The sequence below is a fragment of the Vidua macroura genome, chromosome Z (assembly GCF_024509145.1).
Source record: "Vidua macroura isolate BioBank_ID:100142 chromosome Z, ASM2450914v1, whole genome shotgun sequence".
Lineage (NCBI taxonomy): Eukaryota > Metazoa > Chordata > Aves > Passeriformes > Viduidae > Vidua > Vidua macroura.
The window spans coordinates 10712074-10784162 of NC_071611.1; the positions used below are offsets into that span (position 1 = coordinate 10712074).

Here is a 72089-nt window from a genome sequence, read left to right on the forward strand (position 1 = left end):
CACCTGTTCTGTCATCATCCCTATTTACTTATTTATTTGCAAAGTTTTCCTTCTGCTGCTCACCTCCCTTGGTCTCTCTCTTCCTTTCTGTGGTCCAGAAAAAGACATCACTATCACCTCTGCTAGAGGATAGCCAGAGTGAGTTAGAATGTTTTCCACTGATGGTTGCGCTGATGCACTGATGTATCAAAATGCATGGCAACATGCTGTTGAATGTTGAAATCCAACTTTCACTGATTTCTAAGAAACTTTGGCATCATGCACTTTGATGCATGGTTTTAGCTGCTCTCAGCATATTCAGTGTATCTTCCAAGAGAGAATATTTTCCCCAAAGGAGTAAAGCATTTAGTGTTTGCTAACAAGTACAGTGAAACTCCAAAGATTTTTCTGTGGAAACGACCTCACAAGCTTCCCCTTATTCTCTCGTATCACCCTTTCTAAATATAGATTCCAATTATAGTCAGAGACACTATACATCATACAAGGTAGAAAACCCACTGTAAATACTTTACTAATCATGTAGAGAGCCAGTAATACACAGGAATATTATTGTAGAATGTGTGATTTCCTCATTATCCTGTGAGAATTCCATAAAACAGGTAAAATTGTTAAAGTTCAAAATATCAAAATAAGGATTAAGCTTAAGGTAGTGTTAAATTTGCAATACTGTCTTTCTTCTGTATAACTTCTCTAAGAAACATAGAATTATTTTCTGGATCATGCTGTGTTAACATTTCTGTGTACACAGGGTTTTTGATAGGATTAGCTGTGCTCAGCCAAAATTGCCAATGCAACAACAGATCAAGTAGCACTCCTGCGTTTCAAATAGCTCAGTCAAGAAGTCAGTTGTACTGGTGGTTGTCTTTCAGCACCAAAGATGTTCACTAAACAGTACTTCAGAAACACTGAGAAAATATGTACTTCACATGCAAATTTTCTTCTCTGTACAGCCCTCTTTTTTTGCTGATTGAGGCTTGCTCATACTTTGACAACTATGCTTTTATACTTCAGTTCACCGTTCCTTCCCATTCCTCAGATATTGTGAAGGAATTTAACACTCTAGCCCAAGGAAAATGTTTTCCTATCACTTCCCACATTTCAAGCCCAAAATAAATTCTTATGCTCTCAAAAATTTAGAAGAAATTATCTAGAGAATTAGCACAGAGAGATGCTGAAATTTATAGTTAATAAAGGTTAAGATGAAGAGTTCATTTTCCCATTTGCTCTGTTTCTTTGCACCCAGTGAACCCTGAATTTGATTTAACAGGAATGGGCAAATTGCAAACGATAGCACAACTCTTCATAACATGAAATAATCTGATTTTGCACAAATTTCTAACAACAGTGCTGAGTTTGACAGCATAAACCATCAAAACCAAAATGAAGAAAACGTAGATTTGACATGCATAACCCTGTTAAGGAGTGCATAGCTTATTTTTAATGTACACTACTGGAAGCTAATCATAGATCACAGAATATTCTGAGCTGAAAGGGATGCACAAGGAACAGCAAGTTCAGCCCTTAAGTGAATGGCCCATACAGGGATCAAACCCACAACTGTGGCATTATTAGCAGCATGCTCTAACCTACTGGGTTATATAGAAAGTATCCAAAATTCATAAACTAGACAAAGAATATTGAGTGCTGTCACAGGAAAGCCATCAGAAATAAATCAAAACTGGATTTTATGTTGCAGAAACTTTACTCTTAACATTTTTGATAAACAATTTTTGTTTTGTTTTACACATACCTACAGTGAGACGTGCAGAAAACCAGATCAGAATATATGCAGATTTGGGTTTTATGCCAATAAAGTAGTATAGCATTTATTATCTGTCTTAGAAGAAGTGGTATGAAAGAATCTCAGCAGAAAATGTTTTGAACATGCAAGCATTTCTACTACATGCAGGGTAAACACAAAATAAAAGAGCAAGAGAGCAAGTAGAAAAGCAATATGGATTATGCTGCAACTGTAAATTGCAATTGATAAAAATTGGCACTTGCTGATCTTCAATCCACAGCAATCCTACATTGGTGGAATCTTCCAAGTTTCTGGAAAGGTAGACAGCTGTTCAATTTTCTCTGTGCTCATGGTGGATACACCAAAAAGCCATCAATGCCTTTCTTGGTCATTGAGTACTTTCTGCTGCCCTAATCTATGCCAAAAGAACATTGGGTCTCTGGGCTGGTCACAACAGGATACTCTTGCCACTGGTCCCCTTTTAGACTTACCTCAGCCTCCAAAACAGATAACTGTTGATATCACACTGTCATTCCAGAAATATGGCTAGCTTCCTCCTTGCTGTATCCTGATCGTGGCTTTGTGTTGTTTTCCCTGGTCCGGGGCAGCTCTGGAGAGCCTGGCTAAAGGTGCTGTTTCTCAGCCAGACCAGGGTGCCGTGTGGCCTGGGTGCTGTGGTGTTCAGTGCACCAGCGGTGGCTGGCCACGTTCTGCAACTGGCGCTGGGACGAGGCAAAGAGGCAAAGGAATGTCCACACTGTCCTGTGTGGCTGGAGAGCTTTTATTGTCTGCCCCCAGCACCCACATGGACAGAAATGGCGACAGGACCGAGGGTGTGTGGGGTTTTATAGGGGGCGGGCAGACCCGGGCGGAAGCCCTCCCACCCAATGGGGACAGGCAACACGGCGGTGACGTGGGCCACGGTAACCAACGGGAACGCGACAGGGGCGGATACAGGGTTCCAGGACGAAAAGGGATGTGGGGATGGGGTAACTGACATGGAAGTTTCAGGAATGAACAGGGGGTGGTTACTGGAGTGACGTGGGGAATCTCCAGTGGCAGGCAGCCTGGAGTGAACCATCGCAGGGGGAACAAGGGTGTACACAGAACTGGCTAACTAACATTATAAAGCCCCTAATCTGAACACAACCCAGAATGTAACACCTGATGACATTAGGGTGGATACATTGTGCACTGATGTCCACCCAAGCCTTATACTTCTGTGGGCCTGGTGTGCCAGGCAGTCAGATCCACACAGTCCTTCAAATGCAATTGTCCATTTCCTTCTTTTGGCGTAAGTCAGAGAGATTGTGTTTCTGGTCAGAGTATTCACTGCTTGACCATAGCAGTGCCGAAAGTCCTTCCACCACAATCATGGCACTCTCAGTCCTTCTTCTGTGTGTAGAGAATCACTGTTTGCCTTCTATTGTCTCAGCAGCAGCTAGAGTGACAGTCTTCTTGAATAACCCCTTTCTTCACAGCTGTCTTCCTCCCCAGTTTGCAGATGTGGGCTTGTAGCTTCAAGGTAGGTTAACCACTCCAGTTCCTTGTATCCTCTCACTGGTCACACAAGAAAAAACAGAATGCATGTGGCACAATTGGGATAGAGCTATCTTTCCTCATAGCAGCCAGAATCAGTACAATTCCATGTTTGGGGTTTTCTTGTTTCAACCATCTTGGCTGCAAGGTCACATTAATAAATTTATTACAGGTGCAATTTAAAAAAAACTACTTTACTCATAAAGCTTGAAAAGAAATATATCCAGACAATTTCCTTGCAAGAAGGTAAATCAATATCTTTAAATATATGGTCGTGTAATAAATAGAAAAGTAAATAGAATGGCTGTCATTTCATATCCAACTTGATGAACTAAAAGATAGTTTAAGAATATTTTGTATTCTAAGAAAATAAATGTACCTAGGTTAATTTATATATCTGATTGGGAAAAGAGTAAAAAATATAAACTACTTTGATTAGCCCATGAGAAAATACAGTAGCAGTTGATGGTGTCCAAAATCCATACTGTATTACCATATTGTCTAAAAATAACTTTCTCTATAGACAAAACTATTTGTCCCTACTTAAAGACAAAATGAAAAAAATGTTCAAGAATGCTAAGTAATGCAATTTACTGTTTAAGTTTAAAGGCTGTAGCAGTCATGACAGAGGTCTGAGGTGCTAGTGAATCCTGTAGACACATCTAAAATGAGGATCTTGAGCTGGCCTATAAAGAAGGTAAAGAATCTACGTGATGGATCTGTCCCATGCAGATATTCAGTATATAACATCTACTTAACATTTTCATAATTGATCTATTTCATTTGCTTCACCTGAAAGGGAGAGTTTGTTGATGAAATACGCATCAAAGTACAGTTTTCCTTAGTCAGTGTTTTGCCATTAGGATAGAATAGCTTGGACTCCGTAAATACCTCATTGAATCTCACTAATTACATTAATTGGCCCCCTTCGCAGGAGTAAGTATATGTATAGATACATATTTGTGGTGCCAGCGAGTTCAGCAAATTTCAGATGGAAAAAGAGTGCATAGTTTCAAATTTCTGTTACACTTATTCACTGATAAATGAAATGGAATCCAGGTTTTTCTTTGTCACAAAGAAAGGTCACAGACATGAAACAAAATACCAATAGCCGCTAGTACGTGATTGTGTCCTGGTAAATCCATGATTGTATTGGGTAAATTAAGAGGAAGTTTATCAAACAAAGCAATTGCTGGAAATACTGCAACTTTATAAATGAAATTTATAAGCCACATAATTTCTTTTTTAAAATCTTATTACTTATATGGTACATATACATTTGCTTGTTAGTTGGCTTTAAAATAAGTATTCATATGTTGTGTCTGAGAAAATCCCTAAAAACTGATCACACTTACATTCATACCAAAGTATAGCAATGAGTAAAAGCGAAAAAAAAATTCACAAAGCATACATTTTGAAAAATTCATGTATGGGGACAATACATGTAATTATTCTGCCAGCAGGAATGCATAGTAAAGGAAATCACAATATCACCTATCAGAGGCTAGAAAGCAGGAGCAAGCTCGGAACATTCAGAACAGATTGAAATCAAGTCAAATGTGACACTCCACAGGACAGAGGATGGCACAGATGAACTTTTAAGAGTGTCTAAAGAAGAGTTCACAGCAAGTGCAAAAGATATCTAGGTTTCATATATATATGGTGTATATATTTACAAGTAAACAGGGCAAGCAGAAACCAAGCCTCCTTAGCTATAGCCAAAAAAATTACTAGCAAAGTAAAAAAAAAAAAAAAAAAAAAAAAAAAATCCTGTCTTGCCATAAAGGATTCATTAAACATTTTCAGAAAATTTTATTTTGATTTTGGTGACAGCTGTTTGTCATAGTTGAAAAATGGCTTTGGTTGTGAATGATATTAGGGTGTATGTAATAACTGAGTGCATGTATGAGACACTGTCAAATACTGAGCTTTTGAACCCTTATGCATAAACCTTCCACTTGCTAGCTGCCAATGATACAATTCCATTGTAAATTTTGACAACATCCTAGCTAAACAAAAATGACATGTCCAGAATTGTCCAAATAATAAAGACACATGAGAGAGAACCATCAATTAGTAAGCTGATCACATGCTGTGCTTCTGTATATACACATGGGAAAATTGAGAATTTGGAATCTTCCTAAAAGATGAGACAGTGCCAAAACTAGGAGCTCCCAAAAGGAAGACGGGGGTTTTGAAAGAAGAAGGTGAAGACCTTTTCTGCAGCAAAAACCCTGTTGTGAGAAAAGTTGCTAAACGTCGCAAACCTCTGTGGAGAAGGGATGCTCTGTGACCTTGGTTGGGTTTGGGTTTCAGATTAGGGGTTCTGATATATGTTAGTTAGCCGGTTCTGTGTACCCCTTTGTTCCCCCATGTTCCCCCTGCGGTGGTCCTCTCCAGGTCACTTACCATTGGAGCTTCTCCATGCCAGTCCTGTAACCACCCCCCATCCACTCCTGAGAGTTCTGTGTCTGTTACCCCATCCCTGCATTTCCATTCGTCCCGGAACCCTGTAGACACCCCTGTCGCGTTCCCATTGGTTGCCGTGGTCCACATCACTGCCACATCACCTGTCCCCATTGGGCGGGGGGGCTTCCGCCCCCATCGGCCCACCCCCTATAAAATCCCATGTGCCCCTGGTCCCATCGCCATTTTGTCCATGCGGCGCTAGGGAGTGGCCATGGTTCCCATCACAGCTCCCTGCACCAATAAAAGCTCTCCAGCCGACCGCAAGGACAGGGTGTGCCTCCTTCATCTCTTCATCTTGTCCCAGCGCCGGCCACAGAGCGCAGCCAGCCCCATCCCGGTGTGCGGAATGCAACAGCGCCCGGGCCGCGCAGCAGCCCTGGTCCCGCCGAGAAACAGCGCCTTAGCTGGGCTCTCCAGAGCTGCCCAGGACCGGGGAAAACAACGCAAAGCCTCACTTGGTACCAAGTGCCTGAGACTGGGAGCAAACATCAGGAACTAACACAGCTTTCTGCCCAATGTCTCATGCCATCTTCCTGCTGGGAGGGGATGTCTTGGACATAGAAGTGGCTAGGCATGAGCAAAGAAAAAAAGCAAAGTAAAAGCTCTGATCTTGTAACTTAAATCCAATATACAGATTCCCTACAGGATGTTCATTCTGTCCCACCCTTAGCACTGCTCAATGTATATGATTCTATGTTCAATACTGAAAGACCTTGAAGAAAAGGTCCTGAAAATATGTAAAAATGAGGAAGTTATATATAAAAGTTGCTTTTATCTGCTGAATATGAAATAAACTACTGGATAAATAGCCTTTGCTTGCTTTCCTTGAGTTTTGCAGTTGGATTCTTTCATGGCATATTTAGCCCTTTATTTAACAAACTTTTAAAGGTAATTAATAAATCAAGAGCAGCTAGCTAGCAATACAAGTTTTCCCTACATTTTTTAAAAATGCACAGATGTTGTGAATTTAATTGAACTGCAGAAATAAAAAACAAATTAACAAAAACAAAAACCCAAACAAACAACAAAAAACCAAAACAAACAAACAAAACAAAACCCAAAACAACCAAACAAAAAAAAAAAACCCTCAGCTTTCTAAGACAGATAGTTGGGCATTGATCTAAATTTGAGTCATCATTTGAGTACTCATAGCTCAATCTCTGCGCAGTCTGCATTACCTTAGTTGGCTTGGGACATAATCTGGTGTCTCTTGAAACTGAAAGAGTGGAACCTGAGCTGAAAGGAATTGTAAATCCTGCTTGGGAATAATGTAATCTTATTAAAATATATAGTTATTTATTGTATCTTTTCAGTGACCCATCAGTTCTGTGCAGAATAATCAGGCCCTCCATACTTCCCTAGGCTTTTCATTTTAAGAAACTCATATTTGTATAAACAGCAATAACTCCCATTCAGAATCCCGTGAATTATTTTTAACACTCTGTTTACTATCAGTGCACCATTCAAGCTGGAGGAAATACAAGAAAATGTACTGATCATTTATTTGTGATTAGAGTTCCAAAGACATTTTTTTGCTCTATCTTCTGTTTTTTTCATTTATTTCAGTTTTGCTTCTGATTCCAGAAGTACTGCAGGTTCCACATCTGTAGATGCACTCTTTTAAAATGACATTCAGAGATATAGACAGAGATGAAAGTATCATTTGGCTTCAAGGGATACCAGTCAAAGTCGAAAGAAGAAATAAAAGCAGATATATGGTTTTTTAGAATACCTCAGTAAACTGTTCTAAAAATACCTTTTCAGATTTCACATCTTGTTTGCAGCAAACAGAAGAGCAGTCTCTAAATTTAATTTTGTTTGTACATATTGCAATGAATAAAACAGCAAAGGGACTGTTTGATAGCTGAAAACAATATCCACTGAGTAAACTGGTGTGTACAAACCAGATGACTTTTAGGACGGTAAATTTATAAAATAGATACTCTTCTTGATTAATGTAGTAGTGGTTTGACAGACTCGGAGACAAGGCTCATCCCTCAATACAGCAAGTCACTTTTCTTGGGGAAAAGGTGTACAAGTTTCTACATGATGATGCACCTTCATCAGGTGCTGAGGTCAGTACTGAAGTCTACATTTTTCACTTGTGGTTTAACCATGTTACTATCCAGTGATATTCTAGACACTATAATGCCATACTCACTCTGAAACTTGTCAGTAAGTGCCAAGTTTACAGTTACAATCTGTGGGTTACTGCTGTGGTAAAGGAGTATAGCTTGGTCTTCATTTAGATGCTCAGATATTATTTTCTCTGCTATTTCTTCCATTCAGTAATTCTACCATTAAAAGTCTGTACAAATGACATAAATGTCTTAGAAGGTTTTTTTCTGGTAATATTTTGGTGAATATTTATCAATTTTTTTTTTTTTTTAGGAGTTAAAGATACTAAAAATCAGTGGTGTATTTGAATACAGCACACAAGCTGTGACAACAAATCGTGTTGCAATTCTCACAAAAAAACCTAAAAAACCCATACCTTATGGTAAGTAAGTTCAAATCATTTCTTGGCAGGGTTTATTGTTCACCTGTTTTACAGCTCTAAGTATGCTTTTTTATTTTGTATCTTCAATATCTCTGTCAGTTTATGCAAAAGGAAAACTTTTAATTTAGACAAGAAGAATAAAAATATTTCTACCATGTTACAAACAGAATGATGCTATAACATATACTCACTTGGATACTATCCTTTTCTTGAGACTTGCATACCACCTGAAGGACTTGTCTCATGAGCACCACTCACTGGTACATCAAGATATTTACAAAATTTAAGTTGCTTGTAATTAATTTTATGCTATCTTTCTGTACACTTCACAGTCAAAACACCAGTAATCGCTCCCCAAGAATAACTCCTTAGATGCTAGTTTTAGACAGGTGAAAGACAAACTGAATAATGTTTAACCATGTAGGCCTATTTTTAAAAGATAGTTTCACTAACTCTCTTATTGGGAAGTTATGACGAACTCATCAATAATGAAAACCAACAGTGGTAATGTAATTACACATCACTTCGGGTAACTAATTCCTTTTTCTTTCTTTGGTTGATGAAGACAGCCTATAATTTACATTTCAACACCTTGGTCTATGTTGCACACAGGAAATGTCTAAACGGCATGTATCTATGTATGTGTGTATCTATGTATGTATGTTTGTATTTCCAGAGACCAAGGATGAAACTTGAGGTCCATGCACCTTCTGGGGACCAGCCAGGCCAATTCTTTATCAAACCGTTAAGACTTAACACTCTACACTGAGTTTGGCTGAAGTAGACCTAATTCTTTTAAGGAGCTTTATGGGGTTGTGTTTTGTGTTTGTGACAAAGATTTTCTCTTACTACTTAACGGTGCTTACACAGCATCAATTCCTCTTCTGTTGCTCACACTGGCACTCCAGGGAGTAGCTGAGAGTTGTGCAAGAAGTTTGAAGGGGACAAATCTGGGACAGTTGAATCCAACTGACCAAAGGGATATCCTATATGGTATGATCTCTGTAAAACACTCCAGTCTTCTTTGGGTTCTCTGGAATTATGCACATCCTTAGTGCCCCACTTTTTGTAGAGATAAAGCTTTGTAGAGGTAGCAACTGACACTTCCTGCAACAAATACTTCTAGATTACACAGAAAATTTGATGGTCTAGATGTGGTTGAGAAGTGCACAGGACTTAGCTCAAGATCTTTGTATTCCTTTGTAATTGTAACTGCACTTAGCTGCAAAAAACTGAATAACTTTTTTGCTTATAGGTGTGTCTGTCACTAAGGTCTAATCCATTCCCAATTGTTCTGTACACTTATGTGAAAACAACAAGGGGAAGACAAGGGGAAATGGGTACAAATTGCACCAGGAGAGGTTTCATGTTGATACAAGAAAGATTTTTGTTATAGTGAGAATCATCAATCACCAAGGGAACCCCGCCAAGGAGGCGGTAGAGTCCCTGTCACTGGATGTTCTGAAGATGTGATTGGATAGTGTGTTAGAAAATCTTATCTAAGTTCCCTTTCCCATGAAATATTGGATCAGATGATCTTTTGAGGTCTATTCCAATCTGAGCCATTCTATTATTCTGTGATTCGAAAATAACCTCCCAAACCAAAACCAAACAAACCTTCCATTTATTTAGGGCTTTGGTGAATCAGATTTTTTACTAGGTTTCTACAGATTTTGAATTATTTATGTAAAATGCTCTATGTTACAAAATAGCCAAAGAACCCTGTGATATAAAGACCTAAAAATGCATCATCAATATTTGAGTGGCTCTCTCTGCTAATACTCAAAATAAATTTGTCTGATATATATTTAAGCATATGAATAGCCTCCTTTGCTGAAATGAAGATATTCATCCCATTTGTTTAAATAGAACTGACATGGTGCTTACATTTCATAATATAAAAAAGCATTTGGAAATGTGATGCCTGTATTTGGGTGAAGAATATTTTCAGAAGTAGAGAATATAATTGTTTTATTGAAGAATATTTCAAAGAAACATATGTTTGTTTTAGCTTTTCATCTCCATTTTGTTTATCACATTTGGTCTCATAGTTGTGAATTTCTACCTCTTTAAACAATCAGGGCATTACTTATAATTTTGTGTCTACTTTTTCATTCAAGTATTTGATTCTGCAGTTCTTCTTATGGTTTCCATATACACTCTGTCATATCCCCAGCTAGCTACACCTGGGCCAGAAAGCATGTTCTTGATCACCATTTTAGCCTAAATGTGCTGTGTTGGAGTGGGTGATTATTTTTGAAATTAAGGGAATGGCTGTGTGTCATGATTTTACTGTGGTAGGCAGCTAAGTCATCCTTGGATCCCAGTCCTCATGGGTGTACCTGCTCTTGGAATAATATTGTCTGTGAACTGTAGTCATTTTTAGAGGTATACCTGCTGCAGCATGGACTTATCTGGAGCCACAGTAGTTTTGTGGTGCAATTGCTTCACTTTAACCTCATCAATGAGCCGCAATTGCTTCCGGAGTGCATCAGATCCACCATGGCACTGCCCATGGCCACAGGCCTTTCAAAGGTGTACCTCCTTTGTCATGGGTTTATCCACAGGAGCAGACACTTCAACGTATTCTGCACAGCTTCATGCAGTCACTGGCACTTAAAAATGTAACTGTTGTAGCATGAACTTGCCCTTGGGCCACAAACCCTTCAGAGGTACACCTGCTGCAGCACAGAGATAGACACATGGACACAGATGCTACTAGGTGTGCCTGCTCTGTTGTGCACTCAGCCACAGCTGCCCCAGGGTGTCATGCTCCTCTGTGCACTCATCCACAAGTGTGCAGACTCTTTGACTCAGGTTCACATTGGAGTTTTATCCTGTCCAGTGCAGCAGCTCAGAAACCACACTGATGCCCTGGCCATCTGCCAGCCCAGGCACATCTCCATGCTGTTGTCCAGGTGTTCCTGGCCACAGCAGAGCACAGAGCTCAGCAGCACAGCAGTACAGTGACCAGCGAAAGTCAGAAGCAGCCTCTAACAAGCACTAGACTCTCATATACAGGATGGCAAATGAGCCCCATGGCAAGCACAGGAACCTGGTGATAAATAGCTAAATGGTACTAATAACAGCTAGGAATTCAACCTAGCACATTCCAGTCAAACCTGTCATTATCTCTAACTCTTCGAGTCCCATATTAAGTGGCAAAAAGGACTGTCTTGGCATAACCCCAGCAGGCAAATAAATACTTCACATTTGCTTGTCCAGGAAGCTCATGGATTGTGACAAAGACTGTTAAATTGTTAAAATGAGAGGAATGAATTTACTGCTTCCCTATAGTGTTCAGTCATCTTTGGGAAAGAAGTCTCTATCATGTTGTTCTGGTTTCAAAGAAAAACTAGTGAGAGACTCCAAGTCAGAAATACAATTTATTAGGAAAAGTAAGAAAAAAACAAAATACATGCAATAATACAAAAGAAAAGAAAAAAAAGAAAAAAAAAAAACCACACACACACACAAAAAAAAACAAAAAAAAAAACAAAAAAAAACAAACAAACAAAAACAAAAAAAAAAAAAAAAAACAAAAAAAAAAAACAAAAAAAAAAAAAAAAAAAAAAAAAAAAAAAACCAAAAAAAAACACTGACAGAGTCAGAATACAGCCTGACACCCTGCTAGTTAGAGTGATTATAGCAGTCCAGATGAAATGATCCTGTTGAAGTGGTGATCCCATTGACAAGATTTGGTAGCTCTTTTCCTCTGGAAACCAGTGGGTAAGGGCAGCTTGTTCTGTCTCAAACCCCAGATAATATCCAGGTGGGGATGCTTAGCTCCTCCCCCCTGGGCGGAGCATCTCACAATGGGCTGATGTCTTTCTGAGTCATGGGTGGGTCCTTGATCACCTGTTAAACAGAAACGGCTCCTGGAGGGAGTTATCTCTGAGTCATGTGGCAAGACATTGATGGGCCCATTAACAGGAGATAAGGCAAAACAATGCTCCTCCTGGCTTCAGTAGCTCTTGAAGATGGGAATAAAATACATTTTTATATTGTAACCTGGGACACATGTGTACCAGTTAATTAGGAAGAAACTCTGACCATCATTCTGTCTTTCTTCCTCCACCAATGTCATACACATATGTGGGATTGACAGGGCAAGGTCATGAGAGAGTGTACTAAGTACAAATAAGGCGAAAGAATAGAATAGAATAGAATAGAATAGAATAGAATAGAATAGAATAGAATAGAATAGAATAGAATAGAATAGAATAGAATAGAATAGAATAGAAGCCAATTTTTTTCTTCTAAAGTTCAGTGCCATTCTTCCATTGACATAGTCTGCCCGAGAACTCAAATAAAGCTATCTGCTTGGCAACATTATCTCATTAATTATTCTTGAGCCACCAGGTTTGGGCCACTTATTATATAAGGTTGTGATTTGACAAACCACTTTAGTGCCACTCCAGGTTTTCAGTGCTGGTGAATAAGCAATCTTGTTACTTACAATATTGAGCTATAAAGTAAGGAAAATCAAATATCATATTAGAAACCTATTTGTTAAGATTCTCTCCCAGACAATTCAGAAGTAACTCAACATCTCCCTCTTAAGAGTCAGACTCTACCAACTCTTCCAGTTTATCAACTTCAAACACACACATAAACAAGCACAAATGCACTCATGCAAGCATGCTTTTTCTTTTAGAAACACTAGATTGTCTAGTTTAAGGTGCACACACCTATTTGTACATCTCCTTATCCTAAGAAAAATCATAACTATCAGCATGTCTAAAATGCTCTTCTTCACACCACTGATTCATAAGTGGAAAGGAACTTTGGAGGTGATCCTCTTCAACACCATCAGTTCAAGCTGAATCAAAAATAAATTAATAAAGAGGCAGCAGATCTGCTAATTTAACAGGCACTACAGACTATAAAGTCTACCAAAACAGTTCCTCTTAGCTTGTAATCCATTAACTGTGAATATTTTCAGTGATTCCATGGGGAAGGAAATCCCTCATAGAGTTGTAATGAAGCCATGTGCAAACACCTTGTCTTACCTCTATTCTTGTGCTGTTAGAGATAGAACATTTGATTAAGTGGATTGTGCTCTGAGGTAGTGTGGCATTTCTTATATGGAAGTTTGCCTAAAACATCTCTTTTATAGTAGTTGAATCTTTGAGGGAGGCAAGTATGTCTTGTATCAGCTACATGCAGGTAATACTGTAGATTAATCAAAACTGCAGACAAATCAAGGGAAAACTCAGTGTTGTATTGGCATGGAATATGGTCATTAAGAACATCACTTTTGACATCAAATCCCAACTTGTCTGAATGGCCATCCTGAAAGAAAATTAAGACTACCTTAATCATAGCCTTAAGCCCACATACAAAACCACTGACTTGAGTGACAATTTACAAAGGAAAGCTTAGGGTTCTCCTAATGAGGTGTTCAGAGTTTCAAAACAAGCCAGCGATTTTGTGGAGTACTCATGGTTTCTTGGTAATATGAGTCTTAGTCTTTTTTAAAACTGCCTTGTGTTGAAGGCAAGATATCAAAAGTGTACTTTTGCTTAGAAAAACAATTTCTTCTACATGGGACTGTGCTCTCTGAAAAATATGTAAATAACTATAAAAAATTTTATCATTAAATGTAAGTAGTTGAAATAGTCAGATGTTACACCCAGTGAATATCAAAGAGTAAACATTGTATCACATTAATTTATTTAAACAGTTGTGAATTAACAATACTTTACTAACTTTTGTCATATAATGCAAGGATAAAATAAGGCTGTGTGTCTATTTGTAAATAAAGTGTGTTCTTGTTCTATTCAAAAGATGTAACATTCATTTCACCACTCAGACAATGAGCAATGCTGCATGCAAATCAGTCCAACTGCAAACTAATGGAAAGACAGAGGAGAAACTGGTACAACTTAAGAGTTAGGCTAGGGATTAAGGAACACTAGCTGAATAATTTACTACAAAAATATTGCAATTCACAGAATAAATTATTTTGTGAGTATTATTCAGCTGGCTTCAGCAGTGAGAGTAGTACATCATAATCTGACATTAAAATTGACTGCTTCAATGAAAGGGCATCTTTAATGAGTGTCACCTCTGAAGAAGTCTCTGCTTAGCAGGCTGAAAATCAAGATGATCCGTGTGGAAAAAAAATGCTCAAAATACTTTATTGGTAGCAGTCTATCAGAAGTTAACTTTTAATATAAATGAAATTGCAAGTGTCAGAAAACAAAATGAGAGTTCAGGAAATAGTAACAATCTTTCATTGACTAATAATAAAAACATTCAGTAAATTAACTTTCATAGAAGCCAAGAGCAAATCTAATTTATTAAGGCTCTGTCATCACAGACCATCTAGTCTCTGAAAGGTCCTTCGGAAGAGTTGGAATGCAGTTTGAACTGCACGTACAACTAATGGAGATGTAACACACATACATTTTTAAATTATCCTCTAGGTAATGGAAAGAAGTAAATTTGAAAAAGACTGAACTTACTTAGAGGCAAAACTAACAAGACTATGAAATGGTTTGCTGTCATGGCATATGCACTTATGTAATGTTTTTCCATCTCAGTCTAATGGGACAGCACCCTTCCCTTGTGGTTCTTCTCACTAACAGACTTCCCTGATTGTTGCTTGGTTTTGTTGGGCACTGGGAGTCTGTGGGGGTGTTTTTTTTGTTTGTTTTTTTTTTTGTCTGTTAATTTTTTTCTAGTTGTAGGAATCTTCTTCCTCTGCATCAATAATGATACAAAAGTACTTCCGAACTGCAGACTGTGTTTTCAAGTCAAAGTGTACTGAATGTTTTTTGGTCAATTACAAATGCAGACTTGTACTCAGTGTGAAAAACCAACCCAAATTCCTTTACTTTTGATTATGCATTACACAGTAAACCAGAGAGACTTCTTAAATTCACTGTTAGGACACAAGCTTCTTGCAATCAATAACAAATAAACAACCACACATTGCAAAATGGAATCATCAATGCAAGCAAAAAGATCTTAGCACCAATTACCAGGTGAAGTATCAGAAGATAGGTAGGCATTGTGAACAAATGTTCTCTCCTAAGTAGCATAGAATCTTTGCATATTTGGTTTTGGAAAACAGATTGCACCTCAGAAAACATAATTCTGAAATTCCATGTTTTCTATAGGTGGTAGCAAGACATAGCAGAATAAGATTTACAGAGCTGGTGTATTTTTTTGCCCTTGCTCATGATCTCCATCTCATTGTGAAGGCATACTTAAAAGACGGGATGTAGCTCTTTCAAACTTTTGATGTTGCCCAGAAAGCATTGCAACATTTTTAGTTAGTACCATTTTTAGTTAGTGCTAATTCTGCATGAGATTTCCATCATACCTAAAGAAATGAGTGGATTGTGAGAAATTCACCAGTTGTGTCTTAAAACATAATTCTTTTTCAGAGAAGAGTGTTATAGTGACAGGCAAATATTCATTCCCCCTTCAATGCTGTCCATCTACCCACTCTTGAAGAAATATTTAATGTCCTATTTCTCTAGCCCATTGAGGTCCCTCTGAATAGCAGCCTGATCCCCTGGCACAGGAACCTTTTCTCCCATTTCAGTTTCATCTGTAAAACTGCTGATGATCCACAAAATCACCACCCTCTGGTGCTGACCACTCATCACTTTTCAGGCCAGTTCACTGTCTGTTCATCTAGCCCAATCTTCATCAACTTCCTTCTGAGGATCTTATGGAAGACAGCCTTTAAAAAGTCCTTACTGGGCTCTGCCAAGTAAGTAATATCACCACATACAGGAAAAAAAGTTGACATTCCATCACCATGAGTCTCAGCTTAAGAGGATGCAAATTCATGTTACCATAAGAAAGGAGTATAATAACAGGCTGTGTTTCTACTCATATATGACTGTGCTGAAGGAATGTAGATCAGTTACTATGACTTTATACCAGCTAGACCTCAAATCATCTTGGTGGGTTCCTCACAGCTCACTTCTCATTATTCTTTCCATGCTGAAAACTTCAGAGCTGGACATAGTACCCCAGGGGGTCTCACGAGAGGAGCAGAAGGACAGAATCCCCTCCCTGGCCCTCCCCTCCCCCCTGGACATGGTCACCCCTCTCAGTTAGGAGTGCCCATGGCTTGGTCATGTCTAGCCCCTCGTCACCAGCATCCCCAAGTCGTTCTTGGCAGGCCTGCTTTCAATCTAGTCATTCCTAAACCTGTATCAATACTGGCAGTTGCCCCAACCCAGGTGCAGCACCTGGCACTTGGTCTTGTTAAACATCGTAAGATTCCCATGGGCCCGGCTCTTGAGCTTGTCCAGGCTCCTCTCAAAGATAGGTGTTCTTCAGGTGTGTCAACTGCACCATTCAACCTGGTGTCATCTGCAAATCTGCTGAGAGTGCACTTGATCTCTTCATCTGTGCCATTAATGATGATATTAAATAACATTTGTCCCACTACAGACCCCTGATGAATTCTCATGGACTCAGAAAAGTCAACAGATCAAACTTAAGGCATGCACAATATTCCTGTGCTTAAATGCTGAAAGATCTGAAGCAATGAGAAGTATTGGGGTTTCAAGCAGAATGCAGAGGTATTCTAGTCTGTTTGATAGTTGGATATTTTTAAAGCAATTTCCTTCAGTCTCAGAAGGTGGAAGTGGGTAAATAAAGGAAGCTATATAAATAAATACCTAGTCAAGAATAAAAGTTCTTTTGATGCAATTAAAATCCTGTTTAAACTGCTTAGTCACAGTTAAACATGTCATTTAATACTCATTGAAGTTATAAAAAATTATTTACATTGAATAATAATTTCTCTACACAAATGATCTGGAGACCAGTAATTATTTATGGAAGAAATTGGCAAATTAGTTAAAATAATAAAGATCTAATGATTTAGTGAACTAGTTGCTGACAGCCAAGAAACCATGCAAAGTGTTCTGAATAAATTATCTTTTTAATTATCATCAGCTCTTATGTTTTCTTTGATGTCTAAGTGGAAGAGTTGTGTTTACAAAACACAGTGTTTTTACAAATAATATACAAACATAAAGTGACCAAGAGTCCTTAAGCAATTGATTATGGTAATAACATAAAGAGAAGTTCTGAAGAAATCATTAGATTCCCTCACTGTGATATTCTTGTTACTGACTTTAGCCTTTTGTTTTTTTTTCATCTAAAATCAGACATGGTCTAGTTTCCAGACAAAAGTATTATGATATCAAATAATGAGAGACAGTATTTAGTAGAACTTTGCATTAAGTTTGGAAAACCTGTATGCATTCTAGATATTGAGAATTGTTTGTAGTACTCAGGAGAAAAATATGTATCTGGTACTGATCAAACTTAGAATGGTTTACTAATGTGAAAGTATTTCTTAACTGATGGGCATACAAAGGTGGCTCATCAGAAAATTTTAAAGTATCAAAAATTTCTATATTTGAATTGACTCTTCATCAAATAGGCTTAAAAACTTATTTAATCAGTATTGCTTTTACCTGTTTATTAATTTCTTATAAAGAATAAAATGTACAGTAATTCATAATAAAACTTATTTAATCTTTTTTTCAGTGCTCTTTCAATTAGATTGAGCAGCTTAGGAGCTTTCTAATGGAGCTTCTTAGAAAATTTATGACCAAAAAGAAATTTCCATCTATTTGCATTTTCCCAAAGCTGTTTTCAGTCTGATATTGTTAATTGTTGTTTCAACCTAGGAAAGAAACCAGAATGTTTTTCACATGAGTCATTCTCAACAGAACTATAATGTTCAGGGAGTTATACAATAGATTACCTTCCTATTAGTGAACATTCAAATCAAAAGACTTCCGAAACTTCCTCATTTTTGTTAGAGGAATGGCTAAGGAGAACTATCACCAAAAAAAAAAAAAAACAAACCAATTTAATCTTACTTATAGTTAATTTGCATTCTTCATAAAGGTTATTTTTTTCATCCAATGGGGATGGATTTTTTTAAATTCTTGTTTATAAATGTACTCCTATGTTGCAAAACACCAAATCAAAGAGAACAGCTAAGGAGATAAGTGAGAGTAGTAATGCTCATTATTTGGGACAGAGAATACCATCACAGACTAAATTTAGATAGGGAGACAATCAGGAAATTAAGAAAAGTATTTTCTTCTGCTTTTTTAAGGAAAGCACAGAAGAAGACAAGAGAAAATAAAGCACTAGAGAGTGTTTGGCTGGACTTTTTTTTGTCCAAATAGTGAATAGTAAAATACCCAAGTGATGAAATAGAAATCTTGGTCAAAGCCTCATCCTGACACATTTTAGTAAGTGAGATATTGCAAAATATTATATTGAATTCAACTTCACACGTGACCATATATGAAACATGGGATGCTGAGACTCAACCAACCACTAAACACCAACTAAATACATTTGCTGGTGTTACCAATACTATACCTCCTGCAGAGTGACCAGTTGGAAACTGATTCACAAAGCAAGAAGAATTTTGACTCACTACCCTCATGGACTCAGGCTCTGTAATTTGTTTCCTAATCACCTTGAGAAACTGATTATGTATCTCCCAAGGCCTGATAGGAGTACCTAAAGGAAATCATTCCATTCACTTCAGCAAACCTTTCACTCTAACCTCAATGTTCTTTCAAGGAAGCTCTATTGATATTTTCCTTCCTATTTAATATATTACAGTGCACTTAGAACCAAAATAAAATAGTAAATAAAGTAAGACATCAATCAATAATACAGGAAAACAGACTGCAGAACCTCAAAGACAGAAGTTAGTAAGAAGACTACTCATAGAAGAAACTAGGTAATAGCAAACCTATTATTGATCTGGCAATTTTAGCAAAAAAAACTCTGAGTTCAATGAATTTTGCAGAAGATGAGCCACACTGCACAAAACAGTCCCCTTTTCTTTTCCAGGAATGAAAGCAAGGGTGCATACTAAGTACTTAGGTCTCCTCAAATGGAGTTGCAGTCTCTTTTCCAAAGATTTCTATTGTGACTCCAAAACAGATGGACAAGGAATTATTCAGTCCTATCAAATCAAATGCACTTCTGTGGACACAAAAAAACACAGCTACTTATAACTTGGGGATCCACAGAATCTGGATGCATCAAGGTTTAAGAACCCTGATTTCAGCTCCAGTACCTGAATTCTACTTTAGTTACACTTTAGGTCCCTCTGTCCCTTCTTGGCTCTTCCATGACTGACAAAGTCAAACCTAGATGGTCCTACTAAGTTCTTATCAACCTCATGACCTTGAATAATCATAATCTACAAACATGTATATCAGACTGTTTGCCTACTGTTGAAATTTCGGATTCCAAGAGGATATAGGAATGCTCTTGAAAAATATGTATATTTTTCTTAACTAGCGACTTATTTTCAAGAATAAGAGCATTTTGTTTCAAAATCTTTACTAGAACATGCCTCAATTTCTCTACTTTAGCTATTATTCATAAGTATGAAATTTTCTAAAGACCCATTCAACCAACAACCTCCAAAGCTGCATTTTAAGCAGCAAAGTAGTTCCTTTCTGTGGGGAAAAATGATCAGGGTTTGCTTGCTTTGCCATGTCTGGGTGTTATTTTATGGGAGAAATAAACAGAAAAAACTGTAACTGTCTTCTGGCTTATTTGGTTTCCAGAAAGGAAGTTCAGGTTTCAGTGTTGCAAAGGCAATTTCATAACTAAATTTTTTTATAACAATTATATTAAAATATATCATTAACTTTCAATGCTTCTAAGTGTCTTAAGGAATATTTTTTCAATCTTTGCAAATCTTTCAATCCATCCTACAAACATCCAAGTCACAGCTAGTCTTTTCCAGAATGTAATCTGTCAAGCCAGTTACTTTATATATTTAAAGCCAAGAGCAAAATCAATCAAATGAAGGATTCCTAATAGCAGGAAAATACCTTTATTTAATGATTTTAGGTATCTAGCTCTATATTACAAACATGAATTCTTTCCTTGCCTTTCCTTCAGGTTCAATGTATGTTCATTGCTTACTCATGCTTCACATTGACAGTTAATAATCTCATAGATTTTTCTGCTTGTTTCAGAAGAATCAATCATGTTGAGTCAGTCCAACAAAATCTATCAAGATCACTAATGCTTTGTCCTGCAATCAAAATGTCTCTTAAACTGGCAAAAAAAATCTAAGGGGAAGAGGGCTAAAACAAAGCATTTATTTTTTCATAGCCCTATAAAACTTCTGAAGAAATTTTAAATGTCATCCATTACATCAACAAACAGGTCTACTCAACTCCTTAATAATTACTAAAGCACTCAAAATGGAAATAATCTGCATTTTGCTATCTACGGTGTAAGCACTGCCAGACTATAATAAGCTATATGACATAAGATATATGTTAAGGGTAGTTAGACTGGCGCAGCCAGTCTAGTGTTTGAATATGCTCTGCATGTAGCAAAACTGCCTCTCCTCTACTTTACTGAGCTAAGAAAAGAATAGTTAGTCATAATCATTACTTTCTGGCCATGATATGATGTCCTTGAGTAATTTTGAAACTACTCTATAGACCTTCTGTGTTACCCTATAGGCAACACAAAACAGTGAAAGGCCCTTCTAACTTGACTCAGCAATTAAAACATTGTAAACTGAAAATCCTTTAGATAACAACTAATCACTGTTGATTCTTGTTGTAGTAAGATGAATAATTTTACAGAAAGAGCTTTTTACAGCATGATAGAACATTTTGTACATCTGAATTTGGACTAAAGGCACATTCTTCTATAGGTGACTAAAATTTAATTGAATGCAATGTCCAGCTACTCAATATATGTATAAAATAAAAAATGTTTTGACAAACATGATTAGAAAACAAAGAGGATATGGGAAGAGAATATGAGGAAAGACTGCTATTCCTTTAAAGGTTGAGGTGGTCTATCCAGAAACAAAACCTGCTGATTAATCTACAGAGTCTGTAAGAAAAGGAAAAAAAAAAGAAAAAAAAAAAACAAAATTAAACAACTTTTCATTACTTAAATGCTTCCACTAGAAGACCTTTTAGTTTCCTGGGGGAAGACTAGTCATAAGTTCGGAGTATTCTACTGCCATTGTTTTTCATTTAGACAAGACAATGCAACACTAGCAATAACACTCTCTCTTTCAAATACTATCCCAAATATTGTCCCATAACCAAATAAAAAAAAAGTAATTCTTTTTCATGATCTTCAAACTTTTATACCAAGATTAGTATGTTCAGCCCTCAGAGTTTGTAGCATAGGCAAAGCTTTTCATTGATCACCTTTGTTGCATCCTGGGTTTGGGTTCAGATTAGGGGTTCTGATATATGTTAGTTAGCTGGTTCTGTGTACCCCTGTGTACCCCCATGTTCCCCCCGCGGTGGTCCGCTCTGGGTCACTTACCATTGGAGCTTCTCCATCCCAGTCTTGTGACCACCCTCCTGTTCACTCCTGAGAGTTCTGTGTCTGTTACCATATCCCCATGTTCCCGTTCATCCCAGGACCCTGTACATACCCCTGTAATGTCCCCACTGGCGCCGCAGTCCATGTCACTCCCCCGTTGTCTGTCCCCATTGGGCGAGGGGGGCTTCCACCCCCGTCAGCCCGCCCCCTATAAAACCCCACACGCCCCTTTGTTCACTGCCATTTTGTCCATGCGGCCGAGCTGGGGGCAGATGCTGTTCTCCATCGCGGCTCCACGCGACAATAAACCTCCAGCCAACCGCAAGGACAGGGTGCGCCTCCTTCGCCTCTTTGCCTCATCCCAGCGCTGGTTGCAGAGCGCGGCCAGCCCCACGCCGGTGTGCTGAATGCCACAGCGCCTGGACCACATGGCACCCCAGTGTGGCCAAGGAGCAGCGCCTTTAGCCGTGCTCCTGAGCTGCCTGGAACCAGGGAAAAGAACGCAACGCCGCAACCTTCTCTTGAAATATCTGGATCCCATTGCTTCTTGACAATACATGGAACTATAATCAAATAATTTTAAAAATTCAGGATACCACTGCACTGCTGAATGTGTAAGACCTATTTCAAATACCTACAATATCATCACAGAACAATCCTGCTTGAAGATCCCTAGAAGAATCAATGAGAATGCTTTATTCCTCTGCTGTCACATGCATTTTCAGACAACAGAATTATCCTGCAGAGATAAGTGGCTAATGAAGTAGGTCTATAATTCATACATCAGACAACCATCAGTTTCTGCAAATAGATCTCACTGTTCTTAAAGGAAAATTATTGCCCCTCCTGCACAGCATTCCATGAATCCCACCCTCAAAAAAGCAGCAAATCACAAACTAAACAATAAAAGTTAATGATCTCCTCAATGCAAGGCCATTCGTTTCCATGTTAATCTCACCTGAAAAAGTATAAATTGTGATTCCAGCTTCTCTTCTCAGTAGTTAGCCAGTTGACCAAAATTCAAATGCCTCGTAAATGAAATGTAAGTATAGTATTCTGACCCTAACCCTATGGATCTTTTGAATGCTTAAGCCTTCATTTGCTTATTCTTCATCATTCCCCCCAAACTTTTCTTCTTAGGTCCCTCAAAAAGAGAGAGAGAGAATTTCCTATTACATACAGTGGAATATGCAGAGATTCAAAGACATCTGACTTGGATTTTCTCTTCTATAATTTTCAGCCCTCTAAAAGCAGTGCCTAGTACTGTGTATGTAAATGAGGGATTTCTAAAGATAACTTCACTTCAGAAAAGAAAAATTCAGAAAACACAAAAAAAATTTAATTCAAAAATAGCTATATTCCAGTATTACTTCTTAGCTCTGGCCACCCCCACTGCTAGACAGTCATCAGAAATACCAGAGGGTACTTTGGGCTCAACTGTTTGTACAAAAAATCCTTTTACCTGCATATACAGTTTTGTGCAATGGCATAGCTAAATACAATTTTAAAAGTCATTATCTTTATTTTAGCTTATCATACTTTAATTCATTTGATGATAAATGAAGTATGTGTTCAGACTAATTATTCTATAAAAATCAGTTTTGCCCGATTAACACTACAAGCAGAATAATAAAGCTATAAATGATGAGTAAATATGAAATTGATAGCCTGATTTGATTGAGTTGTTTACTACTCTAGGATTCCAAAGGCATTTATTTCACAAACACCTACATATTAGTTAATAATTGAATATTCACATGCTCATGTGCCCCAGAGGAAGAAAAAAAAAATCTAATTCAGTTTAAATTAATGTTTACACATATATATTTGTGGGGTAACACTGCTTTATTCTATCACAGCCTTATCTCAAATGGTAAAGTGAGGTTCTAGTTTTCCAGATAAATACTGCCAGGGTAAATAAGACTTCCTTTCCATTCTGTAAAGGGACGGTGATTATTTCAGTAAGAAATTCTATCACCAAGAATCTGGTTCATGGCAATTAGCAGGATTTCTAAAGACACAGAATAAGCTCAGAGTGAGGTAATGATTATGAGGCTCTTCTTGGAAACTAAACATTTTTTTTTCAAATACCTGATCAAGTTATTTAAATATTCATCTACTACTTTTTCACTTTTGCTTCAAAATATTTTTTTTCTATTATGGCATCCAAGAATAAAATTATAGAGAAATAAAAAAAAAAAATTACTTGGTGGAATACCCTCCCAGAAATGAAAAAAAAAAACAGCTTTTTGTGTTCAAATTCCTATATCAGAAAAATTTTTAATTATGTTTGAATAGATTTTCAATATAAGATACTAAAAGTACAGTACAAGGATATCCCACCATTTGATGCTTGAAGATGAAGTCCCAATTTCTCTCTCAGACGCATTAATTTAACATTTCTTTCCTGAGTACTCCAACAGTACTCATCATTAAACATTTTATCAATTTAGCTCAAGTGCACATAAATTGAACGTAAACATCTAATATATTTAATTCCTTTCATTTTGTCAAAGACAAAACTAAATCTGGTTCAGCCCCTCCATTTGTACTGTAGTTTATTATTATTATTGTTAAATGAACCAAAAATAATTCAGTGATTGAATGGTTCCACTTTTAACTCCTTTTGAAGCCTCTGGAGAAAAGACCTTTATTTTCAGAAAACCTCTGAGGTTTTTTTCATCAGTAAAACTAGCCAGGAATGAAAACAGATCAATTAACAACAATGAAAATACTTCCAAACATCCTTTCATGTCTTGGGCCTAAATGCTATATCTATCTTACCAACTCTGTCTGCAACAGACAAGGACAATCTGTCTGAGCAGAGGTGCCACCAAAGGAGCTTAGCAACTTTACACATAGCTGCACTATCCCAGTGAGGGGAAAACTAAACATAACTTTCACAGAAAATTATTAATTAGTAACACTGAGGAGGCAAAATTGGATCGAGCATCCAGAGAAGGCCTAGTTTTTTTACTTACCTAGGGGGACAATAGGCCAAAAGCAGAAAAACATTGTCCCACTAGAGCTATAGCTGATCCCTAAGATGTTACATGCAGAAGCATGAAAAAAGCAAGGCTAGAAGTGGCCTCTGCTAGATGTTGCAATGTCTTCAAGAAATATGTTTTTAAGTGAAACACAGGCATCAAAAGAACAGAAAACCATGCAGTCAAGATCAACAAACACAATGTGTTTTTAAGTTTCAGCTTTTCACTAATAGAATGCAAGACCAAGAAAATATCTGAAGATATTAAAAGGAAACATTTTCAAATTTAATGAGACCTGGTTTTACATGTAAAATAGCATTATAAGGGGAATTATTTTCTCTGCTAGAGGATATTGGTTTGGGTAGTTAATTAGACTTTCGGAAACACTAAAGAGGAAGCAAAATCTCTTCACTCACCTGAAGCAGGATAAAACAGAAGTGCCTACAGTTTGTAATTACACACTTGCCACTGTATAAATGAGAAAATCAGATAGAATAGGTAATAAGAAAAGACCTAACACTTCACAATATAAACAAATCATCAACCTGGCTCTTAAAAATATTCATTAATGCAATTTTACTTGGTGAACTACATATTATGAGTGTGCATACACCTTCGAGAAGATGGGTGTGTCAGGTTTCATTAACACTAGGAAAGGAAAGGTTTCAGTATGGCTGTGGAATTCCTCTTCAAAGAAAGGAAATTATTTGCTGAAATCCATAACTCTCACTGAATTCTCAGTTCTTGACTCCTCAGTCCTCCCTGAGACAGTTGATTCTTGTGGACATACATACATATAGGACCTAGTAATCTCAGAGATGTAACTAGAAACTAGTTGTGATGTGGGGTATAAAATAAATATTAAAGTTCTAAAAAATAAGTAATTCCATGTCATTATTTCCTTCCTGCAAATCAATTTAATTTATATCTCTGCCAGACTTATGCAAAGCTTGTAAGTGAGTACACTCCAATTCAGCTACAGTGGAGTTGTTCATATATTGTACATGGGTGTTTTACGTGTTCCTCTGATGTTTACGCTACAGGAAGATGTGCAAATACTCTTTATTTTCAGGAAGAACAAAATCAGAAAACAACAAAAATAACAACAAAGATAACAAAAACAACAAACAAAAACCCAAACAAACAAACAATATTGAAATTCAAAATCAAAACCACAAACAAACAAACAAACAAATGAAAATACCACTAAAACCCACCCACTCCAACAATTAAAAGGTATGTTCTCTCTTCATTCTGGTCAGCTGTCTAAAGCGGAGGATGACTTGCTTTTCACAGTGAATAAATCTTTTATGTTACCACATTAAAATATCCTCCATTTCTCAAAAAAATGATTTAGTGCACATTTCACAAATATGAGGATGTCATGAAGGGAAAATGCAAACCTTGAAGCTCCAGATGTTTTATCAAATTTTTGATGTACATGAAAATAAAACTTACCAGCATTTATGAGCTTATAAAGACATTCATATACAGACAATATCTTTTGCAAATTAGCCAGATCACAGAGAAAAACAGTCCCTCAGTTTCCTCACTTAAAATCTTCAGGCTCATCAAAACTCTATATAGGGATATTTATCAACTCATTTATATGGTCCCCACCATCCAGAAATCTGAAACTCTACCAAGTGCCTTGTAACAAGCATTCCTAAATCCTCATTCCTAAATATTTTGAAGGAAAACCCAAATGTTTTTATGTGTAAGATACTTCTAAATTTATTTCTAATTTCTTTTTCTTCTTCTTTTTCTTGCATTCATGAAAAAAGGATCTTCATGGAAAAATTGAGTGTAGAAATTAGTTTTCTCCTAAAACCAGCAAGATCTCATTCTTATATCTTGCAGAAGTGAGACAACAAGCAATACTTTTGAAACTGAAATAATTTTTCCAGCACCTTTATACGTATTTATTCACAAATTCAGTGATATAACCAAAGCACAAATCTACATAACAAGCTTTATCACTTTCAAAGAGGTGGGAAAAAAAGGGAAGCAGAAAATTTAGCTTTATCACAATAGATTTTCAGAGATATTACATAGCTGTGATTATAAAATTAGATGTTAGGATGAAAGATCAGCCTGATTTTCTAGGCTTTCTAGTATGCTTCTCAACTCATTGTGTTGATGTTGTATGCCAGGTTGGTTCAGTTAGGGATTTTAATAAATGTTAGTTAGTCGGTTTTCCCCTCACAATGGTTCGCTCCAAGTTGTCTGCCATAGGAGCTTTCCCATGTCCATCTTATAGCCACCCTCTGTTCATTCCTGAAAGTTCTGTGTCAGTCACCCCACCTTTGCAATCTCATTTGTCCCAGAACACTTCACCCACCTCTGTTATGTTCCCGTAGGTTGTTGTGATCCGCGTCACTCCCCTGTTGTCTGTCCCCATTGGGCGAGGGGGGCTTCTGCCCCTGTCTGCCCGCCCCCCATTTAACCCGATGCTTCCTTTGTTCAATCGCCATTTTGTCCTCGCGCACGCCTGGGAACAGCCGCTCCAGCCACTGCAGCGGCCACGCGGGAAATAAATTTTCTCCAGCCTCGCGGGCAAGGTGTGCCTTCTCTCGTCCCTTTGTCTCCTCTCAGCGCATGGCTGTGAAAGCTGTAAACCCACGCCAGAGGGCTCAGTGCTAGAGCCCCCATGCACGTGGCAACCCCAGTCTCCCCGAAAGGCAGAGCCTAGCCAGGCGTCCCAGCTGCCTGAGACTGGAGTGAGGAACAAAAACCGCATGTCTATTTATGAGGTGATTGTTGCTTTTGATTCTTATGTTGTCAGTGTTTACACATACTAGTATTTTTCAACTCAACTGCTATTTCCATTGTGTTCATCAGAAGTTCACTTATATTTGCCACAATATTTGGTGAATGAAAATATTCCCCAAAAGTACTCACACTTGTGGTGAAAATTTTCATTGCCTATAGACTCAGATGCAGGCTGAGGGCAGGCAGGTTGCAGCACACCCTCACAGTTACAGTAACAGTTTCATCCTGTTGGTGTTCCGGTAATTTTCTTTGGCAGAGTGGATTAATTACCTCTATACACTAAAGTGGCTACCAGCAGATGCTGTAAATTACTTCATCTGTCACCATTACAATCATATCATTCAATGCAAAGAATGCTGGAAGATGAGTTTTGTGTTGTTATTGAGGGAGAAATATGAGAGCAAGAGAACCACAAAGTAGGTCGTTGACTGCTGCGAAGGCAACAATCTCCTTTCATAAGTCCTGTTTAAAACCAGTATAAATATTAATGAAATATATTCAGGGAACTTCAGGTTTCCAAAAAGTACCACAGGACTCCTTATAGAAAAGACTTAATGTCTGTCCTACATTAATACTTCCTTTTCATGAAATGTGAAAAAAAAAATGCTGAGGAAAGGTGTTCTTTACAAATAATGAAGCCACTGAGTACCAGTTTCTTTTGTTAATAAGGTTTTTCTTGATAATAAAACATAAGTCACACCTGTTCATTACTCTATTTTATGCTTTCTTACCAGCTATTAATTTATGTTAGAAACAGAAGCTTGGAGGATTTGACTAACTCCTCACATTGTTGGGTTAACATGACAGATGCAATAGAGGGATTGCTGGGTAGACATGGCAAGCTTTTCAATACAGATGAGAATAGCTTCAAATTGTCATGCTCAATAGGGTTAAATGACACTCAAGATCTTCTATTATGGAGAAAGCACTGTTTGACTTAAAGAAAATTGCCTTATGCTAGCCAAAAAGACTTTCAGTCCTGTAAGGGACAGTCCCAAGTTCCCCTCATTTTTGCCTCACATTTGCCGCAGTGGCAGAGACTGAGATCCTGGGGACCCCGACTGGAGTTCCAGCTTGGAGAGGTGGATGATTATTTTTGCAGGTGTGTTTGCTGTGCCACCACAGACCACTGCTTCAAGCAGGACCTGGCAAGGACCTGGCAAGGAGCAGCTGGTTCTACGTACTTACACCTGCTTCACGATACATGCTTAACCCATGAATTTTCCCACCTCTTGGCCAAGTGAACTTTCTGGGGTAACTCTCGTGATCTCCCACAGAAGGCCCCTCATCTGCCTCATGACCACCGTGACAGACGGAGACTGAAGCCCCCTCCCAAAGACTGAGACTGAGACCCCTATCACAGGGGGAGGGCTGGCCTGACGAATGCAAGATATTTACCCAGGTGTGGTCACTGGACCAAGAAGACAATGGCTCTCGCTCACTGCTGATAACATGACCTGTTCCCCCTCGGTGGCTTCAATGGACTTATTCTTCATTGTACCTGTTCCCTTTCAATGATTTCAATAGACTTTCATTGTCTTTTGCCTGTTACACCCATTTGATGGAGGACTATAAAAGACCCCTGAAATAACCAAGACTTTGACATTCTCTCCAACACGACAAGACGGATCTCCATTGTCTGGATTTCATCTGCAGTGGTAGCTATAATCCTCTTTCCCTTCTTTTTTTCTTTCTATCTTTTATCTCTTTTTCTGATTCCTCTATTGCATTTGCTGTGGGCTCTCAATAAAGGTGCATTTGTTGTGATTAAACTGATGGTCCCCTGCTGTTTGCCTTTTGCACTTCTGGGATTGGTAAACGAACCATCACAACACCCCACTCTTCTGAGCAGATCGTGATAAGTCCTCAGTGTTGGAGATTCACTAGCCTGCAGAGAACCTGGCCTACCTTCCACCAAGCTTTGTTAAAGCCATTTCAAGGAAGAAAAATGGAAAAGTACAGCTTTAAGTATACCTTGTATCCTAGTAGTATGCAAAAAAAAAGGACTTAAAATAAAAAGCTGGTATCATATCTGTTCAGTAAGTGAAAATATAAGCTCAAATTAGCTAGGTAAAAAAATTAATTCCTTCTCTCCAAATTTACATCCAGAGTCATTATCAAAAGCAACCTTAAAAATTTCTTTGAACTTCTAGATCAATAAAAATAAAATTTCCCTTTAGCATGAATTAGCTGATTTAAGCAATACACACATATTGACTCTCTGTAAAAAGAAAATCTCACTTATAGTAAATGCTTAACACCCTCGTAAACAGCTCTATTTTGCAGGACAAGATATAGTTGCTTGAATGTAAATTATATAATGAAATTCATATGCCTGTGGAATTAAGGAATAGAGCAGATAATGAGTAAGACAATGCTTCAGGGATATTTTTTTTTCTTTAAATGAAGAAGCCTTCTTTGCAGCTCACAGTATATTCTGTCTGGCACTGATATTAGAAGTTCTGCTTGCAGGGTCCTCTTCCATTTTGGTTTGGGTAATGAGGACATCTTCTGGGAAGTAAGAGAATAGTATATCAGACAACAGGGGTTTTTCATAATTTTAAATGCCTTTTCTTTGTCACTTCAAAAGGCCTGGTAGGTCATTTAACCATTGCCAAGTATTTCATATTCCACTTAATCTCTCTCTCTAATTCTACTCCATCCTCTTGGAGTCTCCTAGAGATGTATTTCCTATAAGCTAACTGTAAAACAAATATTTGTCACAGTTAGCAGTACACTGTCAATTCAATTTTTCTTTGAAAATACCTCTATGAATGAGGATCCTATCCTTTCTTTAATCTCTCAAAGAGTGAAACTACAATAAACTTCAAACTAGCAGGTAAATGGACTTCTAATCTCTGTTTAATAAATCATCACAGGATGACTGTGAAACAGCTTGATCTCTTTTGAAGAGCTTGTCATACTTTGCAAAGTTCTTCAGAAGTTCTTGGAGAGGTCTGAGGATATTCTAATTTAGGAGCCCATATAATCATCTGTGTATGACTCATGCTACCAATGTCCCTCTTTTCCAGCAAAAGTGATAAGAATTACTATATGATTTAGTTAAAAAGAGAACTCATTTACAGCTGAGTGCTGCCAAGGTGAAATACAGGTCTTTCATAAAATTAATGTGTTGAAATAATTACTAGTGAACTTTGCAAAATTCCAAGGGTCATTGAGTTCATACCCTGATGATCATGAATAAGAGTATGAGAGAAAACAGTATGACACAATTGGATTGCCTTAATTGTTACTGAGATTATTTGTTAATTAGAAAACTCACAGGGCTCTAATTCTAATTAATTCTTTAATAATGTAAAGTGGATATCTGACTGATACATTTTGTCACTTATCATTGTAACAATTAGGCATCGCAATGCAGAGTGAAAGTTCTTGGTAGTTCAATGAGCAGTATGGTTGCTTGACAGAAAGTTGGTGACATGTGAGAGTTTATGTTGTAAATCCTACTTACCAAGAAATTGAAAACCTGAGAATGCCACCACTCTTTCTGCTTTCTCATTTATCCTGAACTATCAGAAGCCTTTACAGTGGACTTTCAGCTGGTAAAAGGTGGCTCAACTCAATGAAGTTGAATAGAGCCCTGCCAACAAAATGTTGGCAAAATAGGTTCATCCAACTGGTCACCCTGATCTTCTAGTTCTCAGAGCAGCTGTGGGGCCTTCTTTCTATCTCCATACACTGTCACAAGGAAGAGTGTTTCCAATCTTCGTCTGCCTTGCTAAATTTTACCCATCTTAGTATTTGAAGTCTCCAGAACATGATAAGTAAATCCATAACATTTTTTCAGTTTAGGAATGGTCTTCAAAAGAACACAATTGGATACACAGCAATGGGGTAACTTTCCATAAACCAACACTCATTTCACTTTCAGTCAGATCTAAAATATCAGTACACTTCACACTGTTTTGCAAAAGAATGAAGACCACTGCTGTCAGCATGACACCTTCTACATGTGACATGCTAATACTCTCCATGAAATACAGAGTGAGAATGGGGCTCACAACACTATTTCAGGCTAAATAAAAGGCAGCAGGAGGGAAATGAGGTGACATAACAAGCACATAACTCTTAGGATGCATAAATTTGTCATATACTAGCTAACAAGAATGTTTTCTAGTGTGGGGCTTGCCCACTCTTATTACATACTTTGTAAAATTTCATTAAAATTACACATTTGATTCCATGTCTAGCAAAAGATAACCCTTACTTTGGGACTACACTTTAACTAATAATTTCATCTTCTATCATTAATAGTTCTTCTGCCATCACTTTCTAAACAAATTAATTGTCATCAGTCAGCTTATTTATCCAGCATTTAGAAAGTAAATATTCTTCTTCTTTAAGAGCGACATCACTAGTCTTTCTACTCATTCTTGTTACCCACTAGAAGTTAAAGCTTCGTTTTTAATGGAGTATCTCTGTAGCAATTTAATATAGACATTGTTTAATATTTTAATATAAACAATGTTTTAATATAGACAATGTTTAGGGTAGCAGTATTGCAAAGTATGTATCTACCATGTTAGTTTTATATGTTTGCTCCTTTCACCACCCCTATGTCAGATTGCAATTATCAGCTAAATCATCTTTTGTTATTTAACATTTTTCTTTTCTTTTAAATCAAAAATTTTGTAAAACATCAAAACATTTTGAAGCCTTTTTTTAATAACAGTTTAGCAAATATTAATAACTTTGTACATACAATGTAAACCAAGTTACTGAGAGAGTATAATTTTTGAAATATTATAATTTCTTTTCAGGAAGAGATCAATGTTTAATATTTTTGCTTCCTTGTAGAGCTGTGAGTTCAGCACATGCTGAAGAGTTTTACTAAAGGAGAAACAGTAGCTCACTTAAATCAGGGGACACGGCATTCACTTCTTAGCCCCGGGCCCTTTTTAGAAAAGCTTTTATTTCTAGTCTGCATGTAAGGATGGGAACCTCAGTAGGAACAAGGCATCTTCTTCTCCCTGGAATGGAGGAATAAAAAAGAGGGCAAGACAATATCAATCTCCAAAACTGGGTAGAGTAGAGGGGGCTGGGTGAGAAGACTTCTGAACACAACCACAGAATTTGCACACTCCATTGCTTAGGAACATCCCGTTACAAACATAAAAATGTTGCAGTTTTTTATGTCACAGGTTTTTTGTGTGTGCTGTGAGGAATTACAGGAACTATGTAGAAGAATGTAGAAGTGTAAGTATAACAATATAAGAATGTTATGTGACTGACACCAGCTCTGTAAGTTTTTATCAAACTGAAGTCCCATCTCTAGTAATTCTTTGACATTTTTTTTGTCCATTTTAGAAAAACAAAGTCATTCCCCAGATTTCATATAATAATTTAAGACTGAATGAGAACTGTAGGATTAAGAAACTATTACAAGAATGGGCAGATAAAGAGTGATTATATGAGAAATGTGATTTCAGAGACCTTATCTGCAGTTAGATATTTTCCATGATGAATATCAGACTTACAACCATATTCAGAGGGACAGAACTCATGAACTCCAGAAATCTTCAGGTCAATTTTTCATGCAAGAACAGGCATGAATGTAGAAACTACCTCATTCTTTTAAGTTCTATTTTTTTTTTTCTGTTGTAAGGCATGAAAATAATCATCTGTCTTTTGCATACTTGAAAATGTAATGACAGGAAGAAAATTCGAACGTAGATTAACAGCAACTGATTTACTACAAGATATAATTCCTTGTGATGAATGCAACACAGACTAGATGGCACTACAATATGGGCATGAGGCCTTACACTACATCATTAGACTTTGCTAATGGGAGGAAAAAATGATCTTGTGACCTTGATGACTGTAACACACAATTGCTATGTTTGCATTTCTAAAATTGTTTCAAAACTAAGAAAGATTTTTGTCACTGAGGTACAAAAACTGTAATGATTTAATTTCTAAACATTGCTTAAAATTTGAATTAAGAATGCACAAGCCATCTTATATATGAACTTAGTGAATAGCACTGTAATATTAGATTCCACTTAGGCTCTGTAGCTGAGATGACTTTTTGCAGGTCAGCTTTCCCTTTTTCTCTATTTTCTTCATGACTAACTCCTGCAATCATGGTTTGGCATTAGGCTGGAGTAAATCAGGTTTTCAGAGTTTGAATACAAATTCAATCCAATGCTTTTGCTTGGAGCATATCTGATATATAGATATCAGCAAAAAACACCCCATAAATTAACAAGGTTTTTAAAAATATGGGGTTTTTTTCATTCACTTGGTAAAAATTTGATATTGCAGAGTTTAAAACCAGTTTGAGAAGAAATATGTATTAAATATATTAGAATATTAGACAAGCCACTGCAAAATGCACAGAACTATAATATGCACTAGGTTATGGCTTTCTTACTCACATAACTGCAGTGAAGGGCTCTCAGCCTTTCTATTAAAAATCCTATTTTCAAAACTTTGTAAGTCTGCTGTAAATATTACACTGGACAGAAACTCAGAATAAAAGGTTTCAGATTGAAAATATGTAATTTAAAGTTTTGTTTGGTTTCTGTTTGTTGGGGATTTTTTCCATACTTATATCATTGTTTCTTTTGTATTTGTAAATGCAGAACAGAAAGAAATAATTTCTTAAGGCATTTTGCACTGAGAGCACAAGAATGCATTTTAAATATGATTGAGACCGGCAAAGTCTAATTTTTCATATCCAAGCTGCATAGGAAAAAAAGAAAGAAAAAAGAAAAAAAAAAAAAGAAAAAAAAAAAAAGTTAAATGAACAGGTGAAATTTGATTATACCAGGGCTTAGCTTTAGCTTTACTTCACTTTATAAGCATGCTTCCTTCATGTGTTAATAATAATAGTAGTAGTAATAATAATAATAATAATAATAATAATAATAATAAATGCATGTATATCAGTAATTATTTTGTCTTTTGGAATAACTATTCAACTAATACACAGCAGTAAACTGCCTTTTAAAGTATCTAAGCAGGTGTTCAGTGTGTGTCAGTGTGTGCCAGTGTTTCTTGACACCCTGATTTACAGAACGGTTTATGGAAGATTTTAAAGTCCTGGCCTTGATTTATTTCACATAGTTCACCTTACAGAGCACAGAATTAATATAATGATCTCATTTGTGATCCATCAAGTTAGCATTTGGTAAGTTAAGATTAGAAAAAAAATCTTGTATTCCAGTTCACCTTCTTAGTACAAAATTAATTTATTACTTTCATTGGTAATACAAACATGAAATTTATAACTGAATAAAATGCTTTGTCTTCCATATCTGAAACACTTTATATCTCAAGGCTGGGGAGCTGATTTAAAAATTTAAACAATGAGGGCAAAATATTTTATCGAAGTTATTCTTAAGTAGTAGGAGCACAGGAGAGAAGTAAATATGATGGTAAGACATTTCTCATTTCAGTATCTCTACAGAATATTTTCTTCAGAAAAATGTGTACAAATCCCAAAAGAACAACTGGTAAATTTTCTTCCTAAGACACAGAAAGAAAATTATCTGTTTCTGTCATGAAATCAGACATATTTCTTTTAATTTTCTATGTTTAACCTTTGTCATACAACACTGTATACATTCCATACAGTTATAGATTAAGCTGAGCTGGAAGGGATTCATCAGGTTCCTGGAGTCCAACTGCTGGCCCTGCACAGGACACCCCAAGAGTTACACCACATGTCTGAGAGCATTGTCCAAGGGTTTCCTGAACTCTTTCAGGCTGGTGTGTGACCACTTCTCTGGAGAACCTGTTCATGTGCTCAGCCATCATCTGAGTGTGAACTATGTCAAGGTTTTGACCTTGAAAATATTTAGGAGCAGTAAGTTTTGCAACTGAACCATGAGCTTTAAAAAAAAAAAAACAAAAGCTTTTTTCTTTTTGTAATCCACTTCAAAAACCCTTAAATGTATCTTTATTCTTTCATTAAGAATCATAGAATCATTAAGGTTCAGAAAGACATTTTAGGTCATCAAGTCCAGCTGTCAAAGAAGGCACAATAAGAAGTCTTAGTTTCCTTAATTATATTTCATTCATCTCTTCTCCATATGTTCACATTCTTCTTTAAATGATGCTACTTAAAAATATTAAAACATTCTTCTTTCAATTCTTAGTGAGTTTACAGGTGTAACTACAGATGTCTCAGGTAAGCTACAGAGTATTGACAAAATTCTTCACTACAATATCAGATGTAATCAAAATATTTTAAAAATTTATTAAATTTCAGAATTCATATTTAAGGGTACGGAGTGTTCCTTTATTTTTCAATAAAGAACTTGTTAGGGGTTTCTTATTAGCTCTCTTGTTAACACAGCTTTAACTGCTGTATCTTAACACAAACTGACCACCACAGAAGTTCCCCAACACAGAATTTATATTTGTTTGAAGTTTTCCATATTTGACAGTCACAGCTTTCCTATCCAATGACATACAATACCACTTTCTCTAGTAGTTCTCATGATGGGGAAGGAAAAAGTAAAAAGTAAATATAATATTACAAGTGCATAACTTGATTCAGACATTTTTTCTAGTTTAAAAAACTGCTGACACTTCTTCTGAAATTGCAAACAGCTTGTTCACTAGCATTTATTATGTGTTTGCTGTCTGTTCAAATGTGTCCATTTTGATAATAAGGGATCCAATCGAACACTTACTGATTATCTGGGTTCCATTTCATTCTGGTTTTGAAGCAAAACATTTTGCAGATCTAATTAGCTTCATGTTTCTAATTGTCATGGTTACTCCATGCATTTTTATATACTATACTGTAACCAGCACCATTTTTATGCAAAGAATATTTTTCAAAATAATTAATTCTGTCAGATATGAGATTGTCTTATTATTTCTCCACATAAATTGAGCTTTGAAAGAAAATATTACAATACTCTTTGTTCCTATCCCAGTTAACACCGTCTTTTCTTCTGCATGCTTGCAATGTCCCAAAAGGATTAAAATTCTTTATTCTCTGGCCAAATTTATGCCTTAATCTTTGCACACCAATAATCCTTCTCGGGTAGATGCCAATAAAACACATCTGTTACATTTATATTCTGATGGTAGTCCAACTCTGTGCTCTGAACAATTGTGTTTTGATGCAATGTGCTATTAAGCAACTTCTGTGTTTTCCAATAAAGAAAGCTGTATATCACTGAATAATTAAGTAAGCCGTTCATAAATAGCATTAATATCAACATTAGTACTTTCTCCCAAGTCCTTTATTGACCTTGTATCTTGGTTAATTTCTTCCCCTGCTGAACTAACTGTTGTAAATTGTTTTGATGAACATTGTTTTCAACTATTTATTTCAACAATAAATAAAACAAAACACTGGCAAACTATATCCATAAAATGCTCTGATCTTTCAAGAGTTGTGATCAGGGGTGTTAAAAGGCTGAAGAATAGGGTATACACTTGAAAAACATAAGCCAAATGTTACTATTTTTCTATAACAGGCAGTATATATTGTGCCTTTTGTCAAAACATATAACTGTTTCTGAACAAAGCTTTCAAGTTTATTAAATAGGGAGGATTAATCTTATTTATGTTACAAGACTGGTACCACTTTTTCTTGTTGGTTTGGACAGAAAGTTCGTTTACCAAACATATTGGTGCTTGGTGAGAAAATGTATGTGAATTTATGGATTCTATCACAGCTGGCTTCCCTGACATATTAAAAAATCAAATTCCATAAAATTGGAATGCAATGACTACACATGAATAAAGCAAGAACATTGTATACTACTTTCAGTTACCTGTGTTGCTTTTTAGCCACAGATGACAGCAGAAACTCACAGAACTGCTCACTCACTTTTGTCTATTCTTCCCCATTGGAATGGGGAAGGAAATCAGAAGGGTCTAAGTGAGAAAAACTGTGGGTTGAGGTAAAGACTATTCAATAGATAAAGCAAAAACTGCACACACAAGAAAAGTAAATAAGGAACTCACTCACTATGCCTCTTCACTTGCTAATCAGACAGCAGATTAGCCACTTCATGGAAGGGAGGGCTCTGTCATGCTTATTAATTGAAAAGATAAATGCCATTAAATCCAAACTCTAAACTTCCTCTTTTTTTCTCCTCCAGCTTTTACGTATGCATATGACAGTCATGGTATGGGATGTCCCTCTGGGAAGTTGGGGTTTGCTGTGCAGGCTGTGTCTCCAGCCCTACCATGTTCATGTAGGCCAGCATGAGAAGAAGAAAAAGGCCTTAATGCTGTGTAACTACTGTTCTGCAATAACAAAAATATCTCAAAACTATTTTAGATTTGTTTTAGTCACAAATGTGAAATGCAGCACCTACAATGACCAAAGCTAACTTTATCCCACCCAAAACTAGTATGATGAGTGTTCAAGAAATCAAACTCTGTTTCCAGAAAATAGAATGCAGCTACTTATAATGCTCTTTTTTTTGCCTTTGTTAGATGCAGAAATAGAATTAATTTTCAAGATTGATAGTTCTATAGATGAAGGGAAGGTGATGATAAGTTTTATCTATCGACAGCAGGCTGATCTCAGAACTGCTGCTAAAGCAGTGGGTTGTTGTATTGTGTTTGCTTTTACTATTGTTATTACCCATGTTGTTAAGATGGTTTGCCCCTGTTGCTCCCCCATATCCCTTTGGTTCCTCCCTTGTCACTTTTCCCTTAGACTGCCCCTTGACTCAGCAGAACTGCTGAGTCATTCCTGTGTCCCCTCCCTGGTGCCTTGTCCATCACTCGGCAGCCCATTCCCACCACCTGGAAACTTCCATCAGGGGCGTTGAGTGATTGGATCAGGACCAGGGATCCCTCCCCTACTTTCCCCTAGTAGGTTGTCATCCCTATCTGTTTCCCCGAAAGTCACTCCCTAGTTGGACCCTATTGGCTGTTCTCCCCTTCCACTCCCCCCTTTATAAGTCGCTGCAGAGTCCCTCTCGGGGCTCTCGTCGGTCGGCTGGAGTTAGGTGCAGTTGGAGCTCCTGGAGCTATCAGTAAAACCTGACGTTTGCCCCCAAGGAGAGTCAGCCTCATTTCTCAGTGGTTTCACCATCCCATCGCTCCTCCGGAGGCACTCCTTGCAAGCCCTTTGGGGAACCCAAAGGGAGTGCCCTCTGCCGTCGTCGTGTCGCCCGGCCGGGCCACTCAAGCGGAATCCGAGTGGGCACGACAGCAGCTTGGCGCCCAATGTGGGGCCCGAGAACACTGCCGGACCCCACGGAGAAGGTGACTGGATGTCTCTTCCAGGATCTTCCTGGTGGATTAGGCTGCTCTCCTGTGGCTCCGGACTTTCAACCTGTGGCCGTCAAGCTACCCCGGTGGGAGCAGACTCCATTTTAGGGAGTAGCGCTCCCAGGGAAGGGTCTGGTAGCCTCTCCGGCACCCGAAAGGTCAGACCCCCACTGAGGCTCCCTAGCCAAGGATTTTTGTCCCAGTCCCGGACTTTCAGCTCCTGCCCCACCTTGGAATTCGCAACTTTGGTAAGTTGATTCTTTGTATCCCCTCTCTAGTTAGGGGAGGTTTCTAAGCAACTCTGCTCACTCTGTCTTGAGGCTTCTTCCTTGTCTTCCCTTCAGGTGGGGAGGGGAGGTTTCCCTTCGTTTTTCTGGGCAGGTTGCTAAGCAACCTCTAAGTAGGTTGCTGGGCGGCTGGGGCAGGCTGCATATTGGTTAGTTTCTTTTCTCCTGGCTAGGGGTCGGTTCTGCGAGACACTTGTAACAACTGACAGTATGGGTGCACGGCTGTCTGTCTCGCAGAAGAGGCTCTACTACCAAGTTGTGGGTATCCTTGTTGGGGGGGAACAGAAATTTAAAAAATCTGAAGTTCAGAAGTTTGTCCAATGGTTGTCCCTCCATTTCCCTGATGTTTCGGCCCAAAAGTTATTGCAAGTGCCGTTTTGGGACAGGGTAGGGAATGAGATCCTGAGATTAGGGGACCCATCCCTATCCAAATTTACTTATTTGGCTTTACAGATTCGCAGCATTGTCAAAAATGAAATGCAGGGACAGCCACCCGCTGACAAACTTCTCCCCAGTTCGCAACCCGGTTAGCAACCCAGTTCGCAACCCAGTTCGCAACCCGGTTCATCCCATCCTACCCCTCTTTCCTCTCCCACTGTCCCTCGTTCGGGAATTCTGAGGGAAGCAACCCGCCATTCGGTGTGGGGTTGCTATCATCTCCCCGGCTCCCCACAGAATTCTCGTGACCCCCGCCCGGGCAGTCCTGGCCAGACTGCTCGGAATCTTACCCGTTCCCCAATCTCTCCTAAATGTACAGCCCTGTCCAGAAGACCCTCAGTTAGGTTTAATGTCCCTGATCCCGTCTCCCTTCAAAATGGCCCCCGGGAGGCACAAGATGGTGGGCGCCATGTGGCATTTTCTGCCACTTGTCCTCCTTCTCCCCGTGATCCACCTCCCTGTGGTCCTCCTCCTTCTCCTCCCTCTCCTCCCCAAAGCCCCAACCTTTTGGAACCCAACCCCTCCTGGTCCTCTGGTTTTCTCACCACTCCTACCTCTCCTCCCACCGACACCACCCACCCAAAGATGACATCACCCAATGCCCCTCCCACTGGTCCCATTGTTGTCCCTTCCGGTCCCGCCCCCGATTCCCACGGTTCCCACGACCCCTCTTCCGGTTCCCACACTTTGGTTTCCGGGGTGGGGGATGGTGGGAACCCAGGCCTGCCTGGTACCCTTCCTACCCTTTCGGCTGCGCCGGTGTCATATGTCCCGCAGACGGAGGGTAGACTCCTTGCCCAATGGTCACCGATCTCTCAGCAAACCATAAAGGAATTGTGTAAGGCCCAAAAGCAATTTAAAAGAGAGAGTGAATATTTTAGGGGCCTATTAAAGGCCACTTTAACATCAAGTGAATACACTCCGGCAGACCTAAGGACTCTCTTCTCATGCCTGTTAACACAGACAGAGTTTATGTTATGGGAGGTGGCATGGGAGAGAGAGGTCCGAGCAGTGCTGCCGGAGTTGTGGGCCAATCAAGATACAACGTTAGATGCTGAGGGACGGATCTTGTCACTTGACCAGTTATGTGGGAAGGGAGATTGGGTATCAGGGCAAAAACAGGCCGAGAAGATCCCAAGGGGGGCTCTGCAGCAGAGCTTGAAGGCGGCTGAAAAGGCTTTTTTTAAACTCAAGCCTGAAACACCAATAGACAATTATGTATATATTAAACAGTTGCCTTCAGAGTCTTTTATAAGTTTTGTAGAGCGGTTGCGGAAGGCCATCAACCTGCAGGTGCTGTGTGAAGAGGCCAAGTGGGGGATCCTGACTGAGATGGCGAGGCTCAACGCCAACGAGCCCTGCAAAGCCGCCATCCTCAGTCTGCCCATGGATCCCACTCCCACCCTCCATTCGATGCTGGAGGTCTGCAAGAGGAAGGTCAACATTCCGCAGAGGGAGCTGCAGGACTGCCACCGCTCTACCAGAAAGATCTCTGCTGCAGACGCGGTTAACATCAAGCCGCCTCCCATCCCGCCAGCCGTTCCACCTCGGCGGTTCCAGGGACCATCGTTGAAAGGAACTAGCCGGGACCAGTTGTGCCATTTATGTCGTCAAAAGGGGCACTGGGTTCAGCATTGCCCCTTGAGAACAGAGTTTTTCGATTTTAAAAGGAGACAGGGGCATAGGGGCCCTTCTGAGGAGGGGACTCTACAAAAAAACTGAGTTACCAGCGCAGTCCCTCCCTGCGCAAGGACACAAATGGGGTGGGTCAGGCATCATCTGTAGGGAGGGACAAGAACTTAAAGGACCTACCTGGGAATTTCGACACTCATACACCGGACTTGACTACGATCAAATCAATGGCTAGCACAGAAGTTAGGGGGTTAGCATTCCCTTTAGGAGAACATCCGGACCATCCTAACCCCATTTTAACTATCGCTTCTTCTTCTGGCTCTTTTAGGCTGGCTTTGACAGAACCCTTACATCTATGAGACTGCAATTGGCGGTTTGTGTCGGTCGACACTGAGACACCCGGGACCTGGAAGAAATTCCATTGTAAGTACATCGTCCTTGGGGACACCAAACACATGCCTCTCGACATTACCATTGCCCTGGGTCTGGTAACAGCTGATCCGGGGAACTTGGTAGTATGGCTGCACTGTACTCACCCTCCAGTGTACCTGCCGAAGGGCCAAGTGATCACCCAAGCTCTCCCGGTACCTGAGCTCCCAGGGGACCCCGACCACCTGGGGTCCATCCCCACAGTGTGTTGGACTCGGGTGCTGGGGAGAGAGAAACCCAGGATTTCATGCGGGCTGCATCGGGGAGGCGAGTACAGGTACATGAAGGGACTTTAGACACAGGGGCAGATGTGACGATCATTCCCTCTTGGGAATGGCCGCCGCATTGGGAGTTGCAAAACGTGGCTGGACATGTGCAAGGTGTAGGGGGTATTCAATTGGTGAAACAATCAAAGAGCATCGTAAAAATTGAGGGGCCAAATGGGCAATTGGCTTCTATACGCCCATTCGTGTTAGACTATTCGGAACCCTTGTGGGGGAGAGACCTGATGGCCCAATGGGGAGTCACAATTGACATCCCGACTCCCCAGGTTTTTCGGGTGGCGGTCACTGATGAGCGCCCTACCCAGAAACTGAATTGGAAAACTGATGTTCCAGTATGGGTAGAGCAGTGGCCGCTTAGTAAGCAAAAATTAAAGGCGCTTGAGGAGCTCGTGGCGGAGCAACTAGCCAAAGGGAATATCCAGGAAACAACATCTCCCTGGAATTCCCCCATCTTTGTCATCAAAAAACCAGGCAAAGACGAGTGGCGGCTTCTTCATGACCTCCAAGAAATCAATAAAGTGATAGAAGATATGGGCTCTCTCCAACCTGGGATGCCGTCCCCCACGATGCTCCCTGAAAATTGGAATTTGGCTATAGTCGATATAAAAAATTGTTTCTTCCAAATTCCCTTACACCCTGATGATGCCCCACGTTTTGCCTTCTCAGTTCCTACCATCAACCGAGAAGCCCCAAGGAAGAGATACCATTGGAAAGTTCTCCCTCAGGGGATGAAGAACAGTCCATCTATTTGCCATTGGTATGTCCCTTCCTTGCTGTCCCCTGTCCGTGCAGCCGTCGAGGGCGTGATTATACACCACTACATGGATGATATTCTTGTTTGTGCCCCCACCGACGATCTGCTTACCCACGCGCTTGAACTGACAATCAATGCGTTGATTGCTGCAGGGTTCGAGCTTTGTGAGGACAAGGTTCAACGGATGCCGCCTTGGAAGTACCTGGGCCTGGAAATCAATAAGCGGACCATTGTGCCACAGAAATTGGCTATTAAAAATAATATCAAGACTCTCACGGATGTCCAGCAACTGTGTCGGTCTTTGAATTGGGTAAGACCCTGGCTAGGTATTACCAACAAAGACCTAGCCCCCCTTTTCAATTTATTGAAAGGGGGAGAGGAGCCGAGTTCTCCTAGGGCTCTTACCCCAGAGGTGAAAGCTGCACTGGAAAAGGTTCAGGAGACGATGTCTGCCAGGCAGGCCCACCGTTACCAACCGGGCCTGCCCTTTAAATTTATCATTTTGGGCAAGCTGCCACACCTCCACGGGATGATCTTCCAGTGGGAGATCATCCAGGGTAGGAAGAAGGACCAGGACCAGAGGGACCCACTCTCCATAATAGAGTGGGTCTTCCTCAGTCACCAACGGTCCAAGAGAATGACACGGCCACAAGAGCTGGTGGCAGAGCTGATCCGGAAAGCAAGGGTCTGGATCAGGGAGTTAGCAGGTTGCGACTTTACGTGCATTCACATCCCTTTAAAATTGGAATCGGGCCAATTCTCAAAAGGAATGTTGGAGCACTTGCTTCAAGAAAACGAAGCCCTGCAGTTTGCACTGGACAGCTACACCGGAGAAATCTCTGTTCAGAGACCGGCCCACAAAATTTTCAATTTGGAAGTTCAATTTACATTGTCAGTAAAAAGCATTCAGACTAAAACACCTCTTAAAGCTCTGACAGTTTTTACCGACGCATCCGGAGCATCCCACAAGTCAGTGGTGACTTGGAGGGATCCTCAGACTCAGCGGTGGGAGACAGATATTGCCAAGGTAGAGGGATCACCCCAAATAGCTAAGTTGGCTGCAGTCATCAGAGTCTTTGAAAGGTTCTCTGAACCATTTAATTTGGTCACAGATTATGTAGCGGGTGTAGTGTCCAGAGCAGAAAATGCAATATTGCAGGAGGTGTCCAACATCCCTCTGTATAAATTGCTCTCAAAATTGGTAAAATTAGTCTCCCACCGAGAGCAACCATACTATGTGATGCATGTGAGGTCACACACAGACCTGCCGGGGTTCATCGCTGAGGGCAATCAGTGTGCCGATGCCCTTGCAGCTGCAGCAGTTAGGATGGCCCCGCTCTCTGACGTGTTCCAACAAGCCAAGATCAGCCACCAGCTTTTCCATCAGAATGCGCCAGGCCTGGCTTGTCAATTCCACCTTACCCACGAACAGGCACGGGCAATTGTGGCCACATGTCCTTCATGCCAATCGCACTCCCTACCCTCTTTGAGTGCAGGAGCCAACCCTCGCGGGTTGCACAGCTGTGAGGTGTGGTAGATGGACGTGACTCATGTCACGTCCTTTGGCAGACTAAAGTATGTACACGTCTCCATTGATACCTTCTCTGGCGCGTGTACGCCTCTGCCCACGCAGGGGAGAAGGCGGCAGATACAAAAAAACATCTAGTACAGGCCTTCTCCATGCTCGGCGTTCCGAGGGTCATCAAAACAGATAACGGCCCAGCATACAAATCCAAGGAATTCCGAAGCTTCCTGCAGCAATGGGGAGTAGAACATAAGACCGGCATCCCCTACTCCCCGACAGGTCAAGCCGTGGTGGAAAGGGCTCACCAGAGTCTCAAGAGGATCTTACACCAACAACAGCCGACTATGAAGGTGGAGCCCCCCCAGGTCCAGTTGTCGAGAGCATTATTCACGCTGAATTTTTTAAATTGCTCTTTTGAAAATCTAAACCTGCCGATCGCTAGGCACTTTACTAACAGTGCACAAACCAGCCTAAAGGCCAGACCTCCTGTGCTGGTCAAGAATCCGGAGACGTGGGAGCAGGAGGGGCCCTATGACATGATAACCTGGGGGCGTGGGTACGCTTGCGTGTCCACCCCCTCAGGTTTGAAGTGGGTCCCTTCCAAGTTTGTAAAACCATATGTCCTGAAGCTCCCAAAAAATAATAGCAGTTCCCAGGTAGGAAATGCGGCGTGGAGGAGGAGGCAACGCCGGAGGTCCTCCCTTTAAAATCAAAATTTTTAAGTGCCTAACCCTGCCTTGTTTTAGTTTCCCCTACAGATTTCCTTTGCTGGTGTCCCAACCCTCGGTAACATCGGAGATGAGCCCCATCCTGTTTGTGATGCTGCTGAACATCATACATCCCCAGCAGGCGTGGATAGTTCCTCAGCCACAGGCCAACGTTTGGACCACCCTGGCCAAAGCAATGAACCAAGATCATATATGCCTATCGACCTCCTCTGCCGCCAACCCTATGCTTTCCTGCCTCGTGGGGATCCCATTAAAATTAAATGAGTTTCCTTTTGTTTTTCCCAAAGGTTCAGTTTCCCCCCGAAGGAAGACCCGCTCTTTTGTCATCAAGGAAGTCAACCCTTGGAAAGAGTGGGTCAGAAAGTTACCTGTCCCGGAAACCCTTCCCCAAGAATTAGACCTGTTAGGTTCCTCGAAAGCCTTTGTTTGTATCCATTTTGCGGTCAACCCTGACCCCCAAGTCCATCCCTTCACCGAGATCCGACAATAAACCTAAATTATACCGCTAAATTTTGGTGCCGAAAGACAATCCACATCCCCTCAAGGTCCACCCCCGACAATCGACCCCACTCCCTTCCTAAGGGCACCTTTTTAATTTGTGGGAATAGGGCTTGGGCAGGCATCCCCCCTCACCTGATCGGAGGCCCCTGTACTTTTGGCCGGTTGGGCTTGTTTACTCCCAATAGGACCCAAATTACTAATTGGCAAAAGAAGAATGCAACCCATCAATTGGCACGTCCCAAAAGAGAATTAAAAGATTTGGACCCAAATTGTGACTCAGAAATCATCCATTGGTCGAAACCAAAAGGGGTTGCAGCTATCGCGTTTTTGCCATGGGTAGCTGTAGCCAAAGCATTCGGGGAATTGGCTCACCTCGAATGCTGGGTAGCTAAGCAAGCAAATTTAACATCAGCTGCGCTATCGGATCTCCTATCGGATGAGGAAATAATGAGACAGGCCACCCTCCAGAATCGGGCAGCAATTGATTTTCTTCTCCTATTGCACAATCACCGTTGTGAGGAGTTTGAAGGACTGTGTTGCTTAAATTTAACATCCCACGCTGAGGACATCCACGCCACGATAAATATGATATCCGACATCAAGAAAGAATCAGGAGACTGGCTGGGGAATATCTTCGAAGGATGGGGACTCTCTGGTTGGGCACAGTCGTTACTTCGAGTTGGACTTTTAATTTTGTTTATTCTGGGTATTTTAGTTATCGGGTTCAGTGTCCTCAAATGGATGCTGGTCAGCCTAATAAGTACCACAGTTGAGGTGAACCGGGTCTCCATGTCGACACCACCAGAGGAGACCCCAGCAGAGGAGCAACCGTGGCAGGAGACAGCGCTGACACAACAGCCATGGTTTGGGGACCTGTACCCGGAATCTGAGTTTTTACCACAGACTGAGTTTACTTTGTTTTAATTCTTAAGTTTCTTTAAGCGTTAAGTTACATCCTCTTCTTTTTAAAACAAAAAGGGGGAATAGTTGTATTGTGTTTGCTTTTACTATTGTTATTACCCATGTTGTTAAGATGGTTTGCCCCTGTTGCTCCCCCATATCCCTTTGGTTCCTCCCTTGTCCCTTTTCCCTTAGACTGCCCCTTGACTCAGCAGAACTGCTGAGTCATTCCTGTGTCCCCTCCCTGGTGCCTTGTCCATCACTCGGCAGCCCATTCCCACCACCTGGAAACTTCCATCAGGGGTGTTGAGTGATTGGATCAGGACCAGGGATCCCTCCCCTACTTTCCCCTAGTAGGTTGTCATCCCTATCTGTTTCCCCGAAAGTCACTCCCTAGTTGGACCCTATTGGCTGTTCTCCCCTTCCACTCCCCCCTTTATAAGTCGCTGCAGAGTCCCTCTCAGGGCTCTCGTCAGTCGGCTGGAGTTAGGTGCAGTTGGAGCTCCTGGAGCTATCAGTAAAACCTGACGTTTGCCCCCAAGGAGAGTCAGCCTCATTTCTCAGTGGTTTCACCATCCCGTCGCTCCTCCAGAGGCACTCCTTGCAAGCCCTTCGGGGAACCCAAAGGGAGTGCCCTCTGCCGTCGTCGTGTCGCCCGGCCGGGCCACTCGACCGGTATTCGAGTGGACACGACGGCAGTGGGTCTTATAATCAGAAAATTATATTCCAACAAGCCAATTTGCTGCAATTACTGTACATATAGAACCTGAATAAGTCTAGGTGCTTTACACGTGAATAATGATTCAGAGAATGACCCATAGGACTCAAAATTGAATCTTAGGCCTTGAACTGTGAATGAGAACAGCAAATAGTAGACAGAAAACTATTATATTAATAAACTTTAAAAGTCCTTTGCATTCATTAGAACAAAATCATTAGGCTGGCATTTCCTTCTTTATCAACTGCTTTTCTTTAGACTTTAGCGTATTACAGGTATGTCTGTGTCTTTCAGACCAAAAATAGCACTTTTAAAAAAACAAAACAAAATATAATCTGTGAAAATTGTCTATTACTGCTCCAGAAATTTCACTGCCTGAAAGGCCTGAACTTACTTCTTGAAACTGAAATTTTTTTCATTAGCATAATTTCCGAATAATGTTTTGAACTTAAAATCATTTGACTTAGAATTGCTCCTTCTTCACAATAAAATTTTTCCTCAAGAAAAGTTCTGAATCACAATTCCCTCTGATCATTGTCTGGAGACAGTCATCATTTGATCACTTAGAAAAAATGAACACACCTGATCTTGTACCCTCCTGTTTAAACATGCTAAAATCAGAAGTCATGCATTTAAATTATTCTGCTGTGACTTTGCTTTGTTTTTCCCCTGTCCCAGGCAGCTCTGGAGAGCCCGGCACAGGCGGTGCTTCTCAGCGGGACTGGGGCGCCACGAGTCCCGGGCGCTACTGCGTTCTGCACACGGGGGTGGGGCTGGTCACTGCTGCTGCCGTGCGCAAGGGGCAAGACAAAGAGGCGAAGGAATGTCTGCGTGGTCGGCTGGAAAGCTTTTAATGTTGCGTAGAGCTGCGATGGAGAAGTGCAACTCCCTCCCAGCACCACGTGGACAAAATGGCCTCGAACAAAGGAAGGCATAGGGTTTTATAGGGGATGGGCTGAGGGAGGCGGAAGCGCCCCTCACCCAATGGGGGCAGGCTACGGGGGTGTGACATGGACAAGGGTAACCAAAAGGGACGCGACAGGGGCGGACATGGGGCTCCGGGACAAATGGGGTTGTGGGGACGGGGTAACAGACACCGAACTTTCTGGAGTGGACAGGGGTGTGGTTGCAGGACTGGCATGGTGAGCTCCAATGGTAAGAGTCCTGGAGCAGGCCACCACGTCGGGGGAGTAACATGGGGGGTGCGCAGGGGTACACAGAACCGGCTAACTAACAAATATCAGAACCCCTAATCTGAACCCAAACCCGGGATGCATCATTCTACCATCAGACACTTTTCACTGGTGCTGCTTTCTCTGTGTTCTGTAGAACCGTGCTAAGGTGACAAAAACGGCTGACAATACTTGTCATTATTTTTTCAATATAGATTCTAACATCATCTTTGGGCTAATTCAGTATTCAGGGCGGAAGAAGAATGACAAAGCACAGGGTAACTGCATCATCACTTCAAAATGAAACTTCTATCTTCAATCCATCAAGTTATTTTATCTCAGGTAATTACACTGTTTTCACTGACAGCACAAAAAATAACCCTTGTCCTAGTCTATGAAGTATTTTTCCCAAATGAGCACAAACCATTAATTAATAAATCTAATAATTGTTTTTGAAGATATGTACTTTTTAATCCTATTCCACATAATAGAAGTGCAAATGTAAAAGGAGAGACAATACCATCTCACAAGTTATTTGGCTCTGTGGTGTTCAGGGCTGCAGATTCTCTCCAGGAACAGCTGGTTGCCTGGAGCAACAATACTGCAGGCTGCATGCATGCCTCTCTAGATGCCAGGCTGCAGAGAATTTGTTAATGTTAACTTAGAGCATTAGAGCTCTAAGGGCAAGACTAGGTAATAACTAAGCCTGCTTTTATGTATAGTTAGCTTCTCTTTAACAATCAAACCCAGCAGCTCTTACAGGACAAATGTTCTTTAGCTGAACCTAGCTAATCAGATAGGCTCGTTCTCAGTGAAACGTGTTACCAGACGATGACATGTGGCTTACCAACACCCCTGTGATTGGTGGAGCCATTTGTGAAAGTGCCTCCTTCAATTGTACGGTGAAGGAGTTTATTGCAAGTACCACCGACCCTGGACAGTGCTGGGGCACCACCAGCTCAAACTCCCACAGTGCTTGTTCCCACAAAGAGAGACAATCTGCACCATCTATATCTGATCTGGCACCTGCTTTAGAGGAGAAACAGATCCAAATTCTGCATTTGGTGTCCATTTTAAATCATCCTGAAATGCAAATATAAACCATGAGCCAGTTACCATATCAAATCAGATAAAGTCTTAATCTCTGTAAAATACAACAGATATACCAGGGGTAAGTTTTCAGTATTAAAAAGGCACCAAAATGTTCTAATAGTGAAATAGTGAAAAATACCTTCCATACTCACATTCAGGTATCTTCATTTGTGTGTTTCTTTTATGATCTCTTGGGCAATAACTTTTAGCCTATATAAACATGTTGGAATCGGTTTGAGATGTAAACACTATTTCTCCAGAATGCTTAGAAGGTCTCCTTCTCCTGAGTTGCCATGTTTAAAGACTAGAGTTTGCTGTAGTTTCAGTTGTTGCAGTTTCAGTTGTTGCAGTTTCTTATGCTGTAAAAAGATATTCTTTAAAATAAGTAGAAGAATTAATCTGGTCTGTGCTTTTCCCCCATATGTCTGCTCTTTTCTGGACAGGCTTCCCAATTTCAGAATATTAACTGACTGTGATGCAGTATATGCATATACAAACACTACTGTGATGCAGCAGTATATGCATATGCAAACACTTTCTACAAACATTGTAGAAAAAGAGGGAAATCTGAATAAAAGAATCATTAACATTACCTTGTGTGCTTTAGAAGTGTGCCACTTTTACATGGACACAAAACTTTGGCCATAATCATTTATGTGTATTTAAGTTTAAAATTTAAATTTCCACTGTTAATAAACAGTGCCAAACCATAGAGAGGATATTTTCATCTAAATCCCCAAAATGTGGAGATTATTGGTCTACTTTAGGTGCTAGCATGGTATTTCCAGTATGAAGCAATCCTGCTGTTGAATCCTCAGATGCAGAATCATAGAAAAAAAAAATCACAGACTCTTAGAATGTCCTGAGTTGGAATGGACCTGAAAAACCACCTCCTGGCCCTTCACAGGACAACTCGAAGAATCACACCATGTGCCTGAGAGCCTTGTCCAAATGCTTAGTGAACTCTACTAGTGCTGTGACCACTTCCCTGGGGATCCTGTTCCAGTGCCCAGCCACTCCTTGGGTGAAGAACCTTTTCCTAATATCCAGTCTAAACCTCCTCCACTTCAGCATCAGACTATTCCCTGGGGTCCTATCACTGATTACCACAGAGAAAGGATCAGTGCCTGCCCCGTCTCGTCCTCTCATGAGGAAGTTGTAACTGCAGTGAGGTCTGTCCTCAGTCTCCTCTTCTCCAGGCTGAACAGACCAAGTGACTTCAGCCCCTCATACAGATTCCCTTCTAAATCATTCTCTATCTTCACAGCCCTCCTTTGGCTGCTCACTAATAGTTTTGTATTCCTCTTATGTTGTGGCACCCGAACCAGCCCCCAGCACTCAAGGTGAGGCTGCCCCAGTTCAGAGCAGAGCAGGACAATCCCCTCCCTTGCCTGGCTGGCGATGCAGTGCCTGTTACACCCAGGACAGGGGCATTGCTCACCCATGTTCAGCTTGCCAGGACCCCCGGGTCCCTTTCCACAGTGCTGCTTCCCAGCATCTCATTCCCCAGTCTGTCCATATATCCAGGGTTGCCCTACCTGAGGTGCAGAATCCAGCAATCCAGCACTTTCCCCTGTTGAACTTCATATGGCTGGTGATTGCCCAGACCTCTGATTTGTCAAGGCCTCTCTCCAGGACCTCTGCCTTTGAGGGAGTCAACAGCTCCTCCTAATCCAGTACTGTTGGCGAATTCCTTAGAGTACCTTTGAGTTCTGCATCCAAGTTGTTTAAGACACTGAAGAGCACTGGGTCCAAGAAAGATCCCTGCAGAACCCCAATACTGACAGGTCACCAGTCCAATGTGACCCCAATCACTATAAGAATAGTTAGTTCAAGGTTGTCCTACCTGTGAACCTCTTGTTGACCCCTTACATGATGTATTTAACCAACTGGTTATTTTGTTATTTAGTGCTGGTCATTTTGTCACTGGTCTTTAAAAGCTAAAAATCACTCTTTGAAGGCTAAAAATTCACTAGTCTTTGAAAGTTTTATATTTCAATTCATTTCAAAGGAAAAGTGGCAGAAAAAGAAAGCAAGTAAATCATCTGCTTGAAATCAGAGCCTTCTTGCAATATCCCAAGGCTATACTTTGCTTCCAATTAATGTTTGCCTTTTTGGAATCATATACAAATAGCTTTTATGTTCATTATGCACAGCAAATCTGTCTAATGACTTTCTTAACATGCTGTAGTCCAGATCAAAGTATCTAATTGCTGTAACAACATTAACTTTGCAAGTCTATAATTCATGATGAGTGGTTAGCTGTTTCTTAAGTTGTACTATCACATATGAAGAAGAAAATTAACACAATCCAGTAAAAAGTTACATTATTAAGAAAATACCTCTTTCAAAACTATTTATTATATGTTACTTAAACCACCACAAGAAAAAAAAAATGCAATTTCTTGTAACAGGAATCACAGATGCTACTTTTCATGGAGGATCAAATTAAAAAAAAAAAATAGGAAATGCATTTCTAACCATTGATATTGAATTTACTTTAGTTATACTTTTGTATTTTTCTGACTATATACTTCCTTGCTGTTTTCTTTTTGGAAATACATAAAAGCTGCAGGAGAAAATGCACACAGAAAGTAGATGTAAAGGATGAACCAGAATAGAAGTCTATCCTGATAGTCCCTACTATTAGAACTATAAAAGTACATCACCTCTAGAAATTTCTAGAGAAATCAAAGAAGTCTTGCTATTCATCAGTGGGAAATAAAATCAAGTTTCTCTGACCAAAATTAAGCAACATGAAATGTTCATACACTGGAAAAAATAGGAAAAAATATGGGAATATTCACAGGCAGCCAACTTGAAATAGAGAGAGAAGTTTTACCACCCTGATAAAGCTGCTAAACCAACAAAAACAAAGCTAGTAACTCCAAAGTTTCATGTTACTTTAACTCCATTTACACGTCTGTTTTCTCACATTCTAGAGAAAGAAACAATTTTGTGTGCACTGATCGCCTACAGAGATTAGATGACATGGAAGTCAGGACATCTCCAAACTACCTTTTACTATAAACACTTGAACTCAAATCTCCTGAGGCCTTATTACTAAATCTAAGGGCAGAATGATGGTGGGAATTTCACAAAGAATTTTAAAATTCCACTTACATCAAGAATTGGAAGCAGGGGCAAGGGAGTGGTGGGGTAAAACTGCACAGAATATCTGTTCCATTCAATTTTACATGTAAGTGATGAACGGGCTGGGTTTTAGCACCCTTATTTAGGATTATACCCATCAACATATCTCACTTTATCAATAAAATGGGAACAATTAACTGTACTATTACTGAAGAAATTAAAATCTTGTTCTATACACTCAAAGTACATAACTGTTGCTCAGAAACTGTAGAATACAGTATACTGCTATTACTTTCACTGTTCATAATTTGATTAATTCAGCGCACCAGCAAACTCCAGCATATTCAAATTTTAATGAATTATCTGAAAATAAAGTAATTTCCTTCAATATATGAAATTGTGGGATGTGCCCCTGGGGAAGGTAGTGCGGGGATGCCATGGGAAACTGTGTTTGTTTAGGGTAAGGCATTTCCTCAGAGTCCTCTGCTTCCCCATGCAGATGAGCACATGTCTATCACCTGTCAGTTCATGTTCATCATCTCCCCAAGTTCTGGAAAGTTCCCTGTTCTCGTTACTCTCATTGGTTCTCTCTGTAAACCACTCCTTCCCTTCTCCCTCATTGGCTCAGTTTATGTCACCCCATCCCTGCTCCTCCCCTGCACCCTTTTCCCATTGGCAATTTGTACCCTAGCCGCTCCTCCCCCTCCCCAGTTATATACCTTGGCTCCTTCCTTCCCCAGTTGCTCCTGTAGCCTTCTTCCCCTATGTGTGGTTGTCTCCCTGCTCCTACTCCTGCCTCCCTTGTCCTTCGATCTACCCTTAATAAACCCATGTGGATTCCAGCAGAGCAAGAGTCCTCCTGTCTTTTGGTGGAGCTGTATTACTCTATCTGGGCACCTGTGGATCAGCCAGCAGTGTGTCACCCTGCAGGACTCAGTCTGGGGTAGCCCGCATTAAATGTCATAGTTCTTTCTCAAGTTCAGCATCAGTATTTCGGATGATTATTTTAAACATATACATCTATTCCAATAATAATTAAATTTTAAATCTCACCGCATAAAGGTCATTTTAGTATTTAACAAACTTTTTTTTATCTTTAGTATAAAAGTCAAAAAAGGGGGTTTGCACCAGTGGGGGAGGAGAAGACAGCATAGGGAATGAGGGACAGAAAAAAAGATAAAGCAAAAATATAAAAAAGGCTCAACAACAAATGACTTAGCTGTTTAATAAGATAAAATAAAAAGAGGACTATGGACAGTGAGTAATCTTTTGTTCCTTCAGATACTGGCAAACCCATATTTCCTACTGCTGAATAAATATTCCTATGCCATGATGCAAACATCTGTCCCATGAAGAGGGGTTAACTGTGCTATTTGACTCCTCAATGTGCAACAGTCTTCCAGCTAGGATCACTACACTCTACCCTTTTATCCATACACAGTTTACTTTTCCCAAAGATCTTGTAAGCTACAGATTATATCAATAGCACACAGATTTCTCAAGCCCTAAGTACGAGACCAAACAGACCAGATATAATTCCACAAGCACAATGACTTCTGCAAGGCTCCCAGAACAGAAAGTTTTCCAGAATGCAAAATATGAATCTACTTATCATTTCTGAAACAGAAAATTCAGCAACAAGGTCATCAGCTGAAATATCTGCCACTTGATACTGTTTATTAAAGGCCTGGGAGGCATAACCTACATAGAAAATATCCTAAGTACTTTCTTTTTAAATTTTATATAGTACTGAAGTACCATTCAATAGTGACATTTCATTTTTTTTAAAGGGATGAATGTAGACAAAAATACATTAAATAAGAAATCATTGATCCATGCATATACTTATATTCTGAAGTCATACAATCCTTGTCAAAAATTCTGGACTTACTACAGAGACAATATTAGAATTTTGATTATTTGAGTAATAATGATTCTGTACACCAGTTTAGTCTCCAAAACCTCTAGGTGTTTAAAGTAAGAAAAAAAAAAATGTAGATGTAATCCTGTTCCAGGTTTTGTATTTTTCAAATCTACAAATTAAAGCTGAAATTTTCCACTCATTTCAGTAATTTGAATTTCACCGTTGACCCTCAGCTGAAATCAGGGGAAAAGATAAAAGGCAAGGGGGAAAAATGGGCCTACAAGACTATAAAGTTTATCTATATTTTTTCTTTAATATTTGAATTAAAGACTTGCTAAGCAAAATGATACACAGGCTTTCATCATTACTCAAATAGGTCAGAATTTTCCATACTTCATAAAATTTATATTAGTTCAAAAAATGCGTAGTGATGAAAGTCAGTAAACTCCAACCAACCACCAGATGTGAGTCAGAAAACTTTAGTGTGATATCACTTATAACAACCATGATCAAATATCTCAATGAAAATAACAGGATAAAATTGCATACATACTTGACATGAATGCCATCCAATAGCATTATTCAATTCCAGCTTCTCTAATTCAAAAATTCTATGAATATATTACTGTCTGAGTAAAGTCTACATTAGTATAAGCCTCATATGTTGTAAGAAAGAAAAAGACGTAAGTTATTTCCTGAAGGTAGGTTACAAAAGACAGTGTTATGCTGACAACCCTTGGCTTCTTTGAAAAAAGTATCCCATCCTGAAAGGAGTGAGTACAAATGTGTTGGAGACAGCTATGAAGCCTTTTCTGGGGACTTTCTGAGTGCCTTTACACCAATGCCTATAACATGGGAAACTAACAGCAGGAGTCACAAGTCTGTGTGCAGTTACATGACTTGAGATCACAGAGATACTGTGGGATGACTCATCTGACTGGAGAGCTGCAAGAAATGGATGAAGTCACTTCAGGAAGCACATGCTGTGAAAAAAAGAGTGTGTATTACACTTGTGAGAGTGGAAGGTATGGAAGTGTATGGAGTGCATACTATCCTTGGGGCTGTTCAAGAGCCAGGCAAGGGCATACAGTTCAAGGTTAGCAGGCAGAACAGTAAAAGTCTTGCTGTGGTGGGCATCTGATACAGGGCCTTCGTGAAAAAAACTGGAAGTAGCTCCACATTCACAGGCCCTGGTATGCAAGCATTACTTCAATCACCCTCATATTTTCTGGAAAGGTAACATAGCAGGGCACAAACAACCTAGGACTTATCTGAAGTACATTAAGAAAAACTTCCCCAACCCCATTGATCAAGGAGACAACAATGAACAGCGGACTTCACACTCAAAAACAAAGGAAAACTGTCTTTGGATGCGAAAGTTTTGAGCAGTCTTGGTTGTAGAGACCATGAGATGGTAGTGTTCAGGATCTAGGCAAGAGAATGCAAGGAAAAAAAGCAAATCACAGCACGTATTCAGGAATGCACACCTTACCTTCATCAGAGATGTACCATATCAAGGGATACAGACCTATAGAGAGAGGAGTCCAGGAAAGTCAGTTGATGCCTCCTTCAAACTCAAAAAAGGTCCATCCCAACAAGCAGGAAATAAGCTGAGGTGGAAGGAGGCCTGCATAAAGGAGCAAGGAGCAAGCTCCTGATTGAACTGAAATAAAAAGGAAGTGCAAAAGAGGTTGAAGGAGGGACAAATAATCCAGAAATGCAGAGATGTTGTTTAGTTTTGCAAAAATGGGGTAAAGAAAGCCAATAAATACATGCAGTTGAATCTGGCAAGAGCTGTCAAAGGCAACCAGAAAGGATATTACAAGAACACAAGCAGGAAGGAAGACACAGGAAAACTTTGGTCCATTGCTGAGTAAGGTGGGAACTTGGTGACAAAGAACATGAAAAAGATCAAGGTTCTAAGTGCCCTCTTTACCTCAGTCACTACCAGTAAGATTGTCCTTGATGCATCCATTATGCCCTGAGACAAGAGGGAAAGTCTGGAGGAAGGCAGCCATACCATCATCAGTGGAGGAACAGGTTAGAGAGCACTCGAGCAAACCTGCACAAGTTCATGAGCCTGATGGAAGGATATCTCTGACATCACTATGATGTCATCTGACATCACCATTCTCAATTATATTTGAAAGGTCATGTTAATTGGCAGAGACCTCTGAAGGCTGGAAAAGAACAAAGGTCACTCCTGTCTTCAAGTGCAAGAAGGAAAATCTATGGAATGAGCCTCACATCAGTCTCTATGAAGGTGGTAGAGCAACTAATCCTGAAAATCCATTCCAAATATACAAATGACACAAATCTATTAAGAATGGATTTATACAGAAGAAATCAAGTGTAACCAAATTTTCAGACTCCTGCAGTGAGGTATAGAGCTTCATGGATAAGCATGTCACCTCAGTTTTAGGAAGACTTCTGAAACCTTCTCATCCTCAAAGATAATCTGACAAAGCATAGTTTAGACAAGTAGTCAGAGAGCTGGATGGAAAATAGTCTGAACATCCAGGCCCAGAGAGGGCAGTAGACAGTCCAGTTCCAGGCAGATCATTAGCTGTGTACCTCAACATCAATACCTGTGCCAATACTGTTTAACCTCATCATCAATGACGTGCATGCTGGGACAACATGTATGCTCGGAAAGTTCATAGGTGACAAAAACTGGTAACAGTGACTGTTATACCAGAAGGTTATGCTGCTATTCAAAGGCAGCTGGACAGGCTGGAGAACTGGGCAGAGAGGAATCTTAAGCAGTTTAACAAAGTCAAATGCAAAGTCTTTCACCTGGGAGGAATTACCCCAGGCACCAATACTTCCTGGGGAACAATCAGCTGGAAAGCAGTTTTGCTATGCTTTGCTTTTTCTTTTGAGGAAAGGACATAGGTGTTCTAGTGAGCATAAAGTTGATTATGAGTCAGCCATGCACCCTAACAGCAAAGACAGCCAACAGCCTTCTGGCCTGCAGGAGGAAAAGCCTTGCAGCAGGTCCAGGGAGGTGATCCTGCCCCTCTATTCAATCCTAGTGAGGTTACATCTGGAGTGCTGTGTTCAGTCAGGGGCTCCTGAGTGCAAGAGAGACATGGAGCTCCTGGAGCTGACAAGCAGAGTGTGACAAAGATGATTAAGAGATTGGAGCACCTTTCATACGAGGAAAGGCTGAGGGAGCTGGGCTTGTTCAGCCTTGAGAAAAGCCGACTGAGGGGCGTTCTTATCAATGCAGGCAAGTATCTGAAAGGATGGTGTCATGAAGATGGAGCCAGGTTCTGCTTGCTAGTGCCAAGCAACAGGATGACAAGGAACAGGCAGAAACCGGAGTACAGGAAGTTCCATCTGAGCATGTCACTGTGAAAGTGACTGAGTGCTGCAACAGGCCGTACAGAGATGTTGTGGAGTCTCTTTCTCTAAAGCTATTAAGTACCCACCTGGAAAAAATCCTGAATAATGTGCTCTAGGGAACACTGCTTGAGTAGGGAGGTTGGAGCAGATGACCTACAGTGCCAACCCTACCCATTTTGTGATTCTGTGAACATTCATCAAAATTAAGAATTTATTCAGCTATCTCGACTAAAATGTATAAAAAATAATAAAAATGGGTTTTCATATTCCTAAGAAGGCAAGATACTGTAAATTAATACAGTGCAAATATTCTCAAATTAAAATGCAAACTTTAATGCCTCAGTAAAACTATGCAGTAATAAGACTATAATAAGTGGCTTATCAAAAAAATTCATTTACTATTCATTACAATAAAACTAATTACAATTAATTTATTTTCTGTGCCTATCATTGCAAAAAATACTTGATCTAGCTTAAGTTAATAAATATGTAAAGGAAAAGTTACCAAAGCAGGGTAAAAAAAAATTGGATGTTAACAGCACTCCACATTTATTTTGTAAAGTATCAACTTCTTGTTCCAAAGCAACTAGTCTTTGTTTGCTAGTCTCATTAGTACATCCAGATATTTGCACACTGGGATTGTAGACCAAAGGAATACATCTACATGGCCAGAAATGACAAAAATCTTACAGAAAAGGGGTTTCATTTTCTTCCCTGGGTAAATTACAGAATTAATTCTTCTGTGAAAAACTGATCTGTCATAATAAATCAAAATGCCACCAGGTCTTCAGTTACATAAACTTAGCAATTTTGGCAAACATAAAAAGTCTAGTCATTGGACTATTATATTTAGACCTAGGTAAATAATCATGATTACTCACAGACACTCTATTCTGGAAAAATCTAATTTCTATTTTTATATATTTTTTTTTACATAATTTGTTTTATTTGTCAGAAATGCAGGCAATGTAAAGCACTCCTTCCCTTTCATGTTGGCCACAAGATCTATCAGTTGATGACAATGACATACTACAATGTAGTACAGACATGACTAGGTTATTTTACAGAGCTTAGTTTCAATGTCCATCTCCTTCTTGTGAGTTTTCTGAACTCAGTTCAAGAGGGGGATTCAAAGAAATTCCATCCACCCTTAAAGAGAGCAGTACTGGGTCTCTCCTAAAAATTATATTATCTTCATATTTTAGCGAGTAAGTCCACAGAGCACTCCATCACCTTGAACCATGCACAAATTGCCACATGCCCAGCACTAAAAATTACTTAATATTTAGCACATACCTAAGACAGAGGCCTTGGAATTTATACCCAACACTGAACTGCTTGGCATTCCTGACAGCTTGAAAGTGATACTTATTCTCTCACTGAACTAGGATTCTCCATTGGCAAAAAATTTGCCAGTTTCACTCTCAAAGGAGAACTGGGAAGATTATTTCATTAATGTTGATAAGTAATAAGACATTAGGCTGATAAGAGCCCTGGAGAAAACAGCAACAACAATAAACAAAAGAAAATAATTGTCAAGTTCAGAATTCAGATGATATACAACAAATAAGTAAAGCCACATAGTGAATAATGGTGATCAAAGTAAATATTTGAACATCTTTCTTATAATGCAGGAGTTTAACAGAAACAAACAAACCAGTATCTGATGGTGTAATTAAGAATCAATCATTTTATTGTTGTTATAGAAGCTGCTGATTAACATCTCCTTTATGCTAAGTATTTGGTTTTGTAACATTAAAACCTTCCTTTTTCTAGGGTGCCTTTTGTAAATGAAAGTGTGTATGTAATGCTTTAGAAGCTGCATTTCCTTAGAAGCTGCTAGTTTTTAGTAGTGTTCTCTCATTGTTCTTGTCCACAGAGAGCTGAGTCTTTATTTCAAACCAAAGTAGTTTCTACTTTGAGCAGATGTCTCTGTTCATCCAAAACAGCAGCTTTTTTCATGAGCATTGCATGTATACACTTGACAGCCTGTTTGTCCGGAAAGTTTCCCAGGTAATGCATAATGGAAGTCGGAAACTCAGCAAATGCCTGAAAGATGTTTTATAAATTATCAAAAGCTAATCAATGCCTCACACAGAGAATAGGTGACAGAACCATACGCCCTCTCAGGGTCCAGGGAGGGACTGCCTCAGCAAGAGTATTTAGGCAATATAAGGAAGAAAGAACCAACACAATGACACACAGCATCAGATTGAATCTTTCATCTTTAATCAATCTCCCTTTTTGGTGTATAAATTTCAAAGTTTCATTCTTTCTCTGTTCGAGTACTCATAGCTAAGATTATGTCCGGCACACAGCAACTTTATTCTGTTGCATCCCGGGCTTGGTTCAGATTAGGGATTTTAATAATGTTAGTCAGCCAGTTCTGTGTACCCCCATGTACCCCCATGTTCCCCCCGTGATGGTCTGCTCCAGGTCACTTACCATTGGAGCATCCCCATGCCAGTCCTGTAACCACCCCTGTGTTCATTCCTGGGCTTCTGTGTCTGTTACCCCATCCCCATATCCCTATTCGTCCCAGAACCCTGTACACACCCCTGTCATGTTCCCATTGGTTGCTGCAGTCTATGTCACTGCCCCGTTGCCTGTCCCCATTGGGTGAGAGGGGCTTCTGCCTGTGTCTGCCCACCCCCTATAAAACCCCATGTGCTCCTTTGTTCCGCCGCCATCTTGTCCACGTGGGCGCTTGGAGTGGTCGCCACACTCCACCGCAGTGCCACACGGCAGTAAACCTTCTCCAGCCAACCGCAGGACGGGGTGTGCCTCCTTCGCCTCTTTCCCTCATCCCAGCGTCGATTACACAACGCGGCAGCCCACGCGGAGGCTCGGCGCTAGAGCCTCTGAACCAGCAGCAGCCCCGGTCCGGCTGAGAAGCAACGCTTTTATAGTCAGGCTCCCAAGCTGCCCTGGACCGGGACCAGGGAAAGAATGCAACGCCGCGTTATTCCTTTGATGTTCCTCTAATTATAAGTCTATGACTACCAGTGAAATCATTATATCAACCAAAAGGAAACTTCCCTGCATCTCATTATACAAAAAAAAAAAAACAAAAAAAAAAAAAAAAAAAAAAAAAAAAAAAAAAAAAAAAAATTCAAAATACAAATTGTTGTGTTACTTGACCACTACTGCAGTATATGTGCAGCTCAGGATCACTTCTTGTTCTATAATGGGGTTAGACCATTACGTGATTTTGCAATCATTTTCTATCAAACTCGGACTGCTTAAAGGACTGTATGACAGCAAATTTTAATTTCAGTCAATACGCATACAAAGCTGTCCACAAGAAACAGTTGTCTATACTTTGCTCTTAATTTTTTTCTATTTCTCTTAAAATATGCAGTTTTATTTAGTATACTGGGACAAAGTATGTTTAATAAAGAATAATTTCACAGACTTCAAATAATGATTTACCAGTGGTTAACAAAGTCAATCAAGTAAAATAAAAATATTTTAATTATTTGCTTTCCATTATGCTATTTATGTTAAATTCTAAAGATTCAGAAATTGGCACAATGGATTAGTTGACACATAATTTGGACACAGAAGACATAATTGTGCTTGCCTTTGAATTTCTTGGGGGCTGATCAATGCACCAAAGTAAGGACTCTCAAAAGGAAGACTCTTGTCATCATTAATTAAATGTAATGCTGTGCTGTTGTCAGTATCCCATTCCATGATTGTGTAGTCAAGTCTGATTTCAGACAGATCCTTTCTAATACAAAATGTGTAAAAAAGGAATTACAATGCTTGGATGTACCCAGTATTCTCAGGAAAGTGAATTTGCTTTTTATTAACTTTTGAATATTCTTATTCATGAGAAGAATTCTGGAAATTAACATACACACAATACACAGATACAGAAATATTCTCAGAGCCAGTAAAGGCAAAAGGATGCAGTCAGACACATGAGCCACACCAGACACTTGTTTGTAAGTTTCAAGCCAGATCTAGCTGAGAAGACACAATGGGAAGGAGTGGAGGGTAGAGGGGAGGAAATAAAAAAAAGAAAAAAAAAAGAAAAAGATAACAATCCATGTTTCCTGTTGGAGCAACTCTACTCCTTACAATATTAAACATTCAGATGGATAGACAGTCCCAGTCTAGCTTGCCACATAATCATGAGGCCACTTAGCAAATGTTTGGAAGGTTGATTAAACAGCTAAATCCAACATTCCCAAAAGGTGAATGTTTAGCTCATATTTCAGTATTGACTTTTCTTGAACCAAGTCTCTCTGTAAGATACCATGTACATAAAAAATATAAATCCCTCAGGTGATTGCAATCAAGGCAAGGGGGATCATTCATTGCTAAAGTAACTTAGACCACCTCACATGACTTCAAACTTAAGTTCTTACACAGTAACATAGATAAAAATCATCAAGAATAAGAAAACAGGAAGCTAGTGACACTTCTATTAACCCCAGACTTACCTGATACAAGCCCAAGACATAGTCATTGGAAATTTATAAAAACCAATCAAATATTTAAAATCATAAACAAAATAGGCATCAGATCAGTTACCAGGTATCAGTTTTCCTTGAAACTGAGATCCTTGATATGTTGTCTAGTTAGAGAAACAATCCACATGTACCCAAAACAAATAGTCTCACAAACGTGATGTATTGGTTTTTAAATTCTTGCTTGTTTTCAGAAGGTACAAGCTTGATGAATATCCAACCTTCAGTTATTCATCTTGAGCAGCATTTCAAAAAGAACACTAAATATGACAAGAAAAATCTCTCTTAATGGCAAGGAATCCAGCCAAGATAAACTCAGAATCTCATCAGAAAAAAAATCTCCTATGGATAATTTCAACATATATCCAGAAAATTAGATCTATATGTTGATTAAGGCATGGCAGGACAAATTACTTTAAAAGTGTACACATTTTTGGAAGACAAGTGCTCACCACAAGAATCATTGAGCACCAAAGGGAGAAATGGAAAACACAGATTTTTCCAGATATTTCAAAAGCTTCATTTGTAATGTGTTCATATGGAAGCTGAATATTCAAAAACAACCAAGACACTTAGGAATAGAAATGCCATTAACTTTCAGTTTAACTGCTTCTCTGGGTACCTTAGTGATTTAGAAAATCTCCCCTGTAGATAATTAATCAGTCTATGTCCACATTCAGTAGTGATCTGTGCTGATGATCTTTTAAATCTCTTTGTTTTTTGTGTGTCAGTTGCATACAGTCAGAAGAAATTATTGTACAGTTTAGTTATTATTTCAGCATGTAAGCAATTTGCTATTATGGCTTAATAACAGCAACCTTTTTTTATTTTAATCAAAAAGCACACAGAAATTTTGTATGGTGAAAAAGAGACTATTATCACATTTTTCTTTCTTGCACATTAATCTTTTTCACATTGTCAGAAAAATACTTTGTTATGAAAAAGTAATGAAAGTACATTTACCCAACACAGCAGAATGCAACACTAGTCACACTTTTCAACCTCCATAGAGAATGCTATTATTGTGAATGATTGAAAGAACTCTTCCAAACATGCATGCTTTTGCTAATTTCGATGAAATTACCTTGCTTTGCACATTTCATAATTAGTTCACTGAAAATAAAAGAGCTCAAAGAAATACAATTTGTATCAACACCACATCTAAAAACAGCAGGTTTCGCCCACTAAAGACATAACATAATACTTCAAATTATGTTTAAAGAAAAATCAGGAAGACAAAATTAACTGGTATGTGGTGATAAATACAGATCTTCTGCATATAGCCACCAGGAAAAAAGTTAAAACTACTAATACTGTATATTCAGTTTTGCATCAAAATCTAAATAATCAGATACCCTGAACACTTGTCCTTTATCTTGCTGTTAATTTTAGTCTTTCCCTTAATTTACTACAATCACCCATGGGATTTTTTCCATGGTTTGATCATTTAGCACTGAAATACTGAATTCCAATTTTAGGTTATATTTAACACATATTTGTCTGAAACCAAACCCTTTTATCACTTTTATTCCTCTTGAGGAATCCCAAACTACCTATTCCTTCAGCATTTTGCATCAGCTCTCTCTCTTTATCTGAAAAGCAAAAGTCAGAATCAACCGATATTGTCTACTGTCCTGAGAACTTTACTGGGCCTCCTTTACATCTGTAGGACAGAGACTTGGCTGAGAAAACAACCCAATTTTTGTTCACACTAAACTATTAAAGAACTTTTCTGGACTTCCTAGAAGATGAGTTCTTAATATAAAAGCAAAAAGCCTTTACAGAGGTACAAAACAGAAGGAATGTGAAGAGACAACCTATGTAGAATTGGAAAGTTAAAAAACATGGGGTCCAGAGGAAAGTGGTTGTTGTTGTTGGGGCTTTTTTCAGTTGTTTTGAAACAAAGATCTTTTTTGAGTTTAATCTTTTATGCAATCATTAAAACTGTATTCACAGTCACAAGATCTGTAATCAATTTTGTTTGTCAGAGTAAAGAACATTTTAGAGCTTGTGATATACTATGGCAAGAATGAAATTTGATAACTGTCCAAATTTATTTTCAATGTTCTCCTCTTTCTGCTCCGATAAATAGTCCCAGGTGATAGCTGACTGACAGTAGTAAGCCCGCACATCTGGACTTCCATTCATTGTAGCATTTTGAATTAGAATTTTACTTAGTGATGACAAGATTTGATAATGCTGTAATTCTTCAAATAGAACCATTATTTGCAGTCTTGCATAACATACTGGTGTCAAATTTCAGGTTTTGCATAGGCATGAAAACTCCTTTAGCCAGCAGCTTCTGGGTAACATCCAACCAGACTTCAACATATATGCACACTTAAATGACTTCTTTTTTCATCTCCTTTTAATAATTACTTGCTTCCATGGGGAAAATAAACATAGTTTCAGAAAAACTGTGAACAACATAGCCATGAGATACACAAAATCTTCTCAACAAAAAGGTTTGCAGCTGGAAGAGCAGTTGTAGGTACAAGTTTTTATTTTGGATATAACAACTTTGATGTTAATTTTAGAGCTTGCAATGTCTTTGATAATGTCGCCCCATAGATATGTTTGAATTGCCTACCAGCACTCAGTGACTAATTGCTTCTCTGAAAGCACTGCATCACCTGAAGAAGATGACACATGCTTAACACAAAGAGAGTATGGAATAATGGCTTCAAAAGCAATGTTTTGAACAGGGTAATACTGCAGTGATGAACCACAAGATGGTACAGAGAGCTCAATGCCAGCCCACGTTTGCTGACACATTTTTTGAATCTTACCTGTTGACTTAAGAAAAGTCTCTTCATTTATAAAGGTTGGTTTTATACTGATTGTGGAAAATGACTGTGAAAGCCATGGCAAAATCCTTCTTACTTCACTGGTTCTGGTACAGAGAATTACTTCACTTGTATTGAGAATTTATCCAATACCAGACATTTAATATTATTTGCAATAAATGTTTAGGGAACTCAAGGCAAATTTATGGAAACCATTGTTTACATTAAATTTGCTACAGTTTGGACAGCATTTGCATAAGCAATGAAATCTGATATTTCTAGTGCTTTTTCTAGTGCTGATATTTCTAAAGCAAGCTGCCTGTTTGAGAAGATCCCAGTCAGAGCTTCAGATTAAGATCAATGAAGTTATTCAGCATTTGGATGAGTAAACATAAACTGGGAGGAAAAGGACATTGAATTCTATTAGAACAGACCATGATCAATAACAAAATAACATTCCTAAGAGCAGCTCTCCATGACTGATCTAACCTGCACCTGCACTAACTGTAGCGCCTGCACACCTGTAGCTTGTTTTTTCCATGATTGTATTTAAGATCAGGGCTGTGAAAATGAGCATTTGCACTTCATTCCAGATACTTCACTGTTGAAATCAAAAAGTATTTTCAAGGCTCCTTTGGATGCTTAAGCAGAGATATGCAGTCAAAAGAAGAGATATATAAAGATAGCTGATTTTATAATTCATTGTATTTATTTTAAATTCATAGCTTCATTGTTGTATGCCTATCCATCAAGGTTTTTCTTTCAGGTTTTGCTCAATCAACAAGAGTGCAATCGCACTACAAATTTTAGAATGTCAAATTTTAATATATTCTTGGTATGTATTTGTGTCTCTCTTTGGAGAAGGTGGAATCGGCTTTCTTTAATTCATTCATTCAGAAACTGTGACTGTATTCTGCTGAAAATGTAGTGATTTTTTAGTTTCCTACTTTTCTTCTGAAGAGGTATACATGTTAAATACACCTATAAACACAGGGCCCTGGCATAAAGGCAGCCTGGTATGTGTTCATATTCACAAAGGTAGAAAGCACATATTATCTTTACTTAGCATTTTATTTTACTGCTGTAAAACTTCTGAGATTTTCATTTACTACATGTGGTATTTTGAACCAAACTATCTAGTGTTTAAAATAAGTTTTATGTGAACTATTTGTCTATAGTTTAACAAACAGTAAAGAGGTTCCTTTTTCCATCTTAATCACTCCTATATATATATATATTAGGGAGACACCTGACCTGGTGTTACAAAGAGAAGGAGGCTCACTGAAGGAGACTGAATAAGATCTTTCTGTTTTCCTTTTCAAGAAGAATTTTTCTATACAGCAGTTTGCAAGCTGGGCTCAACATAATGATAGGCAAATTTCAAATTCAGGGTTTGAATCCAGACTGCTGCTTGAAATATATCTTCAGCTGATACCAGTTTCTCAATTAAATTTATTTTGCTGCCTATTCTACATTATGTCAATATACATATATATCAGCACAGATTGAAAACCATGCTTTTTACTTCCACTTATTCCAAAAATTGCAATACAATTTCCTAACTTGTTGAAATCCCTGAAGTCCCACTACAGCATTAACTTCCATAGTAATTTCCCCCTTAACTAATAATATCTACAGTGTTTTTTCAATTTGTTTAGCTATTTATTTTTCCAACCCTCTGTTTAGTAACCTGCTAATTTGCTCCCTTTAATCTTTACCTGTTAGAGATCCTGTGAGACAAAAGGTGGTGTCATTCACATTTATGACTCATAGCTTCATGAGCAGTTTACATACCCTTTGTGCAGATGAATTTGTACATATATTTTATGTATGCATGTTGCTTTTTCCAACAAGTAATTGAATATAGCAAAATATCCATGCAGTTATGCCAAGATGTTGAAAATTTTCTCAGGAGACAGTATAGCGTTAAACCACAGATGCAGTTTAATAGCCACAGTTTGCATCCAGCTTGTGTTTATCTCGCACATGTGTAGAGCAGAAGATATGCACAATCAGAAAAAAACAAAACAAACAATCCCACCATACTCTCTCCCTCCAGCCCCCCCAGAAAACACCCATAACCAAAGGCACAGCAGCAAAATGTTAAACTTGTCAAAATAAGTTAATTAGTAATTTCTGCTACAAAATCCTTGCACATCAGGGGGAAGCGTATACCTCAGACAACTGAGGTATTTGATGTTCTGAATATAGCCAGGAAGAGTGCTCATTAGCTAATTATATGAATGCAGGTAACAATCCTCCCTAAGTTATCTGGATGATAGAAAATGGTCTGACAATTAGAGGATAGAAAAACATTAATTTATTTCCTGATCTACTCTCCTTATTTAGCAGCATTTCATCTTACAGAGATGTTTTCAAATATTTTGAGGGATAGGACCTCAGTGAACAACCACCAGACCGCTATTCTCAAGAATTTAAAACTTCATCTGGGAACACAATTAGTTTGGCACACTTGAGTTTCTATCAAGGTACATATGAATCTTCTAAATTGGTGACACTGAAAGTTGCATATTAAAAACATTAAGTTAACAAATTAAAGAAAGAAGTCAGACATTTATCATCATTAGGTAAAAAATGGTATAAATTCTAGCTATCCAGTAAGAATAGACAGATTTTTATTTTTTTAATTTAATTGTACAAAACCTTAGAACTGATACAGTTCTCAAAGGAATTTTTGATATGATCACAAACTTTTTTTTTCTTTTTTTTCTTTTTTTTTTTTTTTTTTTTTAGTAAGATAGACATGCATATAGCCAGTCAATTTTAAGTAGTACTTCCTATTATATCAAAAATTCAGTTTTAATTGCATGCAAGTAAGTAACGAAAATGTATGTTATGGTAGGATAGCAAAGATGGATCAGAATTTATCTAATTTAGTTTATTCCAGTGGTACTTCTATTCAAATGCATACTGAGTAGAGAATTAGACTTCGAAGCTTGCATTGCTTTGTAAAAATATGACAAACATCTTCTGTATTTGACAGCATAAAAAGTTTTGAACAATCTGCACAATACATGGCATAATTTCAGTTTAGGATTAATTTACAGGCTATTTACTCCCCTATTATCTCCCTTTAGGATTTCTGATACTTAGATAGGTCTACTATCTAAGTATCTAATATCTATACTATTACTATCCTATTACTATACTATCTAATATCTATAATATTATCTATTATAATTAATAGAAACAATCCATAGAGAGTATTTTAAAGATTTTCAAAGTCATTTTTTTCATTCTTCCAATTATATTTCACTATTTATAGGTAAACAGAGAAAGCAAATACAGATAATGCAAATTACTATGTTTCTAAGTGTGTTTGTGGGTTTGCCCTGATTTAAGGCAACAACCTCTGGACTACTTTACAATCCCAGCAATTCAGTCTTCAGAAATGCACATGTGCACTAATCACTGCCAGCTCTAGCAGGTCAGGTGGAATGCTCCAAACATTCTTATAAAAAATTAAAACCAAATTATCTCAGTTTCTGAAGTGAAGAAAGCAAAATCTGCATTTCCCTTTCCCTTGAAATTTCCATGTTCCTTGGAGCTGACAATTCAGAAATTACCTTTACTTCTTACAACCACAATTGACATATTTAGAGCCTTAAGCTGTCTACAAAATGGTTTCATGTCTTGAAAACATAGCTTGCATTAATTTATAGCCATATTCCCAACAGTTGAAATACACAGTCAAATACAGTTTTATGATGCAAGACTTCCGTTCCCCACATGCACTGTCAATGAGACTGTCCAAATTATTTTAATGGCTAAAAAAATAGGGTCTGTATACCATAGCCTTTTTGGAAGAGTGCAGAAATTTTATCAGAGAATAACCAAGATTAACAATCTTATTGCCTAAGTGTTAGACAAGAGTGTTCATGCAAACATACAAAACTGTAAGCCTCACCTTTTTTAAAGCAAATCCAGCTTTCTCACCATGCTAATTTCAGGTAGATTTTTTTATTAAAAAATGTGGCTTATAATTATTATTTCCAATATTAATGTGTCTTGCTGCTTTTGAATGTCTCACAATGCAAGTTGTTCTTCATATGCTGCTGTTTTAACACTATTTAGGTGCAAAAAATACAAATGTCAAGGACCTCTCTGATAAATACAAAGTGAAAATGATTAATTTACAAAAGAACTACAGAAACAACCCACACAGCTGTTTTCTAAGGAGGATAAAATATGACATCAATAATGAACAATTCTCTTGCTACTACCGGCATCCATTCTGCAAAATGCTTTTGAAAGTGCTCCCAAGAGAGAAGGCTAAACTACATAGTTTCACTTTAGGGAAAGGAAAAATATAAAGAAGGATACAAGAAGACCAACTGACTTTCATTCATGTGGAATTCAAAGCTGTACACAAGCAATTTCAGATACATTGCCTGGTCACAGCAGCAGTGCTTCTGAAAGCCCCGCAAGGCAGCTGCACCCTGGACAGTGCCACTCTCCAGTCTGAGGAGGCAGGTTCCTGAGGCGGGGAGCCACGGCTCTCAGCAGGTTTCCATCCTTCAGTTCGACTTGCACAGGAAGAGTCTGAGAGCTCCTTGTGCTTCCAGCTCTCACCAGACCAACAGGCTGGACCTGTTCAGGGCTTCAGTCAGTTCAGATTCTATTCTTGAGCCAGCTTATAGCACTTACGCTCTCCCACACACCCCCCAGAGCTTGTGCTAAAACAGCAAGAGGGCAAGGAGATGGGAAAGTAAGAGTTATTTCAGAGATTAGGTAAACAGGTAATGCTTTGAATTTTCATTTTGATTTTACTTTCAGCAGCTGGATTCATGTCCCTTATTACTGTAGCTAACAATCAAGCACACTGGGGAAGCCATCTGAAGGAACTGTGGTTTGTTAAAATTAAAAGTGAGACAGGAACTGCTGTGCCCAGATCCAATGAGCACCTGTGAACAAAACAGAGTAGGCAATTAAGGCACTGTAGCTTTCTTCTTCAGCCCCAATAGCAGAAGCTGTAGGATAGCCACCTACACATGGTTTGAGGGTGTTTTTTTTTTCACCCAGTTTCCTCAGTTTGAAGACTCTTATTATTTCTTATTTATTTTTCCCCTTAATAAGTCTTTCCACTACAATGCTTTTATGATCTGACAGTAGAGCTTGCCCTGTCTCTGCTATTTTTGATTAACTCACTTCAGATGCACCCAAAGCCTTGAAACTCTGGAGCTGAGCACAAGGCAGGATGCTACAGAAATGTCACGCTAACTTTAGAAAAAACTTACTCACCCCTTCTTCCTAGAAGTGAAACTCAGACTATCACTTTCAGTCAAAAAAACCTCCTGTGGTCAGAAATTTTTTCCCCTTCCCTTTTATACAGGGAGAATTAAAAAAAGGTATAGTCTTTAATCAATATCACATTGTAACTATGTCTACTAAGGCATATTGAGGAGACCTATAACATTATATAATATTACACATGATAATGCACTACAGTCCAAGAGTGTAGCACCAGTGTAGTGTAACAGTGTTACTGTGCAACATACGAAATCTGGATTCTAGGTCATCCTCCTATCAACCAATTAATGGGCCACATGTAACCTCCCAGCCTTCACTAGGTCATTCTAAATATGGAGAAACACGTGTTTGGAGTATGATGCAGTACAGTTCTCAAGGCAGCAGACAATTTTTATGACATGTAACAAAGATCTTGAGCTGTAAGGTTTTGCTTCACTACCTCATTGTAATGGGTTATTTTTTTATAACTTATAGTAGGTTCACATGCCAACTGGTCAAATTTATCTTTAGTGCAAAGCCTGTGGCTTGCATAGCTTTGCTCCAAGGATAAATTAGGAGCCCTCTGACATGTACTGTCAGCAATAGCACCACAAAATTGTTGATTAAAATGAGAAAGAAAGTGCATTCACTGTGAATAGAGCTGAAATGCAGCAAGTAAGCACAAATAATGCTTAGAAAATAAATCTTACCAGTGCAATGGTCCACTGACTACATAAGTTATTCCTGAATAATTTCTTCTTCCTATCTAATGAAAAAAAAAGCTATCCAGCTCTCTATATATACATTTTTCCCCTTACTTCACAATAGTAGTCTCTGCAACTGAAAAGGAAAGCAATGTTTTTCCTTTGGTGGATTAGAGAGCAATATACTTTTTTATCCTTACTAGAATTTTGCTATTACTTAGATATTTAATCTGTTCATGCATATTTATCCATTTTTAAAAATCAGCTAATGAAAATTGCCTCTCACCTTGATTAAAAAGACCTTTCAGTATCTAAACTTATACTAATAAATATTAATCTGCATCCCAACAGGATATCAAAACTGTCTTCTAATATTTAATCTTTGTTCCCCCTTCTTTCTCTAATTGTTATTTTGCAGACATTTTATTCTAGTTTTTTATTTTTTTAATTAGCAAAATGATAGCATAGCCTCCAAGCAGACAACTCAACTTCCCACTGGAAACTCATAGACTCTCAGTTTTGTAAACAACTCAAGTCTCACTCATAGCTTCATAATTGATTTCATTTGTAGACTGTAAATGTTGTTTGCATGTTACTTCAAAAGGAAGAATTTAAATGAAGTGACAAAAATAGGCTCAGCACTCTGTAAATCGAGGTCCTTCCTGCTTCCTAGCTAGCTTTTGTTTAAAATCCATTTCTATCCGGTGTTCTTTTTATGAGGTGTGTATTAAGTTCAAAAGGAATTTAACACTTTTTTTGTGAGCTTATAGGAAAGATTCTGCATTTTGCTAGGCTTCCCATGAAATACTGCCACAGGCTAGATTTTGAAGGAGGAGCTCCCCACTTGGATAGTAACTATTGCATTTGTTAGAATCTCTTCAAAACCAAAATTTCCTCTTTCTGCTTCTCACAGGATACTATTTAAAATACAATTTGAAATTTTGACTACAATTTGTACTGCTTAAAAACATTTTAAAAGAAAATGAACATCTAGAGAAACAAAAGTCCTGCCTTTCCGTAAGGCATAAAGACCAAAATATAACAGGTATGAAGAGCAGGAAAGTTAGGCAAAACCAACTATGACCCAGAGGAAAAAAACCTGGAGAATTAAAGAGGAAGCATAAATCTCAGTTATTTTGAGCTTCTGAGGGCAATATTTAATAAAAGTAACCTTTTGTCTATACTAAAATACAATCTCCAAAAGCAGTAGGGTATAATTCCTTCACATGAACAAAAGTGAGACCATTCTTTGACATCATCTGCTCTTTTTAGTCATCAGAAAGGAGATATATCTCATCTGACTTCTCGACACTGAGATCCATACTAGCTTGTTTTCCTTCATTTCTGGTCAACAGAGAGAAACAAGTACTACTAAATAGCACAATTCACTCAACCTATTTTAATGATCAACATTAAAAGGAGATGAATTTCACCCTGAAAAAGTCTGGATTTTGTCATAGTCTGCAAAGAGAGCCTGGAAAACAAATGAGGTATTCAAATCTGTATTGTTACTGCCTGAAGTTTGAAGAAATGCATCTAT

The 72089-nt window shown here is 39.0% G+C and overlaps 2 long non-coding RNA genes across 2 annotated transcripts; both read right to left on the reverse strand.

The window, feature by feature from the left end:
- Positions 1-1861: 1861 nt before the first annotated feature.
- On the reverse strand, positions 1862-5766 carry LOC128821823 (uncharacterized). Its single transcript, XR_008441244.1, has 3 exons — positions 5690-5766; positions 2233-2463; positions 1862-2052 (listed from the first exon to the last, which is right to left on the reverse strand). It is a non-coding gene; the product is annotated as an uncharacterized LOC128821823 (long non-coding RNA).
- A 24004-nt stretch (positions 5767-29770) lies between these two features.
- Positions 29771-54792, reverse strand: LOC128822183 (uncharacterized). The gene is made up of 3 exons (XR_008441381.1): positions 54537-54792; positions 32221-32337; positions 29771-29857 (listed from the first exon to the last, which is right to left on the reverse strand). It is a non-coding gene; the product is annotated as an uncharacterized LOC128822183 (long non-coding RNA).
- Positions 54793-72089: the final 17297 nt, after the last annotated feature.